Below are 72,089 nucleotides of genomic sequence, written 5' to 3' on the forward strand. Positions count from 1 at the left end.
GTTTTCCATTATATTTACAAGCCATTTTTATTTTATTTTTGCCTGAATTGCCTGCTCATAACGTTTGTCCATTTAACTACTGGAGTCTTAGTGATGATTTATATGTATTTTATATTACTCATATGTATATGTTCCAAATTTATTGTAAAGATTTTCACAGTGCTTTCAGATAAGGAATTTTCTAATTCAGAATTAAGCCAGGAAATTAATTACCAGTGAAGTCAGTTACATAGTTTAAGTGCATTATTTTAACTCAATCATGATATGATTATATTTATCTTAGTATATATGTGAGTTTCTAGAACTTTTAAAAAGGAATGTAGTTATGATTTACTTCTCTTTAAACAGAGGGAAAATAAACCACACTTGCTCAAACACAAGATATTATTTAATATGAAAAATATTTAAAGTTCTTATTTAAGTAACCATTCAGATGTCACCCTTGTATTTTTAAAATCATTTTAATCTATTGCCAAATCTTAGTTTAATGTTTCTATGAAAACATAACAAAATCGTTTTTACAGTTGCCCATATGGAAAACCTAATCTTAGCATACTGATTTAATGAGAGAAAGGTGGCAGAGACATTTAATATAGAATTGTTTGGGTTGAAATAGTTAATGACCTAAAAAATAAATAGGCTATTATCTTATTGTTCAATTGTATTAAGGATGGGATGTCATTAAACGTAAACTGCACGCAAAAAGAATGTGACATTTTATGCTAATGATTACATGCACAAATTATTTAAAATATTTAAGAATAATTTGGTTCTCAGTTGTAGAGTAAGATAGAATATTAACTTTATTATGTAAAATACAGAAATCTAAAACGTGATAGGAAATTTTATAAATGAAGGAGCAAATTAATTGGAGCAATATTAGAATTTAGGTTTTAGTTTTCTTGAAATCTGACTTTACCACTAATAAAGCTATATGTGAACTTGAACATGTCATATTTCCTCTTTGAACCTCAGTTTCTCCTATGTAAAATGCAAGGTTTGAGTGAATTACAACTGTGGTCACTTATAGCTCTGTGAATCTAATGTGGTTTCACTGGTCCACTATTTTATTCCTTCCCACAGTGTTCTCTCAAAGAAATGATTAACTAGTGCTTATATTCTCCCTAGTAATTAATTAATCGCTAACACAAAAATTGATTATTATCGATTTCCCTCAAAATGTTAGTTTTATAGCTACAGATTTTGATGTATTGAGAGAAGGAGAGGTTGTTAAGAGTTTGAAGGACAGGAAATAAAATTCTCCCAACCTACAATTGCTGAGGAAATATATACAAATTGAAATATGGAATGAGAAAAATCACAATGAATTCTAAATTTTAAAAATATGACAAATATTACAAACATAAAATATTCTTGGGGCCTTGGAAGGGGCTTATACAATGTGAGGCCCTAAAACGTAAGCTTCATTGGCTTCATGGTAAATTCATTTCTGGAATTAGGCATGTTTTTTCCTTTGCGTACTTCTCTGTGGCCACTCCTTATCTTTAACAGTCCTTCTAATTCCATGGACACAAGTAACATGAAAGAAGAAAACTACATTGGAGGCCAAACAGGAAATATATAGATACAACTTTTGTGTCAGCCAGAAATATATTAAGCAGTATCTTTCCCTCTATGAGTGCTGCCTGAATTATTCTTGCTATATTATATTAAACACTAGCCACAAAGTTGCAACCTTTTTGGGGGAGCAGTGAAAAGTTTATGAAATGCTTTCACTCAGATGGCTGAAGAAACCTACCCACAAATATGAGCCTATACCAACCTCAATAAGAATAACTAATAAGTTTTCTGGCTGGGACCATTATTTCATATCTAGGGAAGGGTACTGGCACATTGTCATCATCTCTACCAACATCTTGTCATACTCATCTTTCATCTAATATGCCTGGCTCCGTATGCTTTCCATGCACTTGGTTTGTGGATAGGTATAATCATTGATCTGATCAATGATTGTGAAGACCCAATATGTTTTCATTGAAATAGTCCATACATTCTTTATAATCTAATATTTGTATTTTATGCTATGATTTTTCATTCACAGTTTCCTCTGCTTTTTTTTTTGTTTGCAATCACCTAAAATACAGTCTTTGCAACATTGCAAGGCTCTCTGTAGTCAATGATACCACACTTAATTTTGAGATCTATCATGTTTCAGGAAATTGTGACATCTATGGCAAGTCTTGGTTATCAACATCTGCAATCCAAAACCAAAATGAAAGACACAAAATGTAATTGTACTTTTGAAATATACAATATTCTAATTAATAAATATGGGTATAAAACCATATGCCTTGCTGATAAAACTGATTATCAGTAGAAGAAATCTACCCAGAATGATCAGATGACAGGAAAAATCAACCTTAATGCTCTACAAAAGAATAAAGCTAAGAAGTAAAGGCATTTATCTAAATAAATGGACATTTTATCTAGGATTTTTGTCAACATTGAAAAATCTAACAGGCTACTTTATGGACTTTCTGTTTTAAAATAAATCAATAGTAGAATTATTTCTAAGTGTGAGAAAAGTTATGACAACATTAAAAATACATGTCTGTGTGTTGAAATATTGCATGGCTACAAGGTATTTTCATTGTAAAGATGCATGTCTAAAAGGAGTGTTCTGTGTTTTCAAAATGTGTCATTAGCGTACATTCTGAAAAATCTATCATTTACTTCAAAAAAGTGTCTCTGTCCTTCTACTTATAGAAACAAAGTTTCAGATTCCATGTATTCACATGTGACCGTGGCAAGTAATGAACAATGTTACAAAATTGCCCAACTTAAATGGCTCATCTCTGCTCAGGAGAAGCCTAGAACCACTTGACTGGTCTCTCGTTTCCATTCAAGTGTCAGGACCCAGGAGATAAAACCAGGAGCCAGCAATCAGACACTAGGCAGGCCGTGTGTACTTGATGGACCTTTCTGTAGTAACCCTTTGACCAATGACCTTGATAGGCTTCTCAGTAGCAGTAGCTAATCTGGGTGAGATAGCTCTACTAAATTGTCCTCATCAGGGAGATAAAAAAATTAAGTATAGATTGGAAACTCACAAAGTTCCTGCCAGTCTATTTGATCCCCTTCTTTCTCCCATTCCATCTCACTTCTTAACTTTTGTCCTCTTTCTCACTTGCTCTAAGCATGATATGATCACTCACTTACTCACAGCCTTCTTCCATGAGTATATATCCCCTAGTGTTAGTGTCAGTAAATATCAATTCTATGAATGAAAATTCAAGTGATGTCCATGATGCTAAAAACAAGCCCTGGAAGACACAATTCTACATACCTCATCCTTTTGAATAAGAAAGCACCATTTCAATTTTTTAATGTGTATGTTTTTAAAATTTTATTTATTGATTTTTAGAGAAAGGAATGAGGAGAGAGAGAGAAAGAGAGGGAGAGGGGGGTTCATTGTTTCTGTTCCACTCATTTATGCATCCGTTTGTTGGTTGATTCTTGTATGTGCCCTGACCCGGGATTGAACTCACAACCTTGGTCTATTGGGACAACACTCTAACCAAATGAACTACCCAACCAGGGAAAAATCTGCATGTTTATAAATAGCCAGTATTTATGCCACTTCACAGTTTACTTGTATATCCACTTTTTTTTTAATACCATCACCTCATTTTGTCCTCAAAAAGACTGTGATAGACAGGATAGGACCTATTTTCATACTCATTTTTAAAACTAAGAAATGGAGGCTCAAATACGTGATACCACTTGCTACGCCTGCTTGTCACTGCTATCAAGTTCAGCTGGATTGTCAATATCACTTATTTATTTAATCATCTATGATCAGCTGTCTTTTCTCAGAAGCAAATCCAAAATATTCTCACTCCAAAAAAGGCCCCCTATCCAACTCCAGCTTCCTTTGAATCTCAGCTTTGGCCTCACCACCCCCTTCAGCAAAAATACTGGGCCAATCAGTCATGAACATCCTGGAAACACCTCCAGTAATGGTGGACTTGGTATTTTGTGTGGACTTGGTTATTTTAACTTCCTGACTGAAAACAATCAGAAAAGCTTGACAAATTTTAAAATCATTATAAAGAAAAACAGTCAGTGAAAGATATGGGGCCAGGATCTGGGGGAAGAAGGAAATGCAATGCAAGCCAGAAGAAAATGGAATACCATTTCTAAAATGAACTGAAAAAGCTGAAAGAAAATAACCACCAATTTAGACTTCAATTACCCATAACAATATCCTTCAAAAATGAGAGTGAAATCAAAACTTTTTGACAAAGTGAGCTGAGAATGTGTTACCAGCACACCCAACTAAAAGGTGCTCTTCAGAAGAAGAAAGATGATCCCAGATGGAAACTCAAGGAAGGAATGAAGAGCAACGAAATGGTAAATATATACATAAATATGAGTGATTGTTGACTGGGTAAAATGGTAATAATAGCAATGATAATATGGGGTTTTAAATACATAGAATTGAAAATCATTCCAATGGTAGCAGATAAGGTGGGAGGAAGGTAAATAAAGTATGCTAAGATCCTTGCGCTATTCAAGAAGTGAAAAAGTACCATACTTTGATAATCCATGGGTGCTCATAGTAGCCACTAAAAAAATAATAAATTAATGTATAACTAACAAGCAATATAAGAAAAGATTGAAAATGGAAGTCCAAAAGAAAACAAGAGAAACGAAAATGGTCATAAAAAAGTATGTATCAGGTGGCAAGGTGGTAGATTTAAACTCCAATGCATCAACGATAATATTTGTTGCAAACAAACTAAGTGCTCAACGTAAAAGAAAAAAGAATGTTACATTAGGTAGAAAAATCTCATCTATAAGCTGCTTACAAAAGACATGCCTACAATGTAAAAAATGGAATATTTGACAGTAAAATGATGGAAAAAGATACACCATACAATTACCAAAAGAAATTTCACATATTAAACTAAGTAGATTTTAAGGTGGAAAACATTACTGGAGCTAAAGGTGGATGTTTCATAAGTTAAAAGGTTAGTTTCATCAGAAAAGTAAAACAATTTTAAATTTGTATACATGTAATTTTACTATCATCTCAAAATAATTAAAGCAAAAATGTGAACCTCTTCATCTTCCTACACTCCCACCTTCAAAGTGATTCTTATTCACAGGCAACCTTATTTCCACTCCTCCAGGTGCAGAGGAGAACATGTTTCTTCTTTCCAAATATGGTCTTCTCATTTATTTCAGCACCTTATTTTTTTTTTCATTTTCATTGACCGTTTAACTTTTCTTCTCACCCGCTACTTTCATTCTATCTATATTCATACCCAAATCTCTCCCATCCCCCAAAATAAAATAGTCCTTTATTATTTCATCCTTCATTGACTTTTTCCTTTTCTAAATATTTCATTGACTTTTCCTTTTCTGCTAAGCAAATTTTCCTAAAAAGAAAATCTATGCTATCAATCCCTTATCTCACATCCACTGCTTCATCAACAGAAAGCATGCTTCTGCACTCATTACTCTACTGAAACTTCAGTCCTCATCTAATATTACTTATCTGCAACTTTTAACTGAGTTGATCACTACTTATTTGAACCTCTTTCTTCCACTGACTTTTGAGACACCTTGCTCTCTAAATTCTTCTCCCAACTATCTGGCCATTTTTCTCAGTCTCCTTGATTGGATTCTGACTTTTTATTCCATAAATGTTGCAATTTTTCCATAATTTATCCTGAGGGTTTTGTTTCTTAGGTCCCTCTGACTCAGTGTTTCTCAATCTTTTAATCCCATAAATGAGAATTACTTAGAGGCACTTGTTAAAAGTGCAAATTGTAAACTGTACTCCCACACCTTCTGAATCAGAATCTGTAGGGATAGGGTTCAAGAATGTGTATTTTTTTTTTTACAAACTCTCAGTAATTCTAATGCAGGCCAATGTTGGAGAAGCACTCTTTTTCCTTTTACCTAAAGAAAGTCCCATGTTTTTTTAAACTATTACTTATATGCTGATAAACTTCTAATCTATATTTCACCAAGACTTCTCCCCCAAGTCAAAACTTAACTATGATTAAATCCTTTGTGTAGAGAAAGAAGGCAGAGGAGGGATTAGCTAAAATGTTCTCTACAATAGCTTAATATGAAACATGATTATTCAAACTGCAGAATACTGAACTAGGAGTCAGGAAACAGTTTTAAGTCTTGGTTCTATTATTTACTAATTATGGACCTTTCAATTAACTGAACTCCACACAACTTCAAATCCTAATTTGCAAAAATAAAAGGATTCTAATAGTTCATCTTTAAGCCATGTAATAGTAGAGAAGTTATTTAACTGTTCTTAGTTTTCTCAGATGTATAAAGGAGTTAATCATACCCAATAAGGTTACTGTGAAGATAAATTGGAGTATATTTAACATGTAGGAAGTGCTCAATGAGAATGAGAGAGGCACTGTTATTACAAAAAGAATCCTAGTCAATATTCTAATGTTTCATCTGTTAAAAGGCTGTTGTTTATAGTGCATTTCAACAAATTACATACCGGCTTACTTCCTCCTTAAAAGCAGAAATACAAATGAAATTACACAAGTGTCAATTTTAAAAGTTGATTTTTAAATGTGCAAATATTCTAGAGGCATAATTATTCTTTGTAGGAAAATGTCACTTAGTGTGATTTGACTGCCTTTGAAATAGAAATTTTCTGTAAATCTATAAATAGTTAGATTTGATAAACAAGCATGATGAGCTTTTGCAGAAGTAAAAAAAAATGTGAGATGAAATTTCAAAGGAAGTAATATTTTGTCTCAAATTAATGTACACCAGAGTAGGAGTAGAGAAACCTTTTTATTCATTCACTTATTCAATGATTCATTCAGTAATCCTGTTTTGTAATTATATGCCAGGCATTCTGCTTGGTAATGAGAATGTACCCCATCTCTCATAGTTCAAAGTCTAACAAAGGATTGTGAATAAAAAGAGTTGTTATTTTAACAGGCAAAAAAGTCAGCCTCTAATGCCTTGATCATGTGGCCATTCTAAATGAATCCCTCAAAAATTTCTTTTGAATGGTAAAAATCATAACAGAAAATGAAAGCATTCTTTTGAGGCTGAATGAACCAAATCAGTGCCCAATAATTCATCTCAAAATGCAAAATTATTAGTAGTTTGTACAAGATAACATTTCATGTGGTTATGATAGTTTATCTGACTTATGATGTGATGTCATGGTAGCTCCACTGTTTGTCCAGCATTAATAAATGTTTACCAAAAACAACCAAAAGGTTTCAGTAAATCTCAGTAATGAAGTTATGTTCCTATACTCTAAGATAACTTTTTCAAAAGTGCTTCTAGTTCTAACTAGAAATACTTAATTCCAAAGCAGTTACTTTTGCCTGATAATTTTATTTTATTTATTTTTAGACAGAGGGGAAGGGAGGGAGCAAGAGAGGGAGAGGAACATCAATGTGTGGTTGCCTCTCACACTCCCCCTACTGGGGGTTTAGGTGGCTATCCAAGCATGTGCTCTGACTGAGAATCAAACTGGTGATCCTTTGGTTCACAGGCCCGTGCTCAATCCACTGAGCCACAGCAGCCAGAGCAGATAATTTAATTTTAAATAAAATTAACAAACGCCTTTACAATTCTGAACCTTTTTTAAAATGTATTTTTTATTAATGTTTGAATACAGTTTCCATTTTCCCACCACCACTTTCCCCCACCCTACCCACCCCCACCTCCCACCCTCAATCCTACCCTCCTTTGGCTTTCCCCATAAGTCCTTTATACTTGTTCCTTTTTGGCCCTTTCCTTTCTTTCCCACATGATTTCCCTCCTCCCTCCTCTTTGGTTACTGTCAGTTTGTTCTTAATTTCAATGTCTCTGGTTCTATTCTGCTTGCTTGTTTGTTTTGTTTATTAGGTTCCAATTATAGAGGATATCATATAGGTTCCAATTATAGAGGATATCATATGGTATTTGTCTTTCACCACCTGGCTTACTTCAGTTAGCATAATGCTGTCCAGTATCATCCATGTTGTCACATAGGGTAGGAGCTCCTTCTTTCTTTCTGCTGCATAGTATTCCATTGTGTAAATGTAGCACAGTTTTTTGACCCACTCATTTACTGATGGGCATCAGGGCTGCTTCCAGCACTTGGGTATTATAAATCAATACATGTAATACATTGCATAAACAAAAAACAAAATCGCATGATCATATCAATAGATGTGGGAAAAGCATTTGATAAGGTACAGCACCCATTTATGATAAAAATGCTCAGCAAAGTGGGAACAGAGGGAGCATACTCAACATAATAAAGGCCATATATGAGAAACCTACAGCCAGCATCGATTCTGAGCCATTTTAAAGTGGGGGTTGTGAGCAGGACCTTTCTTCCTGGTGCAAGAGAGAAAGTTGGTTTTACATATTTTGAAACTAACAGTGGACACTTTTATTGTTTTTTTACATTTTAGAAAAACAAACAAAACATACATAAGTATGTGTAATTTTCTTTTCTTCATAGATATAAAACAAAGATTGAGTGTTTTTCCCATTTTTACTATTTCTGCATATGTAGAAATCCAATAGAATATTTTTTTAAAAATACCATGTACTGCTAATTTCCGCCCCCCTCAAATGAAAAGGGATTAAAGTGTGAGTAACACATCAAGAAGTTTTTTACAGGCTATAATTACCAGACACTTCAAATGGAATTTAAAGTAAATGAACTTTTCATTTTGACTTTAATATTTAGATTTACAATCTTTATTATACAATCTCTGTACACCATCTTGTTCTACAGCCCATCAAGCCAGCCAACATGCATTTCCTTTAAAATATTTATCTTATAATTTACCAACATGTTAAATACTCATAATTTTTGAGGCAACCTATATATCTCCAGTTTTTCAGCTATCAAAGATTTTGGAAAAATAATAATATAATATGCTACTAAGTATCCTCCATAATATAATAATATGGAAGATGCCAATAGAGTGTGCCAGGTTTTTATAGGGAGTTATCAGAAATAATAAATCACAAGATTTATTGTTACAACATACTTTATGGTTATATTATTTTGAGCTTCACTTCTGCTGAGTAAACTTGAAATTTTCAGGAATCTGTCAGTGAAAAAGATTTAGCTTAAGTACAGTGTTATTATCAGTGTTTACTGAAAATAACAGTGATTCCAAAGATAATGAGAGGGGGAGAAAGAAAGGGAATGTGCAGATATTGTGTAATAAAAGAGAAAGTCTGACAGCTCTGGTGGCTTGGGGGATGCAGGGATTGAGTTAAAAAAAAAAAAGAAAAGGACTCATGGACATGGAAGAAAATAAAAATAATAAATTTTATACTGTGATTTTCATTTTGAGAAATTGGACGTTTCCTTAACAAAATTATGAAAGTCATGCTTAAGTGCAAGTATTGATGAATATAAATTAATTCAATTTTTAACAGAGCTTAAAAAGGTCTTGTGATACCCAGACTAATAGAAATAAGAGAATAGGTTTTGAGTAAAGAAGTTGGGCTCTGGCTGGTGTAGCTCAGTGGATTGAGCACGGGCCTGTGAACCAAAAAGTCAGTTGTTTGGATTCCAGTCAGGGCACATGCCTGGGTTGCAGGCCAGGTGCCCAATTGGGGGCCTGTGAGGGGCAACCACACATTGATGTTTCTCTCCCTCTCTCTCTCCCTCCCTCCCTTCCTCTCTCTCTAAAAAATAAAATCTTTTTTTTTAAAGATTTGATTTATTTTTAGGGAGGGAAGGGAGGGAGAGAGAGAGAGAGAGAGAGAGAGAGAGAGAGAGAGAGAGAGAGAGAGAGAGAAACATCAATGTGCGGTTGCTGGGGGTTATGGCATGCAACCCAGGAATGTACCCTTGCTGGGAATCGAACCTGGGACACTAAAAAAATAAAGTCTTTAAAAAATTGGATGAAGAATTTTGAGAGGTACTCCTGTATCAGAAAATCCTTAGCCTGGGAAATGAAATGGGACTCATACTGAATCTGCTCTTAACTTCCTTTACACTGAAATTACTTCTAACTTTCCTTTAAGGTGGTCATTCACAACCCTGACTACAATCTGAATGATCCTGCAGCTTTAAGGAAACATTGATGCTCAGACTGTACTTTACAAAGATTCTAATTTAATTTTGGGGTTTTAGTATTTTTTTTAATTTTACTGAATTTATTGGGATGGTATTGGTTAACAAAATTATACAGGTTTTGAGTGTACAAAATTCTACAATACATCATCTGTGTATTGTATTGTGTATTCACCACCCCAAGTCTAGTCATTTTCCATCATCATTTACTCCCCTTGAACCTCTTGTACCTCCCCAACTCCCTTTCCCCTCTGGTCATTACCATGCTGTTGCCTGTATCTACAAGTTTTTGTTTGTTTGATTGATTATTTATTTTGCTTAATTACTTCACCTGTACACCCAGCTCCACAACACCTCTTCCCTCTCACCATTGTAATTTTTTAAGTCACTCAGTTCTAATATACAGTCAGGGTTGACAGCCACAGCCTTTAAACATTTCTTAGCTAACTTTAGGGTAATTTGTTGGCTACAGAATCTTAATATCAGTTAAATTGAGAATTTCTTATAGAAACTACTTAGAATAATAAATTAGTGCCCTGGGAAATAATTTAATTTAATGCTTACATTTTATAAGTGAATCTGAAAGCTCATCTTGTCTAAATGACTTATCTATACTGAAAATGTAGCCTTGTTTCTTTCCAGTTAAACTTATTTTAAGCAGAGTCCACATATGAAAGTCTGTATTGAGCAATTGAAACTTATTTTCAAAAATATGTCAGTGCCCACTCTGAGTCAGATTGTATAAGTCAATTAAATCATTAACTAATTTTATAAGGGAATTGTTATCACTTCCATTTTGGAGATTAAGTACATTAAGTTAATTCCCTAAGTCAAGGAGACAATAAGTGGCCAAGTCAGGATTTAAACCCAATAAGTGTCTATATCATAATACCAAATCTGTGAGATGGGTTTTCAAATGCATCTATTTACTGCTTTCATCTACAGAAACCTTTCTAATAAGTTTTATGTATGATGAATATTTAATGTGATATAATATTTTACACCGTTGAACTTAAATTTCAAAGACTGAGTCCTAAAAATATTTCATTGAAATGGGTCTTGCTAATAACAGGAATGCTACTACTGAAAATATTTAAACAAGTGCCCCCTTCCTCTCTGGTAACCACCATTGTCTGTGTCTATGAGTTTGTTTGTTTTGTTTGTTGCTTCCTGTTTTATATACCATTTATGAGTGAAATCATATGGTTTTTGTCCTGTTCCATCTGACTTATTTCACTTAGCATGATATGTCAAGATCCATCTATGTTGTTGCAAGTGGCAATATTTCATCAGAGATGGGGATTTTTAAATTTTGTACTTTGCCCTGATAATACACCACCTCAAATTTAAAATATGCAAGTTTCAGGTAGACTTGAACACACAAATTAGTCCATCATTTAATACTTCAAACCACTTGATGTGTAATGTAAAAGTAATTTTAAAAATATCGAAATTCAAGTTTCATGCCATTTTTTGTCAACTAATTTATTCTATGGGTTTTTGAAACTTAGTTTGCTTAATTTATATTCCTTCCCCAAGATTTGAGTAAGGGATAAATGAAGCTATTTGATAGTTGTGTACTCTTTGGTAAATACTGATTTTTTCCCAAGTATTTTATAACAAAATAAAGATGATAGGTTTTTTTGGCTTTGATGAAATTTACTTCTAATTTTTTCTAGCAATGGAATCTAATTACATATCCAGGATAGGTAAAAGAATTATAAAAAATTAGAAATCTCTTAGACTGTATTACCACTGCAAATATATTTTTACCAATTTTATCTGAGCTAATTTTCAGTAAAGAAATAAACTTTGTAGCAGAACAGGCTATATTTACCATAGACCAAGAACTGTTCTATATCCTCTACCTATATTAACTGATTTAATTCACATCAATATCTTCCATTATTACCTCTGTTTTATTTTTATTGAAATTGTTCTTTTTTAGGTTTTAGAGAGGGGAAGGAAGAAAGTAAAGGAGAAAAACAACAATGTGTGGTTGCCTCTCATGTGCCCCTTACTGGGGACCTCTCGTGCAACCCAGGCATGTGCCCTGACTGGGAATCAAACCAGTGATGCTTTGGTTTGCAGGCTGGTGCTCAATCCATTGAGCCATGCCAGCCAGGGCTAGGTTCTTTATTCTTAATTACTAAACTATATTTCTACTCTGAAAAGAACTTGTTTTTTTATTTGACACCTATAACACTTTATTAGTACATATGTGTGTACTTCCCACATTATGCCTTATATGTAGTATTCATTTATTCCTTGTCAAAGCATGTATATTTGGTTCATAAAATGTAGTAATTGAGGTTCTGATCTCTGTAATTTCATTTGCTGTGTTATCTTGAGTGATTTGTTTACAATCTCTGTGTCTTAATGTTCTTATCTGCAAAGAGAAAAATGTAGGTTGTTATCTCCAGGATCTTCAGCTCTTAAATTTTATTTGGATCTCATACTCATATATTCACATATTCACATTTGGCACTTTGGGGGGGCCCACATGGCATTAAAGTCCTGTTCCAAACTTCATTGAAAGGTTATTTCTTCTTATGCTTCCATGACAAATTTCTTACAGTATTCCTGAATCTTATGATGCATTTCTTTTATATCAGTACATCTTCAGTTCTTTGACTTTACTATTCAATTTAGTTCAACAGACATTTATTGAGACCCTACTATGTGCTAGAAATAAGAATCAAAAATAAATATGATGTAGTTTCTGCCCTTGAGATGCTGGCAATCTAATTAGTGATTGATTTGTGAAAACTTGGCTAATGCCTAGTCTCAGAAAATAGCTTGTTCTTTTAAAAATGTTTTCTGTATCTTTTCACTTATGACAAATATCATCAGATGCAAATTAATTTCTAACTGTCTCTTTTAAGTGCGTCTTTGGTAACTAAGTTTATTACATGCCAGTTAAGATTAAGAAACTAACCTTGTATCAAACTTTTAAGAAAAAATTGTTTTCTTCTTATGTAGCATAGTGTATTTATTAGTTAATATATTTAAAGCAAATAGGAAAAATGTATTTCTTTTAATTTCTTATGTAATTTTAAAAGGAAAAATTGGTCATGGAAGCTTTTGTCACTAATGAAATCATGTTGCTAATATAAGGGAAAACATATATGGCTATTCAATCTATTGTGTATATTATATGATATAGTATATATTATAAATATATAATATGAAACTATATTATAAAATATGGGGTTAATGTATAACATACAATATTCTATATCATAATATATATATGAGTATACATTTATATATGTGGTGTGCTAAACATGATTCACAACACTTTATTTCTAGCCTGAAAATGAATTATTTTTTACCAAATAAAATTAAACTTCAGAGTTTTTTTTTTTCAAAAGATTTATTGATTATGTTGGTTTACCACCACATTTTTAAATTGAGTAAAGTAAAAAGTGAAAGTTCCTCCCTCAGAGTTTGTCACTGTTAACCACTTAATACATATTCTTACTGACTTTTTCCAGTTCATTCATAGACCTAACATTTAATTTCAAACCATACCAATTATTTAAACATGAGGTAAATTAGACAAAGAATGAAAGAGCAGAAAGACTCCATTGTATAAAGCTGAAATAGGATAAAATGTAGCCCACTCTAACACTAAAAAGTGTTACTCCTTTCTTGGCATTCACCTGTATTGTTTTCAGTGCTCAGCCTTAGAGTAGTAAAGACCTCGAGTTGCTATTTTCAATTCTCACACCATATTTTAGTGAGTTATCAGTACATGGCTTCACTTTTAATAAAAATGATAAAATAGTGGTTGAAATACCCTTTTCTGAGATTTCTTTGTCAAAGCTATAACGCATCAACTTAAATTTCATTTCTGATTAAAGGGTATTTTTATCTATCAAAGTATCTGTAATTAGTCAACACTTGGGATTTCTTTTTAGAGACTCTGCTAAAAACATAAAATATGATATCACTAATCACTGTAAATATCAAAGTCAACAAGTATGATTGAATTTAACTGTCAGCATGCTAAATGAGTGAGGATAGTTTTAACAACTGAGTTGAAAACAGCACAATACTAGCTAATGCCCATAGCAGGAAAGAATTGACACATCTGTGAATTATTTTTTACACATATGTTATATTTATGTTAGTGTTAATTGAAACACTTTAATGAATGGCATGAGTACTCACTCATCAGGGAAAATGGACTTGAATTCCCAAAAGTATCTTTGAATTTTACCCCCCAGTTGTCACAGTGGAGAACCCACAAACATTTTTATGATATGACATGTCACAATTTTTAAGGTCTTTTCTTTATTTTATTTTATTGTTGTTCAAGTAGAGTTGTCTGCATTTACCCCCCATCACCAGTCTCCCCCACCCGAGCCATCCCCACTTCCCTTCCCTGATTCCACCCCCCATTGGTTTTGTCCATGTGTCCTTTATAGTTGTTCCTGAAAACCCTTCTCCCTTCCCCCCCCACCCATATTATCCCCTCACACCTCCCCTCTGGTTACTAATGAATGACTATCCTTCATAAGTAATGTATAGATTCATTAATTTGCTGCTAATTTTCATACTCTGAAGACAAATACTAATAAGTATTAGCTCGTGGTCCCATGTGAAAAGCATTTTATTCATTATTTTACTCTATTTAAAGAAGAACCATGTCAGGAAGGTATAAATAGTATCCTTATTTTACAAATGGAAAAAAAAAACAGACTTAAAGAGCTTAACTTGCCAAAGGTATACAGCTTATAAATGTCAGAATCAGGATTCAAAACTACTGGGTCTAAATACTATACTGCTAATCTTTATACTTAACTGCTGTTAGAGTAAAATAATTGATTATAAAATGTAACATAAAGCAACTGTTGCTCTCTGACCGTATTTGTAAGTGAAGTAGGTTCATGAATCAAAGTTCCTTCTCTAATATCAAGGATGTATTCATTTACATAATCATTACACTCACATTTAGAGAAAGTAAATAGAAAAAGTAACCTGAAACTACCTGAAAGAAATATTACCTACTTAATAATATCATCATTGAATAGTTTTAGTGCTGTTAATTTTGATATGAGCTGACTGACTTAGACCATGCTAAGTTGAATACTTTTCATATAATCTTAGATTCTAATAATGTAAAATCAGCTTTAAAATGATAGTAGAAATAATCTAATCTAACTCTGTACCCTCTAGTTGAATTTTCATACACACGAATGGCCCATTTTTGACATTTTCTTTCCATTTATATCTATTTATTAAAGTGTACTAATATTTTATTTTTTCCAGGAATAGAAGAGAATTTCAGATGATCCAATGTATTAATACATATTATATTTCTCCAAATGTCCATATTGAGACAATATCAATAGGGCAGTAAGCCATAAAATATGAGTTAATATTTATAAAGCACTAAAAACACAGCCTGCCATATATAAGTGCTATTTAAGGATTGTTAAGTAAATATATTTATATCATTATAATATAAATTTAAGCTTCCATATTTATTAGGCTGGCTTAATGATTAAAAGTGTTAGCTACAGCACTGGACTACTTGAGTTCACATCCCAATTCCATTAATTACTGACTGTGTGACTTTGGCCAACTCAGTTGGATTTTCCAGCCCTTCATTTTTTCATCTGTTAAATAGTACTTAACTCATAAGGTTGTTGTGAGAATTAAAAGTTAACATGGAATAATGACAGACACATAGGAAGCACTCAATAGCTGTAAACTGTTTATATACTCCCACTGTACATATGCATGGTTTATGATCTGATGCTTTTTTCCTAAAAATATTAACAGGCTAATTAGGATGTCTGACCCTTTTGTAAATAGCCATGGTTTCCTTTTTATAGCACATTAGGCTTGATATTTAATGGACTTTTTACTTTTGCTTTTAGCCAATTGCCACTGACCCTGAGTTAATGAGTCTCTCAGTAGAACATGGACCTGGCTTTGTGCCTCCAACTGGAAATTCATCAGTGGTGAGTGGGCTGAATTTTCTTTTTTTAAATGATCTTATTTATATGTGATACCTTTATTTTTTAATATATTTTATTGATTATGCTATTACATTTGACCCATTACCCCCCCTTCATTCCCCTCCACCCTGCACACCCTCTCCCACACACATTCCCCCCCTTTAGTTCATGTCCATGTGTCATAAGTTCTTTAGCTTCTACATTTCCCATACTATTCTTGCCCTCCCCCTGTCTATTTTCTACCTACCATCTATGCTACTTGTTCTCTGTACCTTTTCCCCCTTTCTCCTCCTCCCACTCCCCTGTTGCTAACCCTCCATGTGATCTCCATTTCTGTGGTTCTGTTCCTGTTCTAGTTGTTTGCTTAGTTTGCTTTTCTTTTTGTTTTAGGTGTGGTTGTTAATAATTGTGAGTTTGCTGTCACTTTACTATACATGATTTTTATCTTCTTTTTCTTAGATAAGTCCCTTTAACATTTCATATAATAAGGGCTTGGTGATGATGAACTCCTTTAACTTGACCTTATCTGAGAAACACTTTATCTGCCCTTCCATTCTAAATGAAAGCTTTGCTGGATAGAGTAATCTAGAATGTAGGTCCTTGCCTTTCATGACTTGGAATACTTCTTTCCAGCCCCTTCTTGCCTGCAAGGTCTCTTTTGAGAAATCAGCTGACAGTCTGATGGGAACTCCTTTGTAGGTGACTGTCTCCTTATCTCTTGCTGCTTCTAGGATTCTCTCCTTCATTTTTACCTTGGCTAATGTAATTATTATGTGCCTTGGTGTGTTCCTCCTTGGGTCCAACCTCTTTGGGACTCTGAGCTTCCTGGACTTCCTGGAAGTCTATTTCCTTTGCCAGAATAAGGAAGTTCTCCTTTATTATTTGTTCAAATAACTTTTCCATTTGTTGCTCTTCCTCTTCTCCTTCCTGTACCCCTATATTTCGGATGTTGGATTGTTTAAAGATGTCCTGGAGGTTTCTAAGCCTCTCCTCACTTTTTTTGAATTCTTATTTCTTCATGCTTTTCTGATTGTATGTTTTTTTCTTCCTTCTGGTCCACTCCATTGATATGAGATCCAGCTTTTATTCCATCACTACTGGTTCCCTGTGCATTTTTCTTCATTTCACTTGTTGTAGCCTTCATTTGTTCATCTAATTTGCAACCAAAATCAACCAATTCTATGAGCATGCTGATCACCAGTGCTTTGAACTGTGCATCTGATAGGTTGGGTATCTCTCAGTCGCTTAAAAGCACTTATTGTGGGGCTTTCAATTCTGTTTGAGCCATCTTCTTTTTTTGTTTGTTTGGTCTGGTCAAGCCTGTTACGTATGAGGGGCAGAGCCTTAGATGTTCACCAGGGCCCGGCACCCCAGTCGCTGGATTGTGACGTGGGGGCGGGGCCTGAGAGGGAACTATGGCACTTGCTCTGCTCTCTGTCGGATCTCAGTCCCTTCTGCCACTTCCCCTGAGCAAACTGGGCCCCTCTGGTGCCAATTCCCATGTTGGTGGGCTGTGCACCTCGTGGAACTTTCCAAGCACCTCTCCTGTGAGGCTGGGAGTCTCTCCCTGCAACTCAACTCCCACAGGTGTTTTCAATCAATATCCTGACGTTCTATTTCCCAGTGCTGTGATCCTGGGTTGTGTGCAGTGCCTTGCTTCACAATCATCACCTCGCTGGGTCTGCTGCTTGCACACTCAGGGTCCACCCCCTGCGGTCTTGCGTGCCCCTGGATGCCTTATGTGCCAGATCCCAATGCTGTCTGCACTGCGACCGGTGCCCAGCTGCCCAAATCCACCCCTCCTACCAGTCTGGATAAATGGGTCTATTTTAACTTCTTGGTTGTCCAACTTCCATGCAGTTCAATTTTCTGTCAGTTCTGGTTGTTATTCTGTTTCTAAATTGTTGTTGTCCCTATCTTGGTTGTGCAAGGAGGCACAGTGTGTCTACCTATGCCTCCATCTTGGCCAGAAGTCCTGAATTTTCTTTTGTGATCATTTAGAAGGTAACTGTTGAGGGAAGATGCGTACACTTCACCACTTCAATGACGTCCCACATATATCTTGAATTTAGGGACCTAGATAGAATTTGTTTCATTGAAGTACTGTTTGGACTTCAATATTATCATGCTACCATAGATTTGAATTAACATTCCCTTTCAGTGATCTTATAAAAATAAAGATTTGTTCGTTCATTAATTCATTCACTCATTCATTCAATAATTTATTGGACAAGCAGCTTAAATGCTATTGGTGACTATTCAGGCTCTCCACTTCCAAAGAAACATTGGCTAATACCCCACATTTGACTATGGTTGACTTATCCTTCTGTGGAACTTCATATAACAATTATTTTTTGTACCCTTCTTATTGTTTCCTAATTTCTCTAATTCTCAATTGCTTTTTACCAGCTTTTATTCCTTAGAATGGTACAGCTCCCTATCCTGGATTCTACTAGCCATACTAGACTACTACATCTGCAAATACTCCATGTTTTGTCACTCTCAGTCCCTTTTGCTTATATTTTTCTCAGTGCTCATATTTCCTTTCTCTTCCTTCTCTTCCTGAGTAATTCTTATTTATTCTTCAACATTCAGGTCAAACATTATTTCTCTTGTGGTATCTTGCCTAATACCCTCAGGTAGAATTAATCAATTTATGCTTTGTGACCATATGTCACTTTACAATAATACTGACAAACAAGACATCACACTCTCTTTTAGTCAGTCTGTGCCATGTTTTTTAAACTGATTTTTGTTATTGCAAGAAATGCAGTACCTTGAACATAGAATGAATTTAATATTTGTTTGAATGAATGAATGTGTGATTAAATGTATTTACGAATGGGTGAATTGGTGGATGGATGGATGGATGGATGCATGGATGGATGGATAAATGGTCATGGTCCCATAGTAAAGCCAGGTCAGAAAACCATGAACAAGTGTAAATAAACCAAAGATACTATTTCATCCAATAGGTTCAGAGAATAGGAAAACAAAAGTTCAAGCAAATTCTGACAAACACAGTGAGTTCTGTTGTTTTTAGTCAGCTATATTCATTCCTCCTGCCCAAGGATAGGAAACCTTAAAACCTAGTCCTAATATTATGGTATCATTTACTTTTCCAGGGTACAAATGCACTTTGGAAATATGTTTACTGCATAATATATAAGTACAGTAAAAATAAAATTATTTAGCTACTTTAATAGAAGTAACTACACTGTGGGGGTGGGCTGGGATGGGGGTGGGCTGGGTAAAGGGCAGAAAACTGTACTTGAACAACAATTAAAATAAAAAAAGAAGTAGCTACACAGGTGATACTCATAAATTATTCACTTTCACTCTCATGAAACCTGAATTGAAATATAACATATTTAACAATAACAAATGATTCCAACAAACTCAATCTTTAATTAAGAGTCACATAAACACATATTGGCAAGTTTTTCATTATATAATCTATAATATTGATTTACAAAGTAAAATGCATAGTTAATTACATTTGCATAAGACCCATATCTTATAAGTGTTATTATAAAATATTTAAAAGGTAGAAATTAATCCTAAATTCTTCTTAGAAAGTGGGGGTTATGGAGTGCCAAGCAGCCACCTTGAAGAGGAAAATATGGATAAAGTAGTTCTCATTTAGTTTATTAATCTTTAGAAGCTAAATTATGAGGACTGAAAGGGGTCAGTCCTCATAATACTTTCTAATTAACATCTAATTCAGAAAGTATTGTCATCATTTTGTTTATGCCAAGTCATCTTCAGTGTTCCACACATTGTACCAGTGCTTTTTGCTTGGAAACTGATGTTATATGTGTCTAAATGAGTATGAAAGTAAAAGTCCATACACATTGTAATAATGATGATTCAGTTGTCTGTCTTTTTATAGTCTCTTTATAAGAGATGTAAACTTAAGGGTATATGAAGAAGAATAATTGATATAATCACTAAGCCTATCACTAGAACAATGAAAGTAATTTTTTACTTTCAAGAAACACTTAAGGCCTGGCTGGCGTAGCTCAGTGGATTGAGCGCGGGCTGCAAACCAAAGTGTCGCAGGTTCGATTCCCAGCCAGGGCACATGCCTGGGTTGCAGGCCATAACCCCCAGCAACCGCACACTGATGCCTCTCTCTCTCTCTCTCTCTCTGTCTCCCTCCCTTCTGTTTCTAAAAAATAAATAAAATCTTAAAAAAAAGAAAAAAAAGATTCTTTATAAAAAAAAAGAAACACTTAAAATCTGTTTTCCACATGCTTTTTCAGTGTAGTTACATGGAAAGACATCCGAAACAATCAAGTACAGGTCCAAATAGTAATAATAGTTATCATTCATGGAGTATTTACTATGTACTAGAGATTATGATAATCACTTTATAAGTAATGATTTGTTTACTTTTTTTACCAACCTATTGAATTAAATATTACTATTTTCCCCATTTTACAGTTGAAGAAACTGAACCATGTAATCTAAATAACATGCCTAACATCAATTAGCTATTAAATGACAGGCAATCTGACTCCAAAGTTCATGCCCTTTTTCAATATGCTATACTGTTTCTACATTGCCTATCATGTGCCTACATAATTGCTACAATGACCACACTCCATAACAAAGTTTTGTTTGGTTTTCTTACTCTTCTGCCCAAAAGGCTTCAGAGATTGACCTATCTTAAATCAAGGCAGGACCATGGGATTGTTAGTGATGTTAGAGTTAGCTCAGTTTCTGAATGGCCAAAGTGCAGTTGTAAAATATTAAATACCTCCTTTTAAGAAACCATTTGCATTGAGAAAGATTGTGTAATCTCTTCACTGGGGGAAAAAGAATGACCTTTAAAATTCTACTTTTATATTTTGTGCTTCTTCCTGATGAACACAGAATTTTCATTATTTTTTCATTAGGCTGTATTGTTAGTGGCCTCTGTGGTACTAATCAAAATGTAGCTGATGTAAATAAGAACACTTAAGAATCCTTTAAAACAAACAGAAATTTTCTCAAAGTAGCAATACTGAAGAAGAAATATGGGATTTTGGAAAATCTCAATACAAGGCTTTTTCTTATCTACTAGTAACCAGAAAGCAAGAAAAGCATAATCATATACCATATTTCATATAGAGAGATCTATAACATTTTATCTCCATAACATAATTAATTTTACTGTAAGTTGAGAATTAAACTCTTGAGTGAGCTGAGTCCACAGGAATTAGTAATGGCATAAGGGCAGGGTATGGCAGAATCTGTATTAAGAGAATTTCCCTACAATGCAATCAGAATATCAGTATTTTGTTTTCCACTTTTTTTTGCAAATGAATTATGTTCTGAAGTCTATAGTAAACCAAATAATGGGTATCCGATTAAAGAGAGATGTAGTGAAATTATGTATAGAAAGAACACAGAGTATATCATATTTAACAAATAAATATTGCAAAAATCTTGGTAATAGTTCAGCTATCATAGATGGTACTCTTAGTGAATGTATCACTACATAGACACTCACTTTAGCTACATACTATCTAAATTAGACATAATTATTTTACGATTTCTTTATATTGCTTTGAACCCCAAACCATTCTTGAATTTGTCTGTTTTCAGTGTGGAACACACCATAATGTGAAAAGCAAATGATGTGATAATCTGGCAGTTGTACGTACTTGAGGTGTTTATCAAAGAAGGAAAAGAAGGAGTCAATTGTATCAGGCAGGGGTCTTCATTTATAAAAATTTATATATGAATCAAGCCTTAATAAAACATATGAAACAGGTCAAAGCTGTTGACCCAAGCCTGTTTATGAATGGGTTTAGAATAGTTTGACCAGTCTCAGTGAATCTGTGTTGAATGCCTATATCAGAATGTGTAATTTGGCCCTGGCTGGGTGGTTTAGTTGGTTGCAGTGTCATCCCATGTACCAAAAGTTAGCATGTTTAATCCCTGGTCAGGGTACATACCTAGGTTGTGGGTTTGTTCCCTGATTGGGATTTCTCTCTTCTCTCTCTCTCTCCCTCTCTCTCTCATCAATAAACATATCCTTGGGTGAGGATTAAAAATTGGAGTATAGTTTGACAAGCTACTGGCCACACTTATTGTAATTTTTCCATTTGTATCAGTTGTCAACATTTTTTTCTTTTTAAAGTATATTTTATTGATTATGCTATTACAGTTGTCTCAATTTTTTTTCTCTCCTTTACACCCTCTCCACCCTGCACCTCCCACCCTCCAGCTACCCCCTCCCCTTAGTTCATGTCTATGGGTTGTATATATAAGTTCTTTGGCTTCTCCATTTCCTGTACTATTCTTAACCTCCACCTGTCTATTTTATGCCTACCAATTATGCTTCTTATTCCCTGCACCTTTTCTTCCCCATTCTCCCCTTCCTCTCCCCACTGATAAACCTGCATATGATCTCCATGTCTGTGATTCTGTTGTGTTCTAGTTGTTTGCTTAGTTTCTGAGGTTCAGTTGTGGGTTTGTTGTCATTTTACTGTTCATAGTTTTGATCTTCTACTTTTTCTTAGATAAGTCCCCTTACCATTTCATATAAGGGCTTGGTGATGAACTCCTTTAACTTGACTTTATCTGGGAAGCACTTGATCTTCCCTTCCATTCTAAATGATAGCTTTGCTAGATAGAGTCATCTTGGATGAGGTCCTTGGCTTTTGTGACTTGAAATACTTCTTTCCAGCCCCTTCTTGCCTGTAAGGATTGTTTTGAGAAATCAGCTGATAGTCTTATGGGAACTTCTTTGTAGGTAACTGTCTCCCTTTCTCTTGCTGCTTTTAAGTTTCTCTCATTATCTTTAATCTTGGATAATGAAATTATTATGTGCCTTGGTGTGTGCTTCCTTGCATCCAATTTCTTTGGGACTCTCTGAGCCTCCTAGACTTCCTGGAAGTCTATTTCCTTCACCAGATTGGGGAAAGTTTTCCTTCATTATCTTTTCAAATAAGTTTTCAGTTCTTGCTCTTCTTCTTCTTCTCTGGCAACCCTATGATTCAGATGTTGGGATGTTTAAAGTTGTCCAAGAGGTTCCTAAGCCTCTCCTCATTTTTTGAATTCTTGTTTCTTCATTCTGTTCCAGTTGGATGTTTATTTCTTCCTTTTGTTCCAAATTGTTGATTTGAGTCCCAGTTTCCTTCCCTTCACTGTTGGCTACCTGTATATTTTGCTTTATTGCACTTTGGGTAGCCTTCATTTCTTCCTTCATTTTGCAACCAAGCCCAATCACTTCTGTGATCATCCTGATTATCAGTGTTTTGAACTCTGCATCTGATAGGTTGTCTATCTCCTTGTCACTTAGTTCTTTTTCTGGAGTTTTGACCTGTTCTTTCACTTAGGCCAGATTTCTTTGTCTTGACACACCTGTTACATAGTAAGGGGCAGAGCTTTAGGTATTCACCAGGGTGGTACAACCCATGTTGCTGCATTGTGGCGCTGTATGTGGGGGAGGGTTCAGAGAGGGAACAATGCTGCTTGCTACCTGGGCTCTAGCCGCACTTCCAATGAACTCACCTGTGATGCTGGGAGTTTCTCCTGCCTTCATAACCCATATCGTATTTTACAGCTATAGGTTTTGAGTCTTTAGTTTCCCATTCCACCAGCCCCTCCTCAACCGTGTGGTCTGCTGCCTTGCTGCAGGTCCTCTCCACCTGCCCAGCTGCCCATCTGTGCCCCTCCTACCAGTCTGGATGAATGTTTCTTTAACTCCTTGATTGTTGGAGTTCCATGTAGTTTGATATTCTGGAAGTTCTGGTTGTTTATTTTTTAATCGGTTGTTATCCTTCTTTTAGTTGTGTGAGGAAGTGAAGTGTTTGTACCTATACCTTCATCTTGGCTAGAACTCTAGTTGTCGACATTTTTAATGATGAAAATTTTTATTAAATTCTGGGTTTAAATGCCTTTGAAAATCATCACTTGGAAACACTAGTCTCTCATTTATGCATGGTAGCAATCTTTTTGAATATTGCCTGCCCCTTTAAGAATGGAGCATAAATTCTTTAGTTTGCCACAGTCCCTACTATTCTCTCTTTTATTATATAAGTTATTCCCTTGGGCCCTGTAGCATTTGTGGCAATGGACTACTTGGGACAGTACTGTGGTGGCCGCTGTACATATCCTGTCTCCTGTAATCCACATAGTAACACTAAATGGTGCATAGTAATACCTCTATTTACAGATATAGAAGCTAAAAGATAGATGTTTGAAAGCTACCATTTTAAGACAAGTTATTCTCAGCATACTTATTTGATGAATGAATAAATCATTCCAGAAGCTGTACTGTTTTTTGCTACATTACACTGTCCTTTACAATCTGGAAACAAATAAATCACCCCTCAATCCTCTCTTCCACAGATTAGTTGGGTTTTTTACTGTTGCATTATATGAATTACTTTATTCTTTGATATTTAGCCCTTTTCAGATATATGGTTTGCAAATATTTTCTGCCATTCCATATGTTCCCTTTTCATTTTGTTGATTGTTCTTTTCCTGTGCAGAAATGTTTCAGTTTGGTATAATCTTGCTGTTTTATTTTTGCTTTTGTTACCCATGCTTTTCATGTCATATTCAAAATAACAGTGAAAATCTAATGTCAAGAAACTTTTCCCTATTTTTCTTCTAGGTGTTTTATGGCTTCAAGTCTTACACTAAAATCTTTAGTCCATTTTGAGTCAATGTTTGTATATAGTATAGTGGTTCAATTTCATACTTTTTTATGTGTCTATCCAGTTGTCTTAGTACCACTGTTGAAAAGACTATCTTTTCCCCATTTATTTTATTCTTGGTGCCTTTGTCCAAAATAGTTCTACATATATGCATGGGTTTATTTCTGAGTTTGCAATGCCATTCCATTGGTCTATGTATCTGGCTTTATGCCAGTCCTATACTGTTGTGATTACTATAACTTTTAATATAGTTTGAAGTCAGTAAGCATGACACCTTCAGCTTTGTTCTTATTCCAGATTGCTTTAGCTATTGAGGGTATTTTGTGGTTCCATGTGAATTTCAGGTTTTCTTTTTCAATGAAAATGCCATTGGAATTTTGATAAAAATTGCATTGTACATGTAAATAATTTTGGGTTTTATAGACATTTTAACAGTGTTCTTTCAATCAATGAGCATAGAATATCCTTATTTTATCTGCGTTTTATAAGATTTTAGTGTACGGATCTTTCACCTCCTTAAATTCATTCCTATTTTTAAATTTTTTGATACCTATTCTTACCTTTTAATTTTTTATTGTTCAATTACAGTTGTCCCAATTTTCCCCCATTACTCTCCCCTGCCCTACCCACCCCCACTTTCCACATCCAAACCTCCTCCTGCCATTGTCTTTGTCCATGGATCCTTTATATATGTTCCTTGACTTCACCCTTTCCCTTCTTTCCCCCATTATTGCCCTCCCTCTTCCCCTCTGGTCACTGTCACTTTGTTCTTGATTTCTTTGCTTCTGGTTGTATTTTGCTTGCTTGTTTGTGTTGTTGATTAGGTTTCACTTATAAGTGAGATCATGTGGTATTTGGTTTTTGCTGCCTGGCTTATATCACTTAGCATAATGCTCTCCAGTTCCATCCATGCTGCTGCAAAAGGTGGGAACTCCTTATTTCTGCTGTGTAGTATTCCATTCTGTAAATGCACCATAGTTTTTTTGATCCACTCATTTACTGGTGGGCACTTAGGTGCTTCCAGCACATGGCTATTGTGGCTATTGTAAATTGCACTTCTATGAACACTGGGGTGCATAGGTTCTTTTGAATTGGTGTTTCAGGATTCTTAGAGTATAATCCCTGCAGTGGAATTGCCAGGTCAAAAGGCAGTTCCATTTTTAGTTTTTTAGGAAATTCCATACTTTTTCCCACAGTAATCAAAGCAGTCTGGTACTGGCATAGGAGCAGACCCCATCGACCAATGAAACAGAATAGAGAGCCGAGAAACAAACCCATGTCTCTATGGTCAATTAATATTGACAATGGGAGCAGGAACAAAATGGAGTAAAAATAGCCTCTTCAACAAATGGTGTTGGGAGATCTGGACAGCTACATGCCAAAAAATGAAATTCGACCTATTCTTATTTTTAAATAATGAATGATAGCTTGTTCTTATCTACTTTGCACAAATACATCTTTAATGCTGTAACTGGAAGTTTAATTATGATTAGTAAAAAAAGATAAAAATGAAGAACTGACCTATTATCTAGGACTCTCCTACATTCATAAGTCACATATATTTCTCTAGTACTGCTGCCAGAGTTTCTGAATTGCCATAAATCAATCTGATCCTTATAATTGCCAACATTTTCATTAGCAAAGAAAAATAATGTGCTTGTTGCAGATCAGCAATTTCTTATATAATCAATAGTCACCAAGGCTGCAATGAAGTATTGCACTATAAGTTTTATAAACTAATAATTAAAAGGTTCATTCATTAATTGATCTATAGAAATCATTTTTTCTCATTCCTCTGAATTACATCAATGACTTGGGAATTTGTCAGCAAATCAATAATGTGAAACAAAAGTAATAGAGATATAATTATTATTATTTCCTTATCTTTGCTGTAATAGATTAATTCACTCATTCCCAGTAACTATATGCAGATCCTCCTACTTAGTTTTGGCTATCATTTGAAGGCATTGATTTTAAAAATTGAGAGTTAAAATTATGGGTTTTTCCTTCCCAGTTACTTACCTTATGGATAGAAATCAAAACTTGAACTCAGGGGTTATAATCAGAAAACTTCAGGATCCTGGAAGGTATCGTAAATGATTGGAGCAGGCCAGATATTTAAAAATCAGAAGTAGTTTGGAAAGATATTGACCAGGAAGCATAGATATGCCTAACTGAATTTAAATTCAAATATTTTTAAAAGATTGTACCAGCTTAATATAACAAAGTTTAGAATCAGATTGAACTGATAGGCTATTAATATAAGGCAATAAATAATCAGCTTCAAAAAGTGTACAGGCAAAAAAAAAAACAGTTCTTCATGTAGTGATATTTAATTTGAATTTAAAAGATTTCATTGGAGAGAATGGAGTAAGCCTTACAGGCAGGTGGAACTCTTTCCATCTTGTCCCTTGCCTTAATATATGAAATTTTTTAAAAATTGTCTTCTTGGTAATTTATGAAAATAATATCCTCAGTACAAATTAAAACACAAAAACTTGTTGTTATAGACGATATTCAAAACTCTGTCCCTCAAGTTATATACAATTGCTGACAAGAATTGCTTTCATTATATAACAATTTATATTATCTTAGTTGAAGTTAAATTTAACATTTTAGAAAAATAATTTGGATTAGATGCTTTGATCTGAAATTAACTTCCTAATGAAAACATTTTTAAATTTAGGCAAATAATATGGATAGTTATCTTTAAGATGAAGTCACAATGCCCTCCACATATTTTGCCTTTATATCCTTATATGAAGTAAAACCCTGATTTAATCAATTTTAATAGGTTACTAAAATAAGTTGTCAAATTATTGAGCATGATTTGTCCAAATGCATATTATAATAAATTCCAAAGCTAAAGCTTAAAATAAAATTAGAAATTGTGTAATGTGATTCAACTTTTTAGTTAATTAAATTTTTATCAGTAAGAAATACCACTTTGAAAGAAATTTGCATTGTCAGGGGCAGGAAAAATGTAACAAGGAACAGATACATGTTGGTAATACACTATTATTACCAGAGTTTGAATACTTCATTTGTTTGCCCTAAATAATCTAAATCTATAGTTAGAGCCAACCTAAACAAGTGGGTAAAAAAATACTAACATTTATTAAATGCCTAATAAGAACAAGACACTATTCTCATTTGAATCTTGTGAAATGGAAATATTATTAACAGTTTACAGATAAAGAAATTGAAGTGCAAACATGTATTATTACTTAGCTAAGATCGCATAGCTTATATATAAGTGGCTTAAGTTAAATGGTAACTCAGCTCTCAGTAGTTCCACAGTTCACATTCTTCTCACTACACAATACCTCTTAGGTAGTAGAAGTTATTTATGTGAGACATCACCTGAGTCTCTCCAGCCTCCCTCAACAGATTGCCCTAATGCTTAGGATTTTCATTTATTTTTAGCCTCTTCAAGGATTGAGTATTTTAATTATGTGAAAGTCACTATATTAAATCAAGGGGGGTCATATCAGTGTAAGCATTCTCACAAATTTAGAAAAAGAACTTCAAGGAAACAATATAAAAATAGTTACATGTGTTAAGAAAATGCTATTTTCATGAACTTGGTCATTGGTCTCTAAGGGTAATAGGAAAAGGATCATCAGAATAAGATTCCCTTAATGTCATCAGATCATTAGACAGAGAGACTATGGAAGGAATATTGACAGGAAACTGATAGTTATCTTCACATTTACTTATTTTTTAAATTAATACTTTTCTCTCCCATTAAACTAACTATAATCTGCTCAAGAGTATGGGCCATGCCTATTTCTATATACTATTATAATTTTAATGCTTAGAACAGTACAAAATATATAATCAATGATCAAGGAACAGTTACTGAGTGAATGGCCAATGTTGCTACTGTATAGGTGTGTATATTCAACTCAAAATGTAGCCAGATAACTACCATAAAATTTTGAGCTTATCAGTACACAACTGCACACAGAGTCCTAAGCACTCCAGTTTTAATATTAAAATATTTCTTCCTACTCACATACAGGCTTTCATATTTGCAACCCTCCAACCATTTACTGAAAACACTGCCTTAAAATATATATTTTTTTAATTTTTATTTATTTCTTTTTAGAGAGAGTGGAAGGGAAGGAAAAAGAAAGGGAGAGAAATATCAATGTGTGCTTTCCTCTTGTGTGCCCCCCCCCCCCCCCACTGGGGACCTGGCCTGCAACCTAAGCATGTGCCCTGACTGGGAATTGTACCAGCAGCCCTTTGGTTCACAGCTCATAGTCAATCCACTGAGCTACACCAGCCAGGGCATATATTTAGTAAGAATCATCAATACATATCTATGAAGTTTATGGTATTTACTTAAAAGCAATTCAGTGTCCATCATTAATACAGCATAAGTGAATAAAGCAATAGGATGAAAGATGAATGCTAAAAATAGACTATTCTAATTGGGGATAGCATTTTGAATGTTAGTCATAGATTTTTCTAAAGAGTCAAGTTCCCTTTATTTATTTATTGTTGTTCAGTTACAGTTGTCCCACCTTTTTCTCCATTGCTCACCCCTACCCCATACCCCCTACTCCCAGTCAATGCCCCTCATTGTCTGTGCCCATGAGTCCTCTATTCATGTTCCTTTGCTTGCCCCTTCCCTTTCTTTCCCCCTATCCCGCACCTTCTCCAATCTGGTCACTGTCACTTTGTTCTTCATTTCCAAGTCTCTGGTTCTATTTTGCTTATTTGTTTGTTTTGTTGATTAGTTTCCACTTATAGGTGATATCATACTGTATTTGTCTTTTCACCACCTGGCTTATTTTACTTAGCATAATTCTCTGCATTTCCATCTATGCTGTTATGAAGGGTAGGATCTTCTTTCTTTCTGCTGCATAGTGTTCCATTGTGTAAATGTACCACAGTTTTTTGATCCACTCATTTACTGATGGGCACTTAGGCTGTTTCCAGCATGAATATTGGGATGCATAGGTTCTTTTGAATTAGTGTTTCAGGGCTCTTAGGATATAATCCTAGCAGTGGAATTGCTGGGTCAAAAGGCAGTTCCACTTTTAGTTTTCTGAGGAAATTCCATACTGTTCCACAGTGGTTATATCAGTCTGCGTTCCCACCAACAGTGCACTAGGGTTTCCTTCTCTCCACATCATCTCCAACACTTATTTGTTGATTTGTTTATGATGGCCATTCTGACCTGGTGTGAAGGTAGTATCTCATTGTGGTTTTAATTTGCATCTCTCTGATGGCTAGTGATGCTGAGCATCTTTTCATATGTCGCTGGGCCTTCTGTATGTCCTCCTTGGAAAAGTGTCTGTTCAAGTCTTTTGCTCATTTTGAAATTGCATTGTTTGTCTTCCTGGAGTTGAGTCATGTGAGTTCTTTATATATTTTGGAGATCAAACCCTTGTCTGAGGTATCACTGGCAAATATGTTTTCCCATATAGTTGGTTCTCTTTTCATTTTAATGCTATTTTCTTTAGCCATGCAGAAGCTTTTTAATTTGATGAGGTCCCATTTGTTTATTATTTCCTTAATGTCTCTTGCTTTACGGGACATATCAGTGAAGTTGTTGCTGCATGGACTGTCTGAGATTTTCCTGCCAATGTTTTCCTCTAGGACTTTTATGATGTCATGACTTATATTTAAGTCTTTTATCCACCTTGAATTTATTTTTGTGTAAGATGTAAGTTGGTGATCGAGTTTCATTTTTTTGCATGTAGTTGTCCAACTGCCCCAACACCATTTGTTGAAGAGGCTATTTTTACTCCATTTTATGCTTCTTCCCCCTTTGTCAAATATTAATTGACCATAGATACTTGGGTTTATTTCTGGGCTCTATGTTCTGTTCCATTGGTCAATGTGTCTGTTCTTAGGCCAGCAGCACAATTTACAATAGCCAAGTGCTAGAAGCAACCCAAGTGCCCATCAGTAAACAAGTGGATCAAAAAACTGTGGTATATTTACACAATAGAATACTATGCAGCAGAGAGAAAGAAGGCGCTCCTACCCTTTGTGACAGCGTGGATGGAACTGGAGAGCATTATGCTAAGTGAAATAAGTCAGGCGGTGGGGGACAAATACCATATGATCTCACCTTCAACTGGAACATAATCAACAAAAGAAAAAAGCAAACAAAATATAACCAGAGACTTTGAAATAAAGAACAATCTAATGATAGTCAGATGGGAGAGGGGTGGGGACAGTGTGGGGAATGGTTTTCAGGAGCTACTGTAAAGGATACATGGATAAAACCAAGTGGGAGGGTGGAGGCAAGGGAGGAAGGTAGGTTTGGCTGGGGCGGGGGAGAGTGTGAGGGGAAAATGCAGACAACTGTAATTGAACAACAATAAAAAAACTAAAAAGAAAAAAAAGATACCCATGAAATAAACATGGATCAATTTGTGGAATATTCATTTGGCATTCTTAATTGACAAATAGCTATCATAAATAATAGAATATGCAGCATTTATCAGTGCTGTGAAGTATATTAATTCAAAAAAGAAAAATTAAAGAAAAAGTCTGTATTTATCCTGAAGATACCTCTCTAGGTGCATTTTTACTTATAGTTGTTTAAAGAGTCATTTTGATTTTTCCAGGATTAAGATTGAAATAATTTATGTTTTTTTTTAATAAGAAAAGACTGGTCTATTATCTGATAATTTTCTGTCTGTTTCTAGAATTTTAACATTCCCCCCAAATAATTTGTGGTATCTGATGGATTCATATTTGCTAAGAACTTGAGCTTCTTCAGTTCTTTGCTAAAAACTTGAATGACTTTTCCTAGTTTTTGATAACATTTCACCATTTTTAGAAAGCATACTTTGGCTAGTGTACAGTCTTTAGTGTTTCTTTACAGCTTTCTAATTGTCTGAGGTTTTTTTGTCCATGAAAGGTTGATAATTTATGTAATAAATACTTGTATTTACTATGTGCTAGACAGTATTCTACACACTTTACAAATATTTATTTGAGAATCTTCATAATAGCTTTAAGAGATAAATGTTATTCGTTATCCCAGTTTTACAGATGAGGAAGCAAAGCACAGAGAAATTAAATGAGTAATCTAAATTCACACAGCTGCTTACAGGTATTAAGGCAGTCAGATTAAAAAATATGTTATTCTTAGCCATTCATTACATTGTGCTGGAAAATACACAGCTTTGACTTATAAGATAGTAAGTATAAAATAAATTATAGCTACTATTATTATTGGTTCATTTTATTTTCTTATTTCTATGTAGTAGCTAATGTAGTTTTCAGTTTGAAAGGTTTAAGTAACCATCCAGCCTGTTGCTTTTTATAGTTATTAAGAAAAACATTGAAGTTGGAATGCGAACCTTTTTTTTTTTACTGTAACTAGAGGGTCAGAAATTGTTTCCCAAGAAAGATGACATCCAGATATTGGTCTAGAAGTATAAGAAAGTGTAAGCCAGACAGCATGCGTAAAGGGAGAGGACAAGGGGTATGCGTGTGGGGATCTTTTGAAAAGCTAAGTACTTCAATATGACTGGAGTATAAGTTTCATTCACTCATTTGCCAAATATATATTGAACACCTATTAGTTCCAAGCACTAAGTTAGATACTTAGGGTAATTTAGTGAGTAAAAAATCCTTAGCCCCATGGAATACTCTTTCTTAGTTGGTGTGACAGACAATAAACAATTGCAATATAAGCAAGAGTTCTGAAGGGAAAACACAGGATCATATTAGAGAGTATAAAAGGGGAATTTGATCTAGTCTGAGGGGGTCAGAGGCAAAAATCTTGAGGAAGTGATCTTTAAGAAGAGATTTGAAGGTTAAGTATGAGTTATCCAGGCAATTATTGGTTTGAGGTGGGATTGAATGGGGGCAGTGGATGTAGGTGGAAAGAACTGACATGAAAGAAGTAGTCAGGAAGGTGCTAGATGATCAAAAGCTTCATATTTCATGTTTTAAGAAGATTGGTCTTGATTTTTAAAAGAGTAGGATATCACTGAAGGATTTTAATCTGGGAAATGTCTGGTTTTCACTCTAGAAATGTCATTTGGGTTGTGATGTAGAATAAAAATAATAGATAGGGCAATAATGGAGTCAGAGAAAGCAGGTATGACTCCTAGATTCTTAATCCCCTTGTGATATAGCCTTTCTTGTGTCATTTTTAACTGTCTACCTTCATTTAAGTTTCTCACCTACCACTTTTTAGTCATTCAGATTTTAAAAATAAATTTGAATATATTGAGGCATTTTCCCCCTTGAGAAGTTTGATAAATTATTTATAGAGATTTCCTGTGAAAAATCCATAAATATTTAAAAGTTGGCTGTCAATATTTCACTGAGCTACCCAGAGACCTTGGGACCTATTGGACATCTTTAAATATGCATATATAACACAGCACCCTATGAATACAAGGAGAAATAAATATATGAAAAGATTCAATATATAAAAAGTATAATATTGAGTTGTATCTGTTCATATTTTAAATTTGATATGTTTTGTGTTATAAGATAGTCAAGGCTAAAAGGTTCATTTTTTATACAGCAGTTGTTTAGAATATCTCATAACTCTACTTAACTTCATATTCCTGAACTTCAGATCCTTGAAAATATGGGGGAAAACAACTCATTAAATTTTATTGAATGATATAAGAATGAGTAAAGTATGTTTCAGATACAGTTTTCAAATAGCTCAATAGTTTGGACCAGAACAATTAAAAACTATCTAAAATTTCTTTATATCTAAATACATTTTATTTTTTTTTACTTTTCAAATTTATTTATTTTATTTAAAAAAATTTCTATCGTTGTTCAAGTACAGTTGTCACCATTTTCCCCTCACACTCTCCCCTGCCCCACCCACACCCACCTCCTACCCTCAATCCTATCCCGCTTTGGCTTTGTTCACATTTTAAATAATTGTAACTGTTTCTTTGAAGAGAGGAATTCTAGCATAATTTCCTTCTTGTGAGAGTTGAATTTTCCTTCTAGAAAGGATCAGGTTAGTCACTCTTCTGGATCCAATAAGTAAGGCACCTCTATCTGCCAATATTCCTTCATCTTGGGGTTAAATTTACACACTTTTTCCTACCTTGAGAAATATATATTGTGTTTTTCAGAATCAAAGAGCAATTTGTGTCTCACATCAGAGACAAAAATATTTACATTTCTTTGCATGAAAAATTTCACCTTCTCTTTATCAAATCTTTGAGCTAATAATGTATGATATGAGAATTGAAAGCAAATGGAACAGAATTGCTCCATAGCTCTTACATCTCCAGCACTAACTTAATTTTCTCTCAGGAAGTCTCTAGATCTTCCGGGTGATTTGATATGGCTCATTTCATTATAATTAAGGTACAACCCAGAAAAATAATTTCCAAAACACATAGCAACATCACATATAGTAAATAAAGTTAGATGTCAAAGATGGAGTCAGAAACACAAATCAGTAGAAAGTGTTGGAACACTATATACTTTCCCACCAAGAACTCTGACTCTGAATTAAGAAAGAAATCAATTCCTTAATATGCTCCAAGCAGATGGTTACTACATTAGTTTGACTTCATTCAGTGCTTTGACTTTAGTGCCAAATTGGGTGGCAAAGTCTAAGTTAGGCCTTACCAAATATTTTGGTATACATTCTGGCTGAACATTTCTGGCTGAAATTTCTTCATTATAGGAATGAAAAAGTTATCTCATTGTGTCAAGTAAGACAAAGTATTCTCATCTCCAAGCCCCTCTATAAAGAATAGTGCTACTCCATAGACATTATGCAAAATATAGCCACTGTGTTTCATTTATTTTTTCTAGGCTGCATATAATTTTATGCCATTTCTTTCTAATCTTGATACTCCTCTAAATTCTTCATACTCTGTGAACATTGGCTTTTTTCTACTTCTCTAGGCAAATGACAGACTTTGAGTTTTCATAGTGTCAGAGATAGCCTATCCTCATTTCAAATGAGAAACAGGAAAAAATAACCTCCTCTGAATTCTAATTCTAAATCCCCAGGAAAGAGAATCTAATTGTCCCAATTTAGATCAAATGCCGGTTGCCTAAAACCAAAGTACTAAGTAAACCAAAGCAGCATTTGTTTATAAAAAAGTAGAGGCTCAGAAGACACCTCACAGTGTGTCCATCATGCGTGCCCTTATAGATAAATATATATTCTGAAATTTTATTTTGAAAGAGGTACTCATTATAGCTTTCCCTTAAGCACAGATGCAGCTAATGAAGCAACACCCTCCCCACATCAGTCAAAATGCCTAAGTGTGCTGTGCTTCATGTTAAGTGTAACTGAGAAATTATAACTTTATGATTTGTTTTGCTTTGCAGCCAATAGCTATAAGAAGTTCATCGAGTGAACATGCATTTCTCCTTCAAGATATGTCCCTTCAAAATGAAATGGTATCTTACAGATCTGAGTGTTTTTCTCCAGAAATACTGAACAGTCCAAGGTAAGCCTCACTGAAAATCAGATCTACATACATAAAATCATAACTTAGTGTAGCATCTAGAAATAGTTTACTTTTATTTTTCATTACATTTTAAGATACTATTAATTCCAAAAAGAATGCTTTGTTGATTGGAGAGGGACAAGAAAATAATACATTGCAAGGAAGTTGCTCAGCCAGGCAGTTACTTTCAAGTGTGTTGGAAAACAGTTAATATGAGGGTAAATGCAAGTGAGTGTAAACATGCCTACACTGGTATTCTTCCAATTTTTTACAATAAACCTAGCAGTGTCTCTTGTTTTCTACAGTTAGATAGATAGAAATATATAATCTATAATATGGTATTACACAGGGTTTTTAACATAGAAATAAGATATTTTCTGACATTTGATGAATATTTTAAAAATATTCATGTTTACTCTTTATTTAAACAGTGAAGGAGCAGTTATGATGCCATCTGACAAAGGAAAAAAATCTAAAACAGAATTTTCTGATACAAAAGATTTCCAAACTTTAGCTGACTTTTGGGACTATGAAAGTCTTCAAGAAATACCAATAATTAAACGTGGCTTTTTCTTGCCTGATTCTGAGTCTGAAAAAGGTATGATTGGTTCTGACTCTGATAGAGGCATTGATTTTGATGATGATTCAGAAGACCAATCAAAACGCTCTTACTCACCAAAATGGGATATAGACTCAGACTCAGAAACATGCCCCATAGACTCAGACTCTGTGAAACAACTGCTAAAAGGAGAATACCAGATAGCTTCAGGTTCTGTGAAAGACATGATAGAGTCGGAGCAACACCTAGGGGGAGTTGAACAATTCCAGGTGGACTATGACATTCTGAAATACTGGATGGAGTCAGATTCAGAAATATATTTGTCAGACTCTGACAATGAAAGACCTGATATGGACTCAGACTCAGAAAAATGCCCCACAGCTTCTGCATCTGCAAAACCCGTGAAGGCAGACAAAGGCCAAATGGCTTCAGATTCTATAAAACGCCTGATACAATCTCAGAGATTCATAGAGAGTATGATGGTTTCTGCTTCTGGGAAGTATGTGATGGGCTCAGGCGTGGAAGGAGATAAAATGGACTCAGCTTCTCCCTCTGGGGTACAACTAATAGGGAAAGGAAAGCACCAGGCAAAGACTAGATTGAAGAGCTCTATAATGGACTCTGACTCTGAACCATGTGGGAAGGACTCAAACTCAGAACGACATGCACTAGCTACAGTAGCTGCGGAATGTCTCCTGGGTACTAAAACATGCCAGCTGAGCACTGACACTGAACGGTGCTGGATAGATTCTGCATCTGAAAGGCACACAGTGGATTTAGATTCTGAAAGCCTAGGGATGGTTTCTGATTCTGTGAAACACATGAAGAAGGCCAAAAGTTGCCAAAGTGAATTCGCATTTGAAGCATTCCAGGTGGACCTCAGGCCCAAATCTGAAAAATCCAGTACTGATTCTGCAAGACAACAGTTCGACCTTGACTACGATGCATACTGGGATGGCTCTACAAGTTATGAATATATGTCTGCAAGATTTCAGAGTAGTTCTGAAAGATGTCAGGTTGACTTACAAACACATCAGGATAACTTTGAAAGCCATCAACTAGACTCTGATTCTAAAAAACGTGGAGCAAATTCTAAAAATGAAAAGCATCAAAATGAGTTTGAAAGTGAAAGACACATGATGAAGATGGAGAGGGGACAGTGTCTGATACAATTGGAAAATGAGAGACTTCAAATGGATAAAGAGCAGGAAAAATATGACCTACATCCTGACAGTGGAAAAGAGCCTTGGATTGCGTCCGGCAGTGAAAGACACGACCCTGAGGCAGAATATGAAGCACAATGGCTTGGTGCTCGCAAAAAGGGTAATCGTCCACCAGGTAAGCTTAAATGTGTGTGGGGTTGTTTTCCAGCATCTATTTTTTTATTGTTGTTCAAATATAGTTGTCTCCCTTTTTCTGCCACCACTCTCCCCCACCCGCCTCCATCACCCACCCTCATTCCTACCCCCCTTTGGCTTTGTCCACGGGTCCTTTATACATATTCGTTGATGGACTTTCCCTTATTTCCCCTCATTGTCCCTCTTCCCCCTCCCTTCTGGTTACTGCCAGTTTGTTCTTTATTTGCATGTCTCTGGTTCTATTTTGCTTGCTTGTTTGTTTTGTTGATTAGGTTCCAGTTATAGATGAAACCATATGGTATTTTGAAAACAGCTTGTTTACAAGTTTAATTAGTAAATGTGGTAACACTTCTAAATTGGCAATAGTGTTAATAGATTTGGGCTTGATATTATTTTATCAGAAATTTAGAGAAAAAGCATCTTATTCCTATTTCCAATTCATTTTTTAAAATTAGGTAAATCATCTCTCTTTAGTTATCTGATTTCTCTCCTTATCTTAAAAGAACTAATCATTTCAGATGGTGTTTTTCTTCATATTAGTCATTTCTCACAGAGCATTTTAAATACAACTCAAAGCACAAAATATAAAACTAAGAACCTCTCCCCCAAACATTAGTTAAAAAACCTTCCATTTGAAATTATAACAAGAAGTTCTATGCCTCAATAAATTCCAGTGAGCTTTCAAAAACAGAGTACTTGAAATAATACATATTTAATGTGTTATCAGTTTTCTATTTTAATATACCATTTCTGTACAAATCTTGATATTTGTTGTATGTAATATCAACTCTTCCTTGTCATATGTTTTTAAGTAGAGTGGACTATCGAAATTAATAAAATAAAACATACTATATATTTTTTGCATTTACTAACATAAAGTTGTATCCTCTAGCCACTATGAGTTCACTTGGAATAACTGATATTTTCTTTGAAAAGTCAGTATAAAATATTTATCTGATTTTATATATTCCCTGAGAAAAAACTATCTATTAGAAAGCATTAAGTAATGAAAGAAATTAACTTCTGAGATTCTCTTATAAAGCAGCGTATTGGTGGAGTGGTGGGAAAGTTATGCTACCTTATATAAAGAGGGAAAAAAATTAAAACAGTGGTTTTTTTACTGCATTTGAACTTAGTAACACAAAGTTAATTTTTCCTCAACTCAGTATTGTTCTATTGTAACAATACTCGTGATCCTGTAATAGTTGCATTAATCAGCATAGAGATTCACATTCTCATCTAGAATCAGTTTTTAATATTTTCTTTTTCAAAATTTTTATTGTTGTTTTTAATATCTTTAAACACCATCTGATACATGTCCAGTGATAGAGCATAATTAACTTCTCAAGCACTCAACTGCATTGTTATTGATGTGCTTCATAAAATTTTGTCAATTAAATGTGTACTGTATGCTCAGCATATATTATAATAAATATGTAAAAGTATGATACCTTAAATATATATAGCACCTTTCGAAGTCAATTAATGTAAAAATAATAACAACATCTGATATTGCCAAGCACTATGCTACACTAATTACATGCATTATTATTTCTAGCTTTTACACTATTGTTATTCTCCCATACTGATAATAGCTAAATTTTATATAGCACTGGCAGGAACCATTTTAAACATTTTACATATACTAATTGTTAGTGCCAATTCAGCAGTAGTAATCAATTGATACAAATTTACTAGTTTCGCATGTGTGATGAAATCATTAAAACCTCACAACAAACTTAGGAGGTAGGTACTATTATCATCTCTATTTTATCAATGAATAAACTGAGGCACAAAGAAGTTATATAATTAACCAAGGTAACACAATCAAGGAGATTCAGGATGTAAACCTGTGTTCCAAAATCTGTGCTGTTAAGCATGAAGACACAATATCATTCAGCTCTAAGAGTTATGTACTATTTCAGTTTTACAGTGAGGATGATGAGACTAAAATGTTCAAGTGACTTGTCCTGGAATTTGACCCTAGGATTATTTGACACCAGAGCCTGAGTTCCTAATCAAGTTTAATTATGTTACCTATATTTCAACTCTTGTTTAACTTCATGATCTTCTAATATAGAAAGAACTACTATATTATAGCATTATTGTACCTACTGTAAAAATGAGAAAACTGAGGCTCAAGCAGATTGCTTCACTAAATGCCACATACATAATTATTGGCAAAGCTAAAACGTAGAAACATCTAGCCAACTGCATCTGTGACTTCATGAAGTTATAATCTAACTGAGACTACAATACTATTGCAATGAAACTAGTCAACTAACTATACTTTCTCTGGGTCTCATTATTTTTATCAAAGGTTTTGACATATTTTAAATATTTGCAATCAGGCTGTAATTATCTAATTTGTGGATTAGTATTCATATAAAACATTCATTGATATATGGCAAGCCACAGGTGGATGCCCTTACAAGCATAAAACCAAAGTTCTGCTAGCTGCTTTCACCCATCTTTAGCTGTTGTATATTGAAACTATAAACCAATAGGCTAAATGTGATTTGTAAAATCCTAGAAATAAAACTGAAGGCTGTGGGTATGAAAAACTGCTCTTTGTGCTATTTATCTCATGTTCACTCCCAAATGAGCAATACACTCCTCTTAAAGTCAGCTTGCACAGTGTCTGTTGCTTCTTTATGTCATGTTACATTAAAGAGATATGAGGAAAAGCAGCTTTGCTGCATCTTCCAGGAAGAAATTAAGTCTCTTTGCTCTGAGACTATGGATTCTAAATAGTAGTAGTTTTTCTCTTGAGTAAATGAACAGTTGTTAATTTTTATTTTATACTTTTTACAAAATCCTTTTCCTGAGAATAGTCCAGAGCTCACTGACATTAACTAATTTTCTTAGTTTCTATCTTTCTAAGTCATAACGCTGTTTATAATTTATGTTGCACTTTAAATTTTTACATCACACGTAAAAATTTTACACACTAGCTTTTTGGTATCCTTGAATCGCAATGTCCATTTTGACTGACATACACACACATTTATATCCCCTTAGCCCAATACTCCACCATAGCCTAAGGTTAGCCATTCTTTCCACTTTTAAGAAATTGTAGAAATTTCTTAAAATTTCTACATACTATTTACATACATAAGAAATTTTATGTATGTAAAATATACATAACATAAAATTTACTGTCTTAACTATTTAAAATGCACAGTTTAGTGGTATTAAGTACATTCACATTGTTGTGCAACCACTCTCCAGAACTTCTTCCATCACACAAATAAAAGTCTAAAAGTATTAGACAATGACTCCCCCTTTTCCTTTCCCCAAGTCCTTGTCAACCACCATTCTACTTTCTCTTTGTATGATTTAGACTACTCTAAATATCTCATATAGGTACCTCATATAAAGTATTTGAGTGTACAAATATTTTGTTGAAGTTCTGTTTTAAATTCTTTTGAAAGTAGAATTTTCAGAAGTTGAATTATTGGATCATATGGGAATTTTATTTTAACACTTTTTGAGAAGCCACCATCCTGATATTTATAATGGCTGTATCATTTGACGTTCCTACCAATAGTGGACAAAGGTTTCAATGTTCTCACATCTTACCAAAACTTATTTTTTGTGTTTTTGAGAGCAGTCACACTAATGGGTATTTGTTAGATAATTTTATACCAAGTATTTAATTTATTAGGACAAGAAGTGGCTACAATGTTTTTAGAAGGAGTTGAATGAAAATCTGCTGAATTCTCATATGGGAAACATATATTCCCAGTATATGGTAGAATATTTTTAACTTAGTTTTCCATTGCTTTAATAAGCTTCATGAAAATTTGGGAGAGAATCACCATTACTGACAGATATATTTGAAGAAAAATGTATCAGAAATATTTTTCTACTGCAGAATCATATAACATAAATTTTCCTTTCTACACATTTTATTAGGAACTGAAAATAATTGAGCCTATTTAATATGTTTATAGGTTTTTGGAGGCCTCTTTTCCTGTTACCTTCATCTGGCCAAGCAAAGAAAACTGAGGAAAAATATTCTGTACAACAAACTGGTAACAAAGGTGAGTACATTGGATAAAAAAATGTCCAAAAATTTCATATATTCTCTGTCAATATCTAGAAAAAAATATTTATTTGTAAATATTTTTATTTTTAAGTTACAGTTGATGTACATTATTATGTTAGTTTTTGGTATACAATCCAAGTGATTAGACTTTTACACAACTTACAAAGTGATCCCCCTCATAAGTCTAGTATCCATCTGACACTATACAAGTTATTACAGTATTATTGACTATATTTCCTATGCTGTACTTAACATCTTTATGACTATTCTGTAACTAGCAATCTGTATTTCTCAATCCCTTCCCCCTTTTCACCCATCCCTCCAAACCCCCTCTCATTGTCAACTGTCAAATGTTCTTTGTATCTATGAGTCTGTTTCTGTTCTGTTTATTTGTTTATTTGTTTTCTAGATTCCACATGTAAGTGAAATCACTGGCATTTGCCTTTCTCTGTCTGACTTATTTAAGCCAGGACTTGTGGTATCAGGGATGCTCTAGGCAATATCCAGGTACAATAATTCTCTAGAAGGATTTACTGGAATCAGCATACAGTAGTTATCATGACTATGATTTAGTATAGCAAAAAGATACAAAATAAAATAAAATGGATAAAGGAAAAAGGCACATTGAGTGAAGTCTAGTGGAAACTAGGTGCAAGCTTCCAAAATCCTCACCCCCTAGAATCAGAAAAGATGTTTCATTCATTTACCAACAAGTTGTAACAACATGTAAGATATGTTGTCTGCCAAGGAACCTCATTAGATTCTCAGTGCCAGTGTGTTTTAAAACAGCTTCATTAAGATATAGTTCACCATTAAACTAGACAATTCAATGGTTTTAGGTACCTTCACAGATACGTGTAACCATCACTATAGTCAGTTTTGGAACATTTTCATCACCATGAAAGTTAACCCTATACTCTGTAGTTATAACCTGCCTATGCTTCCTATTCCCCCTAACCCTAAGAAACCACTAATTTACTTTCTGTCTCTAAAGATCTTCCTCTATTGGACATTTAATATGAATGGAATAATATAATAAATGGCCTTTTGTGGCTGTATTAATTCAAGTAGTATAATGTTTTCAATGTTAATCGATATGGTAGCATTTATCAGTACTTTATTGTTTTTATAACCGAAAATATGTTTCATTGTATATATGTTCTATATTGTGTTAATATACAAGGGGGGCTAAAAAAACCAGAATTATCTTCTGGAGGGCAGGTCCCTTGCAGTATGGGCTTCGCCGTACTAGGTGAGTGTTCTAGGAGCCCATCTGTATTCAGTGCATCAGCTGGCATTGTTGTGAGAGGCTCCATTTAGCTTCAATGAAATTTTTTTGAAGACTCTTTCGACATGTTTGCCCATTTCATTATGGATGATTTATGAGTGCACCTGCCCATACTGCACTTAGTGTTAAGCAGTTTTTGACCAAAAGTGGCATGACCTCCATGCCCCACACTCCCTGTTCACTCAGTCTTGCCCTGTGTGACTTATTTTTGTTTCCCTGAATGAAAAAAGTCCTCAAAGGGAAATGTTTTACCGATATAGAAGAGGTGAAACAAAAAAAACGTCAGAAGCACTAAAAGGCATCAAAATCCATAAGTTCAAAAACCATTTCTGAGCAGTGTAAAAAAACATCTTGATAGGTATATTGCATCAAATGGAGAGTACTTTGAAGGGGACTGAAGTCTCAACATATAAGAATAAATACACAATTTTTTTCCTTTTTTTTTTTCTTTTTTTCCCATTTTTTTTATTTCAATCATTGTTCAAGTACAGTTTTCTCCCCCCTACTCCCGTTCCAGCCCCTCCACCCAACCCTCCCCCCTTCCCCCCATTACCCCCCACCCTTAGTTTTTGTCCATGTGTCCTCCAAATTTGTTCCTGTAATCCCTACCCATTCCCCCCTGAAATTCCCTCTTCTCTCCCCTCTGGCCACTGTCAGACTATCCCCTATTTCAGTGTCTTTGGTTATATTTTGCTAGTTTTTAGTTTTGTTTTGTTTTGTTGTTTAGATTCCTGTTAAAGGTGATATCATGTGGTATTTGTCTTTCACTGCCTGGCTTGTTTCACTTAGCATAATGCTTTCCAGCTCCATCCATGCTGTTGCAAAGGGTATGAGCTCCTTCTTTCTTTCTGCTGTATAGAATTCCATTGTGTAAATGTACCATAGTTTTTTGATCCATTCATTTACTGATGGGCATCTAGGTTGCTTCCAGCACCTAGCTATTGTAAATTATGCTGCTATGAACATCGGGGTGCAAAGGTTCTTTTGTATTGGTGTTTTAGTGTTCTTAGGATAGAGTCCCAGCAATGGAATTGCTGGGTCAAAAGGCAGATCCATTTTTAGTTTTCTGAGGAAGTTCCAAACTGCTTTCCATAATGGTTGTACCAGTCTGCAGTCCCACCAACAGTGCACTAGGGACCCCCTTTCTCCACATCCTCTCCAACACTTGTTGTTTGTTGCTTTGTTTATGATGGCCATTCTGACTGGTGTGAAGTGGTATCTCATTGTGGTTTTAATCTGCATCTCTCTGATGGCTAGTGATATTGAACATCGCTTCATGTGTCTTTGGATTTTCTGAATGTCCTCCTTGGAGAATTGTCTGTTCAAGTCCTTTGCCCATTTTTTAATTGGGTTACTTGTCTTCTTAGAGTGGAGTCGCGTAAGTTCTTTATATATTTTGGAGATTAAACCCTTGTCTGAGGTATCATTAGCAAATATCTTTTCCCATACAGTTGGTTCTCTTTTTATTTTGATACTGTTTTCCTTAGCTGTGCAAAAGCTTTTAATTTTGATGAGGTCCCATTTGTTTATTCTTTCCTTTATGTCCCTTGCTCTAGGAGACAAGTCAGTAAAAAAGTTTCTGCGTGAAATATGTGAGATTTTCCTACCTACGTTCTCTTCTAGGACTTTAATGGTGTCACGCTTTATATTTAAGTCTTTTATCCACCTTGAATCTATTTTTGTATAAGGTATAAGTTGGTGCTCGAGTTTCATTTTTTTGCACGTAGCTGTCCAGTTCTCCCAACACCATTTGTTGAAGAGGCTATTTTTATTCCATTTTATGTTGCTGCTTCCTTTGTCAAATATTAATTGACCGTAGAGGCTTGGGTTTATTTCTGGGCTCTCTGTTCTCTTCCATTGGTCCATGTGCCTGTTTTTATGCCAGTACCAGGCTGTTTAGATTACAGTGGCCTTGTAGTATAGTTTAGTGTCAGGTATTGTGATTCCTCCTACTTTACTCTTCTTTCTCAAAATTGCAGCAGCTATTCGGGGTCGTTCATGGTTCCATATAAATTGTTGAAGTGTTTGTTCTATGTCTGTGAAATATGCCATTGGTACTTTAATAGGTATTGCATTGAATGTGTAAATTGCTTTTGGTAGTATGGACATTTTAATGATACTAATTCTTCCAATCCATGAACACGGTATATGTTTCCATTTGTTTGTGTCTTCCTTGATTTCTCTCCTCAGTGTTATGTAGTTTTCTGAATACAGGTCTTTTACCTCTTTGGTTAGGTTTATTCCTAGGTATTTTATTTTTCTTTTTGCTATTTCAAATGGGATTTTTTTCTTGATTTCTGCTTCTGCTGTTTCATTGTTGGTGTACAGAAATGCCTTTGATTTCTGGATATTGACTTTGTATCCCGCTGTTTTGCCAAATTCATTTATTAGGTCAAGCAGTTTTTTGGTGGAGTCTATAGGATTTTCTATGTACACTACCATGTCATCTGCAAACAGTGACAGTTTTGTTTCCTCCTTTCCGATTTGGATTCCTTTTATTTCTTTTTCTTGTCTGATTGTTGTGGCTAGAACTTCCAGTACTATATTGAATAGAAGTGGTGAAAGTGGACATCCTTGTCTTGTTCCTGTTCTTAGTGGAAAAGATTTTAATTTTTGCCCATTGAGTATAATGTTGACTGTAGGTTTCTCATATATGGCCTTTATTATGTTGAGGAATGCTCCCTCTATTCCCACTTTACTGAGTGTTTTTATCATAAATGGGTGCTGTACCTTATCAAATGCTTTTTCTGCATCTATTGATATATCATGTGGTTTTTGTCTTTGCTTTTGTTTATGTGATGTATTACATTTACTGATTTGCGTATATTGTACCATCCTTGCATACCTGGAATGAATCCAACTTGGTCATGGTGTATGATCTTCTTAATGTACTGTTGGATGCGGTTTGCCAGTATCTTGTTGAGGATTTTAGCGTCAATGTTCATCAGCGATATTGGCCTGTAGTTTTCTTTCTTTGTTGTGTCTTTATCTGGTTTTGGAATTAAGATGATGCTGGCCTCATAAAAAGAGTTTGGTAGTCTTCCATCTTTTTGGATTTTTTGAAATAGTCTGTGAAGGATAGGTGTTAGTTCTTCCTTAAATGCTTTGTAGAATTCTCCTGTGAAACCATCTGGTCCAGGGCTTTTGTGTGTTGGGAGTTTTTGGATTACTGCTTCAATTTCTTTTGCTGTTATTGGTTTGTTCAGGCTTTCTGCTTCCATTTTATTGAGTTTTGGAAGGTTATATTTTTCTAGAAATTTGTCCATTTCATCTAGGTTTTCAAATTTCTTGGCATACAGCTCTTTGTAGTAATTTGTTACAATCCTTTGTATTTCTGTGGTATCTGTTGTAATCTCTCCTCTTTCATTTCTGATTGTGTTTATTTGGGTTTTCTCTCTTTTTTTCTTGATGAGTCTGCTTAAAGGCTTGTCGATTTTGTTTATCTTTTCAAAGAACCAACTCTTGGATTCATTGATCTTTAGAATTGTGCTTTTAGTCTCTATGTCATTTAATTCTGCTCTGATCTTGGTTATTTCCTTCCTTCTGCTTGCTCTGGGCTGTCTTTGTTGTTGTTCCTCGAGTTCTTGTAGACGTAGGGTTAGGTTGTTTGTTTGAAATGTTTCTAACTTTTTTAGGTGGGCCTGTATCGCTATGATCTTCCCTCTCAGGACTGCCTTGGCTGTGTCCCATAAGTTTTGGGTTGTTGTGAGTTCGTTTTCATTTGTTTCCAAAAACCTTTTGATTTCTTCCCTAATATCATTCTTGACCCATTCATTGTTTAATAGCATGCTGTTTAATCTCCATGAATTTGAGTGTTTTGGGTTTTTTTCCTTGGGGTTGGTTTCTAGTTTCAGTCCCTTGTGATCCGAGAAATTGCTTGGTATGATTTCAATTTTTTTTTGAAATTGTTGAGGCTTGTTTTGTGTCCTATCATGTGGTCAATCTTTGAAAATGTTCCATGTACATTTGAAAAAATGTGTATTTAGCTTCTTTGGGATGGAGGGTTCTGTAAATATCAGTAAAGCCCAGTTCGTCTAGGGTATTGTTCAATGCCACAATATCTTTGTTGATGTTTTGTTTGGAAGATCTGTCCATTTTTGATAGAGGGGTGTTAAAATCCCCCACAATAATTGTGTTGCTGTCCATATCTTTCTTGAAGTCCTCTAAGATTTTCTTTATGTATTTAGGTGCTCCTATGTTGGGTGCATATATATTTACTATGTTTATGTCTTCTTGGTAAATTCTTCCCTTGAGTATTATGAAATGACCTTCTGGGTCTCTCTTTATGGATCTTCTTTGGAAGTCTATTTTGTCAGATATGAGTATTGCTACCCCGGCTTTTTTCTCCTGTCCATTTGCTTGGAAAATTTGTTTCCAGCCCTTCACTTTCAACCTGTGCAGATCTTTTATCCTGAGGTGGGTCTCTTGTAGACAGCATATGTGTGGGTCATGTTTTCTTATCCAATCAGCTATTCTATGTCTTTTGATTGGAGCGTTTAGTCCATTTACGTTTAAGGTTATTATTGATAGGTACTTATTCATTGCCTTTTATGTACGTGTGATCCTCTCTCACTCTCTCTTTTCCTTTCTTTCCTTAAAGCAGTCCCTTCAGCATCTCTTGCAGAGCTGGTTTAGTGGAGGTGTATTCTTTTAGACTTCTTTTGTCTGAGAAGCTTCTTATTTGGCCTTCTATCTTAATTGAGAGCCTTGCTGGGCAAAGTAGTCATGGTTGCAGGCCTCTGGTTCTCATTACTTGGATTATTTCTTGCCATTCTCTTCTGGCTTGGAGTGTTTCCATTGAGAAGTCAGCTGTTAGCCTTATTGGGGCCCCCTTGTATGTTACTTCCTTCTTCTCCCTTGCTGCCTTTAAGATTCTCTCTTTGTCTTGAAATTTTGTCATTTTAATTATGATGTGTCTTGAGGTGGGCCTCCTTGGGTTCCTCTTGATTGGGACTCTCTGTGTTTCCTGTATTTGTGTGACTTTTTGTCTCATCAAATTAGGGAAGTTTTCCATCATCACTTGTTCAACTAGGTTTTCTATCCCTTGTTCTTCTTCTTCTCCTTCTGGTATCCCTATTATACGGATATTATTACGTTTCATATTGTCTTGCATTTCTCTTAATCCCTCTTCATTCTTTCTGAGCCTCTTTTCCCTTTCTTGCTCTTTCTGGGTGTTTTCTTCTATTTTGTCCTCTAGCTCACTGATCCGACCTTCTGCTTCATCGATCCTGCTTTTCATTCCTTCTACTGTGTTCTTCATTTCAGAGATTGTATTCTTCATTTCCTCTTGGCCCTTGTTGAGAGTTTCTATTTCCTTTTTTATGCTGATGTAGTTTTCATTGAGTTCATTGTAGCTTCCCTGTAGTTTCTCGTAGCTCATTGTGAGCTCATTGAGCTTCCTGACAATCACTGCTTTGAATTCAATATCTGACAGTTGAATTGCCTCTGTTTCATTTAGCATTCTTTTTGAGGCTTCCTCCTTTCCTTTCATTTGGGGAGTATTTCTTTGTCTTCCCATTGTTTGTGAGACTCTTCTTGTTCACCTCAGCTTCTTATATTGATCTGTTCTGGCTCCCTCGGTTTATGATGTGAACTTCTTTAGTAGAGTAGCAGTGAGTTTCAGTGGTGCTGTTTCCTTGACCCCCCAAGCTCGCTGGTCTTGGGCTGTTGTTTAAGTTGGCTTTCTGTTTGCCTTTGGGTTTTGATTGTTGTTGAGTCTTTCTTTGGTGGTTCCTTCCCGCCAGCTGGTTAAATGTGGGTCACTCTGTCCACCACCTTCTGTATTTTGTTGTGCTGGTGAGGGCAGGTAGTGTTGAGGCTGGTTCTTCTTCATGCAGCACTCCTCCTAGGATCCGTTCCCTGTTCTTTTGGTTCTGCCACAATCCTTGGTCCTCCGTTCTCAAAAATGCTGAAATATGTTGGTTGCTTGCCTTTCCACTCCAAAGATCGGTCAGGACTCTCTCCCCTGAGCAGAGGAAAGCCAAATCTGCTCCTTCCTACTCCGACGCCATCTTAGATCCCCCGACATGGATCACTTAAGAAAAAATAAATATTCAAAACCTGACCCCTAAGCTCCAGAAAAGGGACGGCAGCTGAAAAGCCACCAGGAACACAGGAAAAGAGCCACAATTTTTAAAAAATTTTATTTTAATCATTGTTCAAGTACAGTTTTCTGTCCTTTACTCCCATCCCAGCCCACCCACCCATCCTTCCCCACCTCCCTCCCATTTCCACCCCCCTAGATTTTGTCCATGTGTCCTTTACACTTGTTTCTATATACCTTTCCCCTTTTCCCCTGAAATTCCCTCCCCTCCCTCCTCTGGTCACTGTCAGCCTGTTCTCTGTTTCAGTGTCTTAGGTTATATTTTACTTGATTGTTTGTTTGTTTGTTTTGTTGATTAGGTTTCTGTTAAAGGTGAGATCATATGGTATTTGTCTTTCACTACCTGGCTTATTTTGCTTAGCATAACACTTTCCAGCTCCATCCATGCTGTTGCAAAGGATAGAAGCTATTTTCTTTTTTATAAATAAAATCTGCAGGTTTAGTGTCCCCCTTCATATTTGTCCACTGATGGACATATGATTTGAGTGCACATTTTGGCTATTATGAATAATGTTGCTATGAACATTTGTGCACATAGATATAAGTTTTCATTTCTCTTGTCTGTATATCTGGGAATGGAAGTGTGGGGTCATATGGTTACTGCATGTTTAATTGCTTGAGGAACTTCCAAACTGTTTTCCAAAGTAATTGCACAATTTTACATTCCCACCAGCGGTATATGAGTATTTGTATTTCTCCACATCCTTCTCAGCACTTGTCATTATCTCACTTTTTAAATGTGAGCTATCCTAGTCATTGTGAAATGCTTTTACTGATGATATTTCTCTGATTAATAATGTTGAACATGTTTTATGCTTTTGACCATTGTATATTTTCCTCTGATAAATGCATATTTGGACTGTCTTTTATATTTTTATTATTTTATTGGGTTGTAAAAGTTCTTTACATAATCAGTAAATATGTTTCTTTTCAGATATATGATTTGCAAGTATTTTAGGCCATTCTGTGGGGTGTCTTCTTATTTTCTTATTGGTGTCCTTTGAAGCACACCATTTTAAAATTCTAATTAGCTCCAAATTATCTGCCTTTTTCTTTTGTTGCTCATGATCTGGGTGTCATGTCTAAGAATCACTTGCAAAATCAATGGTATTGAACATATCCACCTATTTTTTCTAATATTTTTTATTTTAGTTTTTATATTTAGTTGTTTGATCCATTTTGTGGTGTGTGTGTGCACATGTGTGATGTGAAGGAAAAATTCATGCTTTTGTCTGTGGCTGTCCAGTTGAACCAATGTTGAAAAGACTATTGAAAAGACTTGTTGAAAAGACTATTCTTTCTCCAAGGAATGATTTTGGCACCCTTGTCAAAAATAAGTTGACCAGAGACCCATGGTTTTCTTTCTTGATCTCAGTTCTATTCCATTAATCTATACGTCATTCTTTTGCCAGCACCACATTATCATTCTTTTTAGTAACTTCTAAAATCTGGAAGTACTAGTATATGTAATCTAACTTTGTTCTTTTTCAAGAATGTTTTGGCTATTTCAGTTTCATTGCACTTTCATGTGACTTTAAAGGTTTGTCAATTCTTACACTGAGGTTCTAATAAAGGTTGCACTGAATATGTAGATCAATTTGTAAAGTGTTGCCATCTTAACAACATTGTCTACTGATACAAAAATATTGAATGTTTTTACATTAATTTAGACCTTTTTATTTTATTTATTCATTATTTTTTTAAAGTATAATTGACAATAGATTGGATTGTTTCCAGGTACATGAGAGTGATTCAACATTTATATGTGGTATAAAATGATAACCACAGTAAATCTAGATATCAACTGTCAACATGCAATGTTAATACAATATTATCTTTTTACATTTATTTCAACATTTTATAATTCTTAGAGCTGGAGTTTTTGAACTTTTAAAAAATTTATTATGTAAATATAATTCAATTTATATATATATAATTGTTTAATTACAGTTGTCCCCATTTTTCCCCATTACTCTCCTCTGCCCTACCCACCCCCACCTCCCATATTCAATCCTCCCCCCACCATTGTCTTTGTCCATGGGTCCAAAAACATGTTCTTGGATGACTCTTACCCTTCCTTACCCCACCCATTATCCCCTACCCCTCTGGTCACTGTCAGTTTGTTCTTTATTTCAATGTTTCTGGTTATATTTTGCTTGTTTATTTGTTTTGTTGATTAGGTTTCACTTATAGGTGAAATCATATGGTATTTGTCTTTCACTGCCTGGCTTATTTCACCTAGCATAATACCCTCTAGTTCCATCCATGCTGTCACAAAGAGTAGGAGCTCCTTCTCTCTTTCTGCTGGGTAGTATTCCTTTGTGTAAATGTACCAGAGTTTTTTGATCCATTCATTTATTTATGGTCATGTAGGTTGCTTCCAGCACTTGGCTATTGTAAATTGGGTTGCTATGAACATTGGGGTGCATAGGTTCTTTTGAATTGATGTTTCCAGATTCTTAGGATATAATCCCAGCAAACAAAAAAAAAAGGAGAGAGAGAGAGAGGAGACTAGAATGTCTCTGGTCTCATCTCTCCCAAAACTCAAATGGCTCATATTTTCTTCTAATATAAGCTCCACAATCATATCTCTCATCCCATACTCTTTCTTTTCCTTCTTCTCCTCCTCCCCCCTTCTTCTTATCTCTCTCTCTCTCTCTTTCTGTCTCTCTCTCCCCACTCACTATCTACCTCATGTACAAATAGTAGACATACATATTTTATTGATGTAGTTATAAAGGCATTTATGAAGAAAAGCAAGAATGAATTTTGAAGTAAATTTCTTGCATTAAGTGAAATAAAATTAAAACCTCCATCCAAATAAATTCAGGACATCACCTTACCTGTTACATATCTTAATCGCCCAACATTCTTAAACATAGACATCTGATATTTAGGTGGGAAGGCTTCCTAAGTTGACATAAATATTGTGGGAAATTAGAGCTGAATGAAAATTTAGCAAACTCTATACTTTGATTTTTTTACATTAGTAATTTGATGTAACACTAACTTGAGGAGTTTAGAAAAGTTCAAAAGTAAATGTTTTCCCTGAAAAAAGATCACTCATACTATTAGAATTTCAGTTTATTTCAGCATTCCTTTGGCTTTTAGTGTCTTAGATTTATTTGATACACATTTAATATGCTTAATATTTATTTGAGGTGATCAAAATTAAATCCAAAGTGAATTAGACAAATAAACTATGGTCTATCCACACAATGTAATATTGTATATTCATAAAACTCTAATCTAGAAATAGTGTTGTTGAAATAGAGAGGCATTCACAATATACTGCTAAATGAGAAGGTAACTAAACAATATACATTCAATAAATATTTTGAGATCCTTAATTAGTGTCAACTCTCCCTTTGCCTCCACTGTCTGTTCATACAGGGCATGAAGGTGATCCAGGGGTGAAAACTTAAACTGTTCTCAAGTCCTTTTTGGTGAGGGACAGACAAGTAGAACAAGTACTGTTGTCTCATTTTCATCTCATTCTTAGTATGGTGCCTCACTCTTGATCACAATATAAGATATTAACAAATTTAGCGACACAAACTCTTATATTTGACATATCCTTTTTCAAACAGCATTTTTCTTTTTTAAGATTTTATGTATTTACTTTTAGAGAGAGGGGAAGGGAAGGAGGAGAGAGGGAGAAAAAGAAACATCAATGTGTGGTTGCCCCTTGCACACCCCCTACTAAGGACCTGTCCTGCAACCCAGGCATGTGCCCTGACTGGTAATCAAACTGGAGACCCTTTGGTTTGCAGGCCCATGCTCAATCCATTAAGCCACACCAGCAAGGGCTCAAACAGCATTTTTCACTGAGTTTAAAAACACTATGCATCTTTAATACCTATATACTTTCAGTTTGCTTTCCAGTCAGACTGTTTATAACTGTTTTAGTATACTCCACCATTATTTTGAATGTGAAGGAGTTAAAGAAATAGCCAAATTATATCACTCTTTGTTTCTGTTGGGTTATAGGTCTTTGTTACTAATTTAAAATAGGACTATATGAATAAAATATGTAATACATGCTATTGAAGACCAGAGCCCTTAAATCCAAGGTTCATCAGAAGTAATGCCTGCTTGAGTGTGGTTGGTAGGGTAATAATATGGGTGTAATAATTTATAGTTTTAATTTGAACATTTTGCCTAAAATGTCATATGGTGTGCTTGAGTGTGATATTATTATATTTCAGAATTACATGCTTATGAATTTATAATAAAAGATTTTATAATAAAAGGGAGTATTATTTGTGCCAGAACCTGTATAATATTAATATTTGTTGACATTTGACTTGGGATAGAAATTTTAAAGTTGTGCTTCTAATATTTATTATAAAGCATAAAAATATAGACTACCAAGATCTTATTTCTTTTACATTATGTAAGTACCATTGAAAGCTATCATGATACCAGGGGCAACATACTGCCTTCATGTATTTATAAAAATATGAGCTTATTTTCTTAGAAATATATCGATGAAGGATATACAATAAAAAAGATTAATTGTAGGCAAAGCCATATATAGCAAAGTTATCTCTCTTATAAATGCCTAAAGATTATGAGTGTGCAATTATAACTTTATAATGGATTCTATGTGACCTTAAGGGAAATTTGATGAGAAGACATATTTCCTTTTTTGTAAAAGTTGCTATGAATTTCTAAGTGGAAACTATCACCCAGCATTCCTGGATACTTTCCCAAGTATGATTTTTGTGCTTATAGCCAAAACAAAGGAAAAAATGGTCTTAGGACATTGAGAGAATAATGGAGGAGGACTTCTGCTTTTAAAATTAAGTCATTTATTTTTATTTTATTTCTGCCTACTTACCCGGAAAAAAAGACTATTCCATTGTGACATTTGTTCAGTGTTTTAGTTCAATTTTAAAGCTAAGCTATTGGCATATGTCTAAATTTCCAGAATCATGTGCCAGTGACTTCTTGATGGTTATAAAAATTGATGCTACATAATAAATTTAATATCATAAAATCTGTAATTTTGACATATCAAGACTAAGGAAGTTTTGTCTCCAAACATGAAGATTGTATACCTTATAGAGATTTTATTCTAATAATGAATAAATTATTTGTTTTTCTAGAAGTAAAACAAACAAAAAAAAAAAAGAGTAGCTCTCTAGGAACCAAGCTGTGTAAAACAAGGTTTATTTTGGCCCTAGCATGCCAATCATTTTCTTTACAACGAGTTATTTCCTAAAAAATAAGCTCTCAAATCTGAAGAGTGTAAAATCTGAGATTAATGCTCATATCTCATTTTTTTCTGTCTTAGTAAGCTCAAGATGACACATGCTTAAGCAGAAAACTTAGGATCATGGCTCTCTTTTGAAATATCAAATAGCAATAACGAATTAAAGATAATGACATTTTTTCCCTTTGCACAGATTTGTGTTGTGATGTGAGTGTCAAAGTTGAACTTCATTATTTTTTTATTATTCTCACTCATATTTTATTCTTCTGTCTCCAGGAGTTTCTGGAATTCAACATGGAGGACACCTGAGCGATGAAAAGATTGTAAGATGCAAAGAGATATCTCCAACTGTCAGTGACAAGCAAGCCTCACAACAAAAATTAAAGGAAAAGCACAGCCACAACGTTTCTCCAGACCCAAATACATTAGTAGGTAACAAGGGTCAAATAAATGCTAGCCACAAAATTTCTTCCTGTAAGAGTCATTCCAAAGAATATAGACAGCTACAGAGTTTTCAGAGTTCTGCATCTCAAATTAATCTCCTAAATGCTGAGGATAACAAATCTGAAGTTTCAGCAACTGACTGCCACCTTACATCCATGAGCCCCAAATCTCACAGTGATACCATGGACACTAGAGCAACAATATGTTCCAAATGTTTCATGGAAATCAATAATTCTTCTTTTCATAAATGCCTCGGAGATTCTAATAATGATTCAGACTCTGACTGCTCTTTACATCTCCAAAGTTCCTTTTGTTCTAAATATTGTCTGAGTCCCAGACCTGTTAGACAAAGTAAAACTTCACAGAAGAGCCTTTTATCTCAAGCCCTGGATCTGGAACATATGGTGGGCATTCGCTGTCCTAAGCACCAAAGGGATTCTAAATATTCTGCAGGTTGTGAAAATTGCTTGGGTCTCCAAAATCTCATACACTCTACTGTTACTGATACCTTTCCCATGAATCCTGAAAATACTACAAGTCATCATAGTACCTCTGAGCCAGACAATATTATCAATGTCAGCAATGTTATCGGCCTTGAAAGTGAGGTCCAATTTAACCTTACTACCCAACGTGAAAATGAAGCCAATTCTGATAACGAGACTGAACTGGTCAGTGGTGACAATCTCAAAATTGTGGCCATTGTGAAAGACAAGCCTCTTCTGAAAGAAGAGAGAGACCATGAAGATAAGTCAGACTCCGAAGATGAGACAGAATCTGAAGATGAGGAAGATGCTGAAAATGAAGACAACACCAAAGATAAGAAAGATCCCAAAGATAAGTCTGACCGTGATGATAATGATCCCAAAGGCAGCAATTCTGAAAAAGATGCAGATACAAACAATGGATCTGATTCCAGTGGTAATGCTGACCGTACAAGTGGAGCTGATTCCAATGGTGATGGTAACTCTAACAATGGGACTGACCACAGTGGCAGACCTGACTCAAACGTTGATAAAGGCACTAACAATGATGCTAACTCCAAACATAGCACTGGTTCTGAGGAGGGAAAATACACCAACGATTTAGAAAATGCCTCTGGTCTAAACAATGATCAGCACCGTACTGCTGGCTTCAACAACGGCACTAATCCAAACCACACCTGTAAGGTCCAAAATGGAACTGGCATGGACTGCACTTCTAATTCCAATGATGATGCTGGCCTCAGCACTGCCACTAGGTCAGGCAATGGCATTTACCTCTACAATGGTACTGGGGCCACCAAAGAAGCTGGCCCCAACAACAATCGATCTGGCCCTAATTTCAATGAATCGGTCCTCCAAAACAATGGCCCTGGACTCCAAAATAACAGACAGCATCCCAGCCTCCCTGGCTTCAATAACAATGGCTCTGGACTCAACACCAATCCTATTCTCAACAGCAACAGGCCAGGTCCCAATGATGATATCTCTGTCCTTGAAAATGACCCTGATTTTAATAATAACAATACCAGACCTTACCATGCTAGCCACAATACTCCTTTTAGTTCTAACAAAGATGTTGATTCCAACTGTGATACAAAATCTACCAATGATTTTGATCACAATTATTCAGCTGTACCAAACTATTACTCAGATCCTGACTATGTCTCAAGATTTATCGAGATAGTAGGTTCTAGTTTTGTAGTCAATCCCAATAATATCACCAAAAGCAGATATGCTGTAAGACCCAGCTCTACCAATGACAATGGCAATGGCAATGTCTCTGATGGTGGCAACAGCGCTAGTTGCGGGGGTGCTATTAATCCTAGCTATATTGCTTTTACAAGCTATGCCTCAGACACTATCCATGAGACTAGGTTTATTCATGTTACTGGCTCCATCTTTGTCACCACCCCCAATTGTGATGCCATAAATACTATTAATGTTCATAATTCTACTAGTACCACCAATATTACTTTCTCTGAGCCTAAATTGGAAATTGGTTCCAGTTTCTCTATTCCTAATATTGTTTATGATAGAACCCCCCCTTTTGGTGCTGGCACTAATTATACTTTCACTCCTGAAAATTTGACCACCTTCACATCTTTTGCTGTATATAAGTTTGGTGGAAATTATACAAGTACTGACTACCACAAATTGGGTGTCTACACCAAAGCCAATGATGGCTCTATGGACTCTATCTTTATGCATGCCACTGAGTCCAAATATGTCCTTGATGCCAAAGAATCTGGCCTTTCAAAATATTTCTCTAGTGTCCAGAATCCCCTTGGTATCAAGGATCATTCCAGTTTAAACTTTTGCTGCGATACAAACATTCTGCTCCTGAGTTTTGATATTATAATAGAAGCTGAACAACCAGATGTTGTGAAGTTTGCAATATCATCAGGTGCTGTGAATCTATTTGTTAAGGTAAGTTTATAAACATGCAGATTTTAAATTTGTTGTCCATTTTCTATAATTCAGAGTGTTAGCTAAATTGAACAGGGTCAAACAATTATTTATGTAGATTTCCTAGCCATGAAAGAGAGTAGACAAGGTGTGCAGTATTATTTCTCCCATGACCCCTGTAGACAGCAAGTTTGTTTTTCACTTGAAAGATCCATCTGCTATACAACTGACAAATAGCAAATAGTTTTAATTGCACTGTGGCTAACTTGTTTATTACTATGTTAAGGGTTGCATAGCCCATAAATGTAAGCCTAATCACAAACAACATCATTTGACCTACCTCTTCTAACCCATACATGACCTGGTGTTGGCTCTTTCCCTCTATGTACAGAGAGAGAGAGTAAAGCTAAATGATCTGTAACACGCATTGAGATATTTTAAAACAACTCTCTCTCAAAAATCTGATTTTGTATAGGAATCTGTCAGAAATAGCCATGATATTCTAATGTCTCATTTAAATAAGTAGAATTACGTTGGTGACATGATATCAGGGAACAAAGAACATCAAACTATGATTCTTTTGACTTAAAATGTGCTTTTTCTTATTTTTTCCTGAAGATAAGTAAAATTACATTTTAATGAGTTTTTATCAAATGTTTCTCCTAGCACTATGAATTGCATGCACAAACTAAGATTGCTAAATGTTTGAAAAACTATTTTTGAGAGCAGCAAGTAATATTCCTTTTGATGAAACTTTGTGAACATGTCTTGAGACAAAACTAAGTTAATACAAATTGAATTTTAGTCTTGTTAAAGCTCATTAGGATGATAAACAAATACATTTAATTTGGATGGTAGTGTCTGTGTGTGTAAGTGTGCAACTTGAAATAATTTTCTACTTGAATGTAATTGTGCAGTTACAATAAGGTATATATTCTTATAACCAAAATGAAAGTAGAAAATTGGTATCTCTTTAATACTTTTATTTTAATAGAGAGCAATTTTGTGATTTTTCTCAAGAGAACATACCTTCCATGGAAACAGTTGTAATTACATAGTATGATTTTATAGCATCTCCCTATATAAACTTAAAGGTAATAGTGGACAATTATAAGTAAGAAAAATGATATTGCTAACATAAAGGTCTTAACATTATTAAAAAATAGGTATTTTCTTCCATTGTTTTTACCAATGACCTTTTACAATAGTATGAAAGCATTTAAATATTTTATTTTATAGATTTGGTGTTTCTGGCTGACTGAAAGTATGGTGGTGAATTTTAGCCTACGTGTTAAAGAGTATAGGTGACACTTTGTAGTTCACATCATACTAATAGCTCTCTTTCATAACTTGCGGTATGTAAAACACATTATGTTGATTTTAGATGTCACTACCTGCAAAGTAGGATACTTTCCCTTCCATCAAAACATCAAAATTTTCAAATGCAGAGTGTTTAGTCCTCAAAAACATAACTATAAAATGCCTCCTAATAAAATATCTAGTCATATAAATATTATGCTTTGGGAACATACATTCTAACATTTTGACCATAACTAGATAATGGCAATATATGCAACCACTTTATTTTCATGGAAGATAGGCAGTCTTCACAACACATTCATTAAATAGCTTACAAAACTGTGTATTTTGCATGTCTTCACTACAAAGCATGTTTCTGGAAGAACTATTGCCTTCCCTTAGAGTTTTGGCATCTCCACATTTTTCTGGTTTATTATGTCTTTGCCCATATTTTCATCACAAACAACTATTATAGGGAGAACAGAGGTGTTTTCCCCATTCAAACAATTTATAATGTGAAAGAAGCTCACTTTTAAAAAAATAAAACTTTTCAACCAAACATAAGTGAAACAAACCAACTCAACATGCAAATATACAATCAAGCCATTTGTACCATGGTCATTCATTCTTCATGTTCATTCATTCTTTCAATAGGTATTGAATAATTAAACAGTGTAGAAGGCTCAAAACTATGCAGGCCAAGTTAAAAACACAGTTAGTGCCCTCTGAAGTGTTCACAGCCTACTTATCTTAGTGGGAAAAGAAGTGGCTGTTTGAGGGTAAAAGCTGTATGAAGACAAATAAAGGGCATCATAGTGACTTTCCAGAACAGTTAGAAACATTTTGAATGTTAAGATCACAACAGGACACTAACGTATTAAAATGGTTGGAATATGTGTGTGTGGTTATTGTTCTGTGTTGCATGTTTCAGAAATAACTATGCAAGCTTGTAACTCCTGAAATGTCTTTTTTTTTTTTTTTTGGTGAAGTTCAATGTTGACTTTCATGGATAGTGGTATTAGAACAATATTACTAAGAGCTTTATGTCATTTAATAAGGTATCTAAAAGTTATTTATAATTCTGTACAAACTACAATTTCATATAAAATATAAAATTAATAAGTGTATCTTAAACTTAAGCTGTGAAAATAGCTTTTACATGTAAATAAGGTTTACTCAATAATTTAATTAGTTTAAGTCCTTTATAGATTCTGCTGTACTTGAGAAGAATTGCATTAAGGTCATTTAAATAGTTGGCTGTTTTTGATTTATGGTAGATTTTAAAAAAAAAACAAATATGACTTAACAGAGACACTGGATAAAAGTTTTCATATAGCACAATCGATTGTAGCCAGAGTTTTGAAAATGTGAAGTTACATAGGTATTTCTAGGGACAGATGCTTGAATATACTAATCAAATGTGTTATGCTTTTTGCATCAAAGTTTTCTTAAATGAGTACCTCTAGTAATGGCCTCAAAAGTTAAGCAACAAAAATATTTTTGTAAGTGTTTTGAACATTTCAGGAAGCCAACAGATAAGTCTTGGTTCAAAAAAGGCTAAATTTGCAGTATATCTTCAGAAGGAAGATTGGCTGAAGTAGCCAAAAGTTTTCATACTTTCATTTTAAAATGGTCCACCCAGTTTTTTTATTTCTTTCCTGTTCATGTAGCCATGAGGATGCATAGATAGGTTTCATTATTCTGCTTAATATTCATTGAAATAAATCTTAAGCCTAATCTTTAGGCAGGCAAATGGATTATTTTGCTGTGTATAATGCTCACTTTTTGCCCAAGTTTTTGAGGGATAAATAAGGATGGCTCATTATATATGGGTAGTTAGTGGTACATATAATTTCTTATACCTTGTATCTTTTCTTGTGGTTTGTAATTATTTGTTACCTAAAATTTCTTGTCCTATAATATGTTAAAAATAAATGCTAAAGTACCTTTGCAATACAAAAAAACAAACAAGTATCTAAGTATAAATAAATAATTGAATGAAAACTTTAAAATGAAAGACTTTTTCCTGAAAGTTTTGGCCAAAAATGTGGGTACACATTATACATGGCAAAATATGGTATTTAATCCATGTAATCAAAGCAATGTCCCACCTAATAGTTTCTTAGTTAAATATATTAAAATACAGAGAAGCAGTTTCTTCCATTGCTGGCTTTTTAGGAGTATGCTGTGTTTTGTTACAGTGCAAGATGTTTTCTGTGGATTTTCAGTCTAAGATGCAACAAAACCATCTCCTATGCAAAAATACTGGCTACTTGCTCAAGGTCTGTTAATTGTTAAACTACTGAGGCCATCTGTGCACCAAACTTTTCCATAAAGTCAGCCATTTATATAGCAATTTGATAAAATTTCTTCATAATACTAAAAGTGTTTCCATGGTATCCTATTGCTTGACTCCTTGTTAGATAAAACAGGGTCCTGAAAGTGTCCAATTGACATAGAGTGAATGGAGTTGTAATCTCCTTTTGGGATGAATTAGTAAAAGATCTCAAATTGAATGTTACTCAATAAATAATATTAAACAAATCTAAAACTTCCTTCTGCTAACAATGTGATCTGTCCATTGTGCTCTCAATAATTTGGGAGAAACAATCGTTAATCTAATAAAAGATCACAGTCTCAGATTGAATTCAGTATTCTCCTTTCGTGTACACTATGTGTAGTTTTATGAGCCACCACAAAACTGCAATGGGTCTAAAGGAGAACCAGTTGCCCGAAGTTCAAAGCAAAGAGCACTTTGTTATTGCCCCTATTGCAGTAACAAAATCTGTGCTGATAACCTTCATTCTGTAGGAATTTTAGAATCAAATATTTTCTGTGATAGCTGAAGGTTGTTTTCCCCAGTCCCCTCAAATGTAGCAACAGGGTCAATGATGCATCATCTTGAGGCAGATGGAGAAAAACAGGCCAAATCAACTTGAGTCCAAGAGTGGTAAAGACTAAATTAGGAGAACTTTAAGACTACCTTCCACTCAGCATTATAAATCTTTAATAATTGACTAAAGAGGCATTTTATTCTCAAACATTTTACCAGAATTTTAAATTCCAGAAATGTTTGCCTCAATGACATAAGTGTAGATGTGGTGCATTCGACAGCTGCAGCATCTGTGTAATCTGTCATGATTTCCCAGTTTGAAAAAAACTGAGGCAGCTGTGTCTCAATTTATTTCATCTTCTACATAGAGGGCCAAGTAATAGACTACAGTTTGACAGTTTTTATATCTGAGTTTGGACATATTGAGAGTCAAAGAAAATATAAATAAAATTATTAAATGAGCAAAGTATGAAATTTCAGTTTTGTCTCTCATGAGTCATGTCAACCAATTGCCTTCTCAATATACCTAGATTCATTCAGCAAAATGTTTATGGAATACAGAGTATTAATCCAGTGTAGTAAAGTTCTTCAATAAAATGAAGACTAATGATAAGAAGGTAGCAGTATGAAAGGGATATATTGGAAGTGAAGGCAAAGGAAATAATGTTATATGGAGAAAAAGAGATTATTGTGTAATAATAAACAGGATTTCAATAATCTTTATTTTTTAAATCATATCATTCAATCTGAATTCTGGCTAGTTTAAGCCCATTTGTATAAGAAATATTTTTCTTCTACATCATCCTTACTAGTTCCTGGCCTACCCCTCTCTTGCTACATGCATACACACACACACACACACACACACACACACACACACTGCAATCATGAAAAATGTTAAGTACCCTATGTTACCAAACCCTCACTTTTTTACTACCAGTTTCTGTTTTTCCCATTCTGAGGTACTCCATCTCCCTAATCCTGCTTCATTCAGAAAGTGATCAAGCTGTGAAGTTGTCCTGAGCCAACTGTACTACCTGGTTGCTGACTCTGGAACCTTAACTTCCTAATATATTCCCCACTGCTTCCCTTTTCTCCTCTCATGGAGAGCCTCTACAAACACACACACTCCATAGATAACTTCCTCTGCTTTGGGGGTACTTTGGGGACCACAGCCACCACTGAGCTTTTATGGCGATTTCAATAAGAAAATTATTTTATTACAACTATATTATAAATGAATTTCTGTAACACAGCTTTTTAATTATAAGTTGGGAAGGATGTGTTTATTCACACTTCCTATCTTGATACTTCATGAATAAAAAGATTTCTAGTCAAGTGGTAAGTGCAGTGGAAACAGGAAAAAAGCATCAGCAATATTTTATTCCATTTTATACAACCTATACCACCAATGGACACTGGTAACAGTCAAAAAGTACAGGTCATCCAATGTGACTGTGTAATGATAGATAATGAGACAAGCAAGGTTTTGTCCTAGCCCTAAAAAGACCATTTATTGATAGTTGCAAAATGCTCTGAAACAGATAAAAATGACATTGCTAATGTGAGAGTTTCAAGGAAAAGGTCAGAAAAATTCAATTCAGAATGTGATTATTTTCATGGCTTCTTACTACTCTTGAGTGTAGTTTTTAAATAGAAGATGATGTAACATCAAAATTGGGGAGACATCAATGTTGAATTGAAAAATATGTAAAATTCAAGGTAAATCTTTATGCAGCCATTTAATAGCCAACATTTAGTAGCATTACTATCTGACATGCATTCTTGGGTTTTACATATATTAGTTTATTTAACTCTCTCAACAATTCTATTAAGTTACATAATTTTCTCTATTATTCCTATTTTTCAAATGGGAAAATTGAGGTATCAGGTAATTGAGTAGCCTTTTCACACAGCTACCAAGTGAAAAAAAGAATCAGAACCTATAATTAAAAATTTAGAGAAAATAACATGTATTAAAGATGTCAAGTATTATAATATGTATTATAGTATTATAATACATATATTACTATATGTATTATAGTATAGTATAGTATTATAAAGATGTCAAGTATTATAATATGTATAATATGTACTATATGTATTATAGTATAGTATAGTATTATAAAGATGTCAAGTATTATAATATGTATTATAAGTATTATAATATGTATTATAATATAATACATATTATAAACATTGTTTTAATCTAATATTAGCAGACACCTAATTTACAAAGTGAGCATTACTATGGTTCCATCTCAGTAGTTTTAGAAGAGTCAGTATTATACCCACAATTGCAAGGTGATCATAGAAATTATTGGGAATGGGTATGAAGCTTTTGAGTGTTATAATATCCAATATTTTATATTAAATAATCTATTTAAAATAATTTAAGAATATATTTTTTCATTACCACCTTTAACTCCCAAGTTTTTTTTTTTTTTTTTTTTATCCTATTGTTACAGCTCAACCTCCAGACAGGTAGCAGACAAAATCTTGGCCATTGATTAATGAAAAGAATACCTTGAGATGGAAAATACAAAGGCACACCCAAGAAGGTTTTGAGGATGTGAACAAAAATCTTCGAAAATTTTCAGAGATCTCTGAAGTGATTTTTAATAAACATCTCTGAGCAATATTTATTTTGTTTGTTGTTATATTCCCTCCCCGTTATGTGACCATGCCTTTATTATTTATTGGGACCTACAATGTTGGCCACAAGAAAATTGCCCTATTCATATTATTTACTTCTGCCAGAATCTGAAATTAAGAAAAGGACTCAGCCCTGGCTGGCATAGCTCAGTGGATTGAGCGCGGGCTGCGAACCAAAGTGTCGCAGGTTCGATTCCCAGTCAGGGTACATGCCTGGGTTGCAGGCCATGACCCCCAGCAACCACACATTGATGTTTCTCTCTCTCTCTATCTCCCTCCCTTCCCTCTCTGAAAATAAATAAACAAAATCTTTAAAAAAAGAAAAAAAGAAAAGGACTCACTGTGGCCCTTTCTAGAAAACATATAAAAATTATTTTGTGTTGCTAATGAGTCAAATATCCAATCAGATTTTTCAACCACAAATTCTTTCCATAGTTTTTGTAAGTCTCTATTCCAGAAGAAGAAGGTCTTAATTCTGACAAATCTTATTACCAATGCTTATAATATTATTATGGCCACTGTAGGTTTAATATCACCCACAATAAATTATTTTATCATTAGTGTCATTTATTATTTTTATTGTTTTATGAGTGTGGCAAACAATTAAAATGGTTAAGACTCATCAGTATTGTGTAGTGTTTGCTTAACTTGGTATTTATCTCATTAGACTTTGATAACTCAGGGAAAATGATAGCATATGTTCTTTATCAGAAAGTTTTAGAGATGAATTATTTGTATGTAATGAAGCTATCTCTGGAGCTCTTGTTCATGGCAAAAGAGCTGAAAAAATATAGTGAAATGACTAAAATAAAATTGCATTTATTTTATTTGCAGTTAGAAACAGGTGCTAGGCTGCCAGATGTACTTTAAAACAAACACTTCTTTGTGATCCATAATTATCAGATACATTTTAAGGACTAGAGGACTCATAGGGAATCAAACCAAGTTGAGCAACCCAACCCTTTATAAGATCCCCACAATGTGTCAACACTCTCTTTCTATATGCCTTATTTTCTAATACTTAATCCAACCGTCTCATCCAGCTAGGTGAGTCTCCTCACTTTTTCTCTACATTGTCTTGTTTTTGTATACAGGCACCATATTCTATTTTTGTACCTTCCCTTAACTCAAGGCTGATAGGACCACTGAATCTTCAGATTTCTATGAACATTATTGATTCTTCCATTCCCAAATTTCTATTCTTAAGGTTAGGTGAGAAAGATCATAGCACATTTGGGCAACCACGCATAGGTTGGCATGCAAATAGTACATATGACTAGGGGCTAATGGGAAGTAAGATTGGAAAAGTAAGCAGGAGCTTTGTCTGACATAGTAGGAAATTTAGACATCATCCTAGAGGTAATGGGTAGCCTTTAAAGGTTTATAAGCTTGTGTAGCAATGTGATAAGATTCCACTTTAGAGAAATAACTCTAGGTGGTGGTGTAGAGTATTAATTGAAAAAGAAAGTTTAGAGGAAAAGTAGCAGAAGGATATCTGTTAGGATATAGCTGTGGTAGTCCAGACTCTAATTCAGAAGTGCACAGATGTGGTAGTCCAAACTCTGATGCAAAGGGTTTGAAATTAATCACTAAGTAATAATAATGGAGAAAAGTGGGTAGATTTGAAAGTTATTAAAGCAAAATTGCTGGAATTATTGAATTATTTCATGTAAGAGGAAAGAAAGAGTTTAGTATTACTCTCAGCTCTCTGATGTGAAGAGATGGTGGTGTCACTAATCAACTTGGGAAATAAAGAAGGAAAAGAGGGAGTGGGGATGATATAAGTTTGTGAAAAATTAACATGAAGATTCATAAGTAACTTTTAGGTGATGACGTCCAAAATTCATCTAAGATAAACCCTGAGCTTTAGTATACCCAAGACGTAGAAGAAACTGCACAGTGTAAAAAATTCCTTATATTTGCTCAAAGCATTGTCACAATGTTTGATCTTAACAATTACTCTTTAAAGTCTGCATTGCATGTAGTAGTAGCCTTGTTATAGGCCTTTTCTTCATAAAAAATAAGAAAACATAGGCTCAAAGATAAAATATGCTGTTCAAAACTTCAGATATAATAAGTGAAGAAAATTTTGAACTAAAACAATTGTATGGCTGTGACGGATCCTAGAAAGCAATTCATGTCTCAGAGATAGTGCTTGTAACAGAGATTCCTATTTTATTTTATTTTCCTTTTAAATTATTCTTTACTTTCAATTATAGTTGACATACAATATTATATTAGTTTTAGGTGTGTAGTCCAGTGATTATACGTTATATAACTTACTAAGTGATCATCCCAATAAATCTCATACTCATTTGACACCATAAACAGTCATTAAAATACCATTGACTATATTTCCTATACTGTACTTTATTTACATCACCATGATTTCCTATAATATCCAATTTGTGCTTGTTTTTTGGTTTTTTTTTTTTTTTTGGTCTCAGCTCTCCTGTTACATTGTAAGGGGTGGAGCTTTAGATATTCACCAGGGCAGGGCCACCCACCTTGCTGCAGTGTGGTGCTGTTTGTGGGGGAGGGGTCCGAGAAGGAACAGTGCTGGTGGTTCAGCTTTCTGCCAACTTTCAGTTACTTCCTCCACTACCCACAAGCAAATTGGGCCCTTCTGGTGCTGATTCCCAGGTGGGTGGTTTTGTGTGTGTTCTAGGACCCTGTGGGTCTCTCCAATGAACTCTCCTGTGAGGCTGGCAGTTTCTCCTGCTACCTTAACCCCCACAAATTTTTTCACTCAGAGGTTTTGAGGCTTTATTTCCCCACACTGGAATCCTTTGTTCCTTGGTCTCTCTCACTCCCCAGATGTTCCTTCTGGTTTATCCATACACAAATATGGGACTGCCCACTCTGCCAGCTGCCACCTTGCTGTGAGTCCTCTGTACCCTGACTGCCCATCTCCACCCCACCTACCAGTCTCTATGAATGTTTCTTCTTTAACTCCTTGGTTGTCAGACTTCCATACAGTTTGATTTTCTGGCAGTTCTGGTTGGTATTTATTTTTTAATTTGTTGTTGTCCTTGTTTTGGTTGTGTGAGGAGGCACACTGCATCTACCTATGCTTCCATCTTGGCTGGATGTGCTCTCTTTGTCTTTAAAACTTGCCATTATTATTATGATGTATCTTGGAGTAAGCCTCTTTTGGTTCATCTTGGTTGGGACCCTCTGTGCCTGAACTTGGATGATTTTTTTCCCTCTCCAAGCTGAGAAAGTTTTCTGTCACTATTTTCTCAAACAGGGTTTCTATTCCTTGTTCCTTTTCTTCTCCTGGAGATTTGAATGTGATTCCTGTGATTTGAATGTTGTTGCATTTCATGCTATCTTGGAGTTCCCTTAAGCTATTTTCATATTTTTGGAGTCTTTTTTCATGCAGCTGCTGTACCTGGGTGTTTCTTTCCACCTTGTTTTCCAGCTCACTAATTCATACCTCTGCTTCATCCAGCCTGCTTGTAATTCCTTCTAGTGTGTTTTTTATTTCAGAAATTATATTTTTCATTTCTTCTGTTTTTTTATAGTTTATATTTCCCTTTTTTCATACTGTTGTACTTTCCACTCAGTTCCTTGTAGTTTTCTGTGAGTTCCTTGAGCATCACTATAACCATTCTTTTGAATTCTATATCTGATAGTTTGCTTGCCTCCATTTCATTTAGCTCTTTTAGTGGGGAGTCTTCTATTCCTTTTGATTGCATGTTCTTTTTTGTCTCCCCATTTTAGGTGACTCTTTTCATTTGTTTCTGCACTTCCTGATGTTCCACTTTGCTAGCTGTCTTTGTAGAGTTAACTTCTATGGTAGGAGCTCTTTGCAATTCAGTGATGTGGTCTCTTTTATCTCCTTGTCTTAATGCTCTGAGTTTGCCCTTTCTTCTGTTTGTATGGGCTCTCTTGTTGCACTTGAGTTTTTACCTGTTGTTGGTTCCTTTGTTGGTGGGTTCTATCCTCCAGCAGGTACTGGTGTTCATAACTCCCACCTAATCTTGTATGTGATCAGTGGCAGGGGGCAGGCAAAATGGATTAAGACAGCAGGAGAGTATTCTACGGAACTTAAAGTACCAACAAGTAGAGAACATATAGGAGATCCTTTGTAGATGTACAGTGTAAACTGTGATATTTCACCCAACTAGCCACTTTTTCTATAAACTGAAGAAGAGATAAGACTCTTATTAGAGATGGGAAGGAATGTGAGCTGAGTCCAGAAAACAGCACTTACGTGAAGTTACATGGTAAGATACAGTGAGAGTAAAGGATAGAAAGTAGGCATAGTGTGAGAGAGAATAGAGTTAACCACAACAGTAATAATGCTCAGGAAGATAGTGTAATGGACTAAAACCAGGACAGGGTGCTGTGTAGTATTTACAACAACATGGAACAACAGTTAATTGCAATAATACTGGAAAACAATGATATGACAAGAAATATATGACCTGAATAAAAAGAATAGAAAGTTAGAAAGTACATGACCAGGAATAGCTGTTGGAACACAAGTGAAGTGAAAGAAGAAAATTAAAATGCAATGTAAACAAGAGAACAAGGACAACCAGTGCAATTAAATCGAGCAATGCAATTTAAAAAATTAAACAGAAAGAAGAGAAATAAAAAATACTAATAAAATGAAGTAAAAATAATGAAAAAATAATAATAAAAGTAAACAAAAAATACAAGTTCTATTGGATAGCAAAGTAAAATTTGTCTCAGTTTTTCAGTTACTGGCATTAGCCTTGTGATCCCTCTCTGGATCTGTCTCTGGTCCTTACACAGCTCCAGGTCTTATTTCTCACACTTTGGGGAAAAAAGCCTCCGGCTGACTTTAAACCTGCCAAGAGCCAAGCAAGTTCTGCTGGTTTTCCTGGATGCTGAAGGCAGAGTGGGGGCTGGGCTTTGCTTTTTTATTTTCCTGTGGTTTTGTGAGGATTGGGGCCAGGTCTGGGCTGCAATATTCACAGTTGCCTAGCCTCCAACCTAGACCCTCTGTGTGCTGCCAGGCCCCCACTGTCCATCTGCGCTAGACTGGCACCTTTAATCCACCAGTTGCGCACTGATTAGGAGCAACTCACATGCCACCTCCTCCCTCTTTGCTGGCCTGCTGCTATGCACTCTCATAGTCCCTTTAGAACAGTTTAGCTCCCCCTCTAAATTAAGTCTCTCTGGGGACTTCTAACTCTCTGAGCCCTGCTGCTCTCCTCTGAATGGTACATGCTACGTGCCTCCTCCCTCTTCACTAGCCCAGCCACTGTGCAGCAGTCCCTTAAACTTTTCCTGAGTAACCCTTTCATTTAAGCCTGCTGTTCTTGACAAGTGCCTGGCTTTTCACACAGCCCAATTCTCTGATCAGACCGGAGACTATCTGGGTCAGGGTCCAACATGGTATAAGTCTTCTCCCTTCTCCAGGTGTCACCTGGCTCCCCAATTTCTCTGGTAATGACCTAGCTGGTGAGCACAGTCCCAGTGGGTGAACATCATCTCTGTGTATTTCCCACTTCATCTTTATTCCCCCTAGTGACTTCAAGCATACAGGTCTCTCTTGGTGCCCCGCTTTCTTCCCTGCTCTGGTAGGAGAGGAAGCCGCGGAGTCACAATAGCTGACCTGGTTTTCCTCCAGAGCCCCTCCAGTAGCCTCCAACCCTGGTGCCAGGCTGGAGACAGCAGCAGCCTTGGTCCCTGCACAGGTCCCAGGGAGCTTGCCAACCCAATGCAATCTCCTTACCATCTGTTTTTCAACATCCTCTACAGTTTTGGCCTCCAAACTTCATATAAGCTGGAATTCCATTGCCGGCTCACTCTGTTCCTCAGAAGATCAGCTAGCTGTTCAAGCTGGGTGCAGGGACAAGTGGGCTCTGCTCCCACCTACCTCTCCACCATCTTCTGCTTCCTGTTTTCATCTTAAATACCAATAATGAACTATCAGAAAGGCAAACTAAGAAAACAATCCCATTTACAATAGCACCATAAAACCCTAAGAATAAATTTAACAAAGGAGGTAGAAGACCTGTACTCTGAAAATTATAAGGCACTGAAGAAAAAAATCAAAGATACAAATAAATAGCATATACCAAGTTCATTTATAGGAAGAATTAACATAATTAAAATATCCAAACCACTCAAAACAATCTATAGATTCAGTGCAATTCTTATCAAGATATCAATGACCTATTTCACAGAATTAGAAAGAATATTCCAAAAATTTATATAGAACTACAGATGACCCTGAATAACAATAGAAATCTTGAAAAGAAGAATGAAGTTGGAGGAATCACACTATGTGATACCAAACTGTACTATAAAACCATAGTAATCAAACAGCATGTTATTGGCATAAAAAGAAATATAGATTAATGGAACAAAATAGAGAGCTCAGAAATAAATCCATGTTTATTTGGTCAATTAATATTTGACAAAGGAGTAAAAAACATTGGTCAAAGGCAGTCTATTCAATGAATGGTGCTGAGAGAATTGGACAGATACATGCAAAAAATGAAAGTGACCAACACCTTATAGCATACACAAGAATAAACTTAAAATGAATTAAAGACAAATGTAAGACTCAAAAACATAAAGATATTAGAAGAAAACGTAAACAGTAAATCTCCATTTCTCTTAAGGGTATTTTTTCTGATATATCTCCTCAGACAAAGGAAACAAAAGGAAAAATAAATGCAACTAAATCAAAGTAAAAATTTTTTGCACAGAAAATGAAACCATCAAAAAAACAAAGAAACAACCTCCTAAATGGGAGAGCATATTTCCCAGTTACACAAGGAGTTATCCAAAATTTATAAAGAATTCATTCTACTCAACACCAAAAAAAACCCCAATTCACTTAAAATATGGGCAGAGAATGTGAATTGACACTTCTACAAAGAGGACATACATATGGCCAATAGAGATATGAAAAGATGTTCAGCATTACTAATTATCAGGGAGATGCAAATTAAAACCACAATGAAGTTTCAGCTCACAGCTGTCAGAATGTCTACCATCAATAAATCAACAAGCCCTGGCTGGCGTAGCTCAGTGGATTGAGCGCTGGCTGCGAACCAGTGTCACAAGTTTGATTCCCAGCCAGGGTACATGCCTGGGTTGCAGGCCACGACCCCCAGCAACCGAGCATTGATGTTTCTCTCTCTCTCTTTCTCCCTCCCTTCCCTCTCTAAAAATAAATAAATAAAATATTTTAAAAAATCAACAAGTGAAGTACTGTGCTCAGTGAAATAAGTCAGTTAGCGAAAGATAAATAATACTTCCTCTTTTAGTGGCTAAAGAGTTCATTGTTTCTTTTACCATTGAAAACTGTTACTAACATGAAATCAGAAATAGTTAAGAAGAATGATTATTTGTGCATCCAGCAGAAAAACAAATCATTTTGTGTAAAAATTTAACATGAAAAATTTTCACACCATACCAAGATATACTGTCAGCTTGGAAACTTACTGACCAAGGTAGTGCCAGAGTATAAGAAACATATTATTACATGTATTCATATAGAAAGACAATTATATATATAAATTCCAATCAAAAAGTTGTTTGCTTTAACAATGTACATATTGTGTTTTTGAGTTTTATGATGGTTTGCATCATGTGCAGTTCTAAAATTTGCATGAACTTCAATTTAAAATAAATTGATAAAAATACATGACCACTAAGATTATATTTTTATCACTTTATCATGACTTAAATATCATCATCAATCACCAGGGAAATGCAAGTGAAAATCACAATGAGATATCACTTCACATTTATCAGAATGGCTATTATCAAAAAGACAGCAATAAAATGGTTTGACAAGAATGTGGAGAAAAAGAAATCCTTTGGAACAGTTGGTGGGATTTTTAAATTGGTGCAGTCACTATGGAAAACAGTATGAAAGTTCTTTAAAAAGTTAAAATTGAACTAGCATACACCAGCAATTTTACTCCTGGGTATTTATTCAAAGAAATAAAAAACACAAATTTGAAAAGATATATACACCCCTATATTTAATGCAGCATTACTTACAATAGCCAAAATATGAAAGCAACCTGGGTGTCCATTGACAGATGAGTGGATAAAAAAGCTATGGTACATTTACACAAATGGAATATTACTCAGCCATGAAAATGAAATGTTACCATTACAACAATATGGATGGACTTAAAGACTACTTGCTAAGTATAATAAGTCAGGCAGTGAAAGACAAATATATTATTTCACTTATATGTGGAACCTGAAATGTAAAACAAACAAGCAGCAAAAAGGAAAAGATTCATAGATAAGGGGTACAAACTGGTGGTTGCTAGGGTTGGGGTGGGTGACAAATAAAGGTAAAGTAAAAGGGTTAAGGTGCAAAAATTTTCAGTTATAACATAAATAATCCAGGGGATGTAATGTACCATATGGAAAAAAGTCAATAATATTTTAATATATTTTTATGGTGAAAGAAGATTACTAGGCTATTTGTGGTGATCACTTCATAAGGTATATAGAGACGTACACCTGAAACAAATATTTTATGTCAACTATAATTTTTAAAATGAAAATAAGGGTGGGTCTTTTAAGTAAATTCCTAGTGAAAAATACTGCAAGGGAAATAACTTATTCGAAAGAAAGCCTCTCAAGTTTGAAACTGTCCTTTACAAACAATCCGATTTTAAAGTCTAATTAAAATCCCTTTTTAAAAAATATATTTTATTGATTATGCTATTACAGTTGTCCCATTTCCCCCCTTAACTCCCCTCCACCCTGTACACCCTCTCCCACCCACTTCCCCCCCTTTAGTTCATGTCCATG

This window comes from Phyllostomus discolor, chromosome X, assembly GCF_004126475.2.
Source record: "Phyllostomus discolor isolate MPI-MPIP mPhyDis1 chromosome X, mPhyDis1.pri.v3, whole genome shotgun sequence".
In the NCBI taxonomy this organism is placed as follows: Eukaryota; Metazoa; Chordata; class Mammalia; order Chiroptera; family Phyllostomidae; genus Phyllostomus; species Phyllostomus discolor.